Raw genomic sequence first — 72,089 nt, 5'->3', positions numbered from 1 at the left:
GGCAGGCCCAAGAAAGTGAAGTTTCGTAAAAAGGGGGTTAATCTTTGAAAACCGTTGGACTAATAAATGAAAATTATTATTAAAATATGTTTCATTAACCTCTCTTGGATGTGAGTTACAGTTATGCCCTCTTTTAAGGGGTTTTGGAGGCATTTTGGGCTCATTCCAGAACTTGATTTTTGGCTCATTCTTTGTTATTCTTCAGAGGCTGCCAAACTTGTGGAGAAGGAGACCCAAGAACGGGAGTTTGCAGGTTTCCAGGGAGACCCAAGAACAGGAGTTTGCAGGTTTCTAGGAAGGCTAAGGACGGGAGTTTGAAGCCATTCCATGTGCATGCTCATACAGAGTTTGCCTTTGTGCTGAACAGTGCAGATTTGTGAGTTTCCGGGTGTATTTTTGTAAGAGTTTGGTGTTTCCGGTTGAGTATTTCATATCAGTTTTGGTTGCTGCTGTATTTTATACTTTAAGCTATTAAAATAGATCTGAATATATATATTGGGATGTGATTAAACTTCTGAGATAGATTATTAGTGTTCTTGTGGTGTTTTCGGGCATATTTTGTGCTATTTCGGGAGCCCGATGAGCATAGTTTTGGTCCTACATTTTCGAGCTGTTGTGTAAAGGCTATACGGATCTGGAAATGTCAATTTGTAGGCTGTTATGCTGCTGAAATTTCTGTAAAAATTTCCATTTTCAGATTCATTAATAATTTGTGAAGTTGTGAAGCTTTTAGCACTATTTTCAGCATACCTGATTTGGGGTTTCTTGAGGAATTTGGGGGATCTTTGGGATATTAGCTGTTTGATTTTAAAGATCTGATTAGAGGTTGGAAATATCACAAAAAATCAGAAAAGGGACATTTCAGTGGTATCAGAGCCATGATCTTGCCAGCCTGAGGGTTTGTAGAAGTTGCAGGTCAGTTTTGACAACTACCCAGATCTTGCATGTCAGTTTTGACAACTACCCAGATTTTGCATGTCATAATTTATGGTTGCATGTTTCTTCTAATCAGATGCATGTTAAAATTTATGGTTACATTCTACTTCTAATCATTTTCATGTTAGTTCTTGGTGAATTTGGTGGTTGCATGTTGCTTCTAATCAGCTGCATGTCAAAATTTATGGTTGCATGCAACTAAGTGAAAGAGAAAAAAAGATATTTGCAGTGAGAAAAGAATAAAGAAATTTTGATCAAACCTCCAGTTGAAAGTAAAAGTACAAAATCCAAAGAAGGGAAAAGTATGGCTGATCCAGATGAGATGGCAAAGAAATTCTTCCAAGACATCCAAAACACTTAGAAGCAAACAGTGGATAGTTTGGCAGAAACTAGAGAGGCTTTGTGAATATTGACAGAAAAACTACAAGGAGTTGCATCTATTAATGAGAAAGGGAGCACTTTGGAGGAGCCAAGAAATCTGAAATCCACACCATCTAAATCAACCAAAACTATTTTCTTGCCTGCAGATGAGCCACCAGTACCAAATCCAGCCATTAATCCTATGGAAGAGGTTACAGGTAACTTGATTACATTAAGAGCTACTTATAATGGCTTAGATGATGACTTTCATAGTTCAGTTCCTTTTAGAGAATATGTGGATATGATGAACACTTTGATGCCCAAGAAAGAATACAGAAGGGAGCATGACATAAGTGGAAGAGAGCTCAAAAATAAAAATAAGCAAGTTTATAGCACCTACTTTTGATGGAACAAATAAAATTTCAGCTAGAGCATGGCTACAAAAATTACAGACCTTCTTCACACTTAACCCCATGAAGGAGAGTGATTTTGTTCAAATTGCAAGTCTACACTTGGAAGATGCAGCCTATGATTGGTGGTATCATGGAATGACTACTCAAGGTCATGATCAGGTAACTACATTTGATGATTTTAGTCAAAGAGTGATAGATAGATTTGACCTCAAGGATTATGATTATGAGGGTGTTGTTGTGCATGATGGTGAGATACCTGGTGTAGATGAGCAGACATTGAGCATTCATGACTTTTCTGAGAGAGAGTACTAGGCACAGTTAGATGCTTCGTCACATGAGGTTGAGGCTAGTAGTACTTCACATGATTTATCCCGCCAGCTAAAGGTGTGTGAAGACAGTATTGTCACTACATTATCTCATCATGACAGGTATGTGGAGTTAGTTGGTATTGGTCATATTACTCAAGTCAGGATTTTGCTTGAGTTACCAGCTAATTCTAGTTTACAGATATGGACTCGAGATTCTTATATTGGCATTTGGGGTTCAGTTGACTATAAATCATTAACACTTTTTGGTAGCAGTGATTGTTTGGGTGCTACCATGGATTTGATTAGCAGATTGCACGGTGTTGTCTTTTCTTGTGCCAGGAGCTTATCCGATGTTTGTAGTAGTTTTTATACACCGGTGTTGGGCTTTGTTCATATATCTAGTCGGCCATACTTGCTGGAATGTGTTGATGATATTTCATATTTGGCAGTGTGTACAGATGAGTCCCAGGATCATATTGGCATTGATGACATCCAGGAGGATGTAGTGGGCAGTTTTGAAGACTTAGTTTCCTTGGGTACAGAGGAGTTGGACAGCAGTGCTAATGTTTTTGATACTTCGTATGTTGATATGAGCTTTAGATTTAATTCACAGGGTATGGATTGTAATACTCTAGAGACTAGTGACTTTGAGGATACTCCTTTAGAGAGTGCATCGGAGGAGGATTGTAGGAGACAGTCAAGCCAGTGCCATCATGTGCCTAATCAGTTAAGAGTTAGTGACCGAGACATTGTTATCGCTTGCCAACATTTTGATGCTGCTCATCAGTTGTTAGCAGTTTATGGATGGGGTTCTCCTACTAGTGATGAGCAGGAAGGTAGTTATCTTTCCTTGATAGAGATCCACTCTTTATGGGAGGCTATCCAGATTCTGAGACAGGATTATATGCAGTTGGTAGCTGACAGAGATTATCTTATGAAGTGGGGCAGTACAACATATGATGCATTGTTGGCCAAGGAAGATGAGGTGAGTGAGCTTACTGAGCAGCTTGTGGTGACTTCTGAGATTCTTGAGAGTACTCAGTTGGCTTTCAAGGAGTCACAATTTCATTTGGCTAAGGTGACCATGGAGTTAGAGTGACTACAGTCTTCACCTGATTCTATACAGTCACAAGCAGTGGTGTTTGGTGATCCGAGGATGTCCATGGCCGAGATTGTCAAAGATAGTGGAGATGGGGATGCATCCATTCTTGATACTAACATTGGAATATCAGGTTCATTCCCACTAGAGTTAGGTTTAGTTGAGTTGGGTATTGTAGCAGATTGTTGTATGCCTGACATAGTGGTGGCATCTAGTACTGAAGGCACAGAGACTAGAGATGTATCAAAGATCATGTGTGATGTTGGTGAGTCGGCAGTTGGCATGGTTCCTGCTAGTAATACTACTCCCTTGGTGATATCTTTGGAGGTAGTAGTTAGTTCCAACATGGTTAATGATCAATTGCAGTTAGTTTCATCTGGATTACAGTCTAAGCCACTGACTGAGATTGGCACATTCTATCGGCATTACACTATGAGGTATGCTCATCAATTTACCTTTGATGACCATGTTGATGAGATAATGATACAGAGATGTACTTTGGTTCCTAGTACTTCTCATCAGTTATGGGACAATTTGATGCCTCAAGATGAGAGTTGTGATGGGCATGACATGGCAATAGGTTCTACAGTTGAAAGCTTGATAATACATGACTTAGAGCAAGAGTTTCAAAGTGATGCTTCAGCGGGTGTTGTTATTGATTCTACTCCTTTGGCTATGACATCTCCTGACTTAGCCGGTGATCAGTCACAGTGGGTTGTATCACTTGTTTATGGTGAGTTGTTGACTAAGGTTGGTTTTTTTTATCAACATTATATTGCAAGGTATGTACATCAGTTAGCATTTGATCCTTGTGTTGAGGAGTTGATGGCAGGAAGATTTGGTTTGGGTTCCAATTCTTGCTATTTATCTTGTGATGGCTTTTCACCATCAGGGGTGCATGGTAGTTATGGTTATGAGATAGTGGCCAGTGATTTGCAAAGTTGTGTTGACTACAGGAGTTGTACAGTGTGTGGATTCTCCATACTTGGTACAGTTTCATTCGAGAGCATTCACCATTGTTGCAGAGTTGGATTGTGCATTCCGTATAGGCCAGTGGGATGCGTTGATGGTATTTACTGTGTTGGTAGTTTGATTTGTCCACTTTGCTTGGGTTCTGATGTTCTAAGAGTTTGTGCCTCATGGGTTTTTGACTGTGGTAGTGGTGATTTTGGATTTTGGTTGAGCTATAATTGTTAGTTTGATTATGGATTCATCTTGCTCATATTGCAGAGGATATTGCAGGAGCCTATGTTAATTGGTAGTAGTATAGTTCATGACTACATTTGGGATCCAGGTGGATTGATTGGTTTATTGTTTATCCATTGCTTGAGGACAAGCAATGTCTGGGAGGGGAGGACTTGTCATGTCCCCTTTTCAAATAATAAAAAAATAATAATCTTTGCTAAGGCAGGCAGGCCCAAGAAAGTGAAGTTTCGGAAAAAGGGGGGTTAATCTTTGGAAACCGTTGGACTAATAAATGAAAATTATTATTAAAATATGTTTCATTAACCTCTCTTGGATGTGAGTTACAGTTATGCCCTCTTTTAAGGGGTTTTGGATTCATTTTGGGCTCATTCCAGAACTTGATTTTTGGCTCATTCTTTGTTATTCTTCAGAGGCTGCCAAACCTGTGGAGAAGGAGACCCAAGAACAGGAGTTTGCAGGTTTCCAGGGAGACCCAAGAATGGGAGTTTGCAGGTTTTTAGGAAGGCTAAGGATGGGAGTTTGAAGCCATTCCATGTGCATGCTCATACAGAGTTCGCCTTTGTGCTGAACAGTGCAGATTTGTGAGTTTCCGGGTGTATTTTTGTAAGAGTTTGGTGTTTCCGGTTGAGTATTTCATATCAGTTTTGGTTGCTGCTGTATTTTATACTTTAAGCTATTAAAATAGATCTGAATATATATATTGGGATGTGATTAAACTTCTGAGATAGATTAATAGTGTTCTTGTGGTGTTTCCGGGCATATTTTGTGCTATTTCGGGAGCTCGATGAGCATAGTTTTGGTCCTACATTTTTGAGCTGTTGTGTAAAGGCTATACGGATCTGGAAATGTCAATTTGTAGGCTGTTATTCTGCTGAAAGTTCTGTAAAAATTTCCATTTTCAGATTCATTAATAATTTGTGAAGTTGTGAAGCTTTTAGCACTATTTTCAGCATACCCGATTTGGGGTTTCTTGAGGAATTTGGTGGATCTTTGGGATATTAGCTGTTTGATTTTAAAGATCTGATTAGAGGTTGGAAATATCACAAAAAATCAGAAAAGGGACATTTCACTGCATTAGTTGTAGCTTTACTAAGAGGATTGTAATCCTTGTCAAAACAAGTAATAAACTCCAAAACTTTTGAATAGACTCTCCACTTTTTTTTCTTTGTTTCTTGCTCCTACAGAGAGTACTCATTCCTTATTACATCTTCAAGGAAATAAAATTCATGCTGAATTGGACGAAGCTTGATCCTATGCCTAAGAGTAGAATTAAAGAAATCTTCTGCATCACAAAAATGAGAGTGAGATACTACCATCTTATACTGGTCCAAAACTTTGTAGAGGAAGATCCACCCCTCCTTAGTTATTACAAACTGGTGAGCTATAGTGCAAGTAGGAAAAATTGATCTTGTTACCCTTTTGTGCAAAAAGGTCTCCTCCACTCCTCCCAACTGCCATAAAAATTTAGCTACTCCTACCTTTAAAGGCACCTGATAAGGTAGTACATGGGGTGTCCCTTTGAATCTATAAACTCTAGTGACAGTTGAGACCGGATATGGGATGATATCTCCCCAATTATGTGAAACTTTTAGACTATGGGGTCTATCCATAGGCCTAAGAAGGTGCATTAGTGCCTTAGAAATTCTGGGATTTTCACTCAATATGAGGCACCTTAGTTTGGAAGCAAAGTGTCTATAAAATCTAACAATACTAGCATTTTTTGCTTCCCCAGTCATGTCTGCACTCCATAATTGAACTGGTAGTGCTTTCCCCTCTTGTTCCCTATTTAATACCATTTCTTTACCAAAATATATAACCCATTTAAATAGAAACATATGCATTAATAGGGAGTACTGACCCCAAACCTTCTCAACTTTGTCCTTTGCAATCCCCACCAATCCACTGTGAATCTCATTAGCTAGGTAAGATGCAAAATCAAAAATTATTTCTACACCGAAAGAGGAGATTTGAATGATCATATACATGAAGCTCACAGGAATAAAATCTTCTTCACCCTCTCCAAAGACTCTGCACAGGGTCTTGTATATCTCTATTGCCCTGGCATTGAAGCATGATTTCTTGAAAGGTTCTTTAGAAGATGATGTTATTGCTAGTAGGTTTCCAATTTTTCCTATGTGGGCCTTCAGTGCACCTTGTCTAACTACATCCCTTTTTGACATATATTCTTTTTCTAATTCTATCAAATCAATGGGCACATGATACCTAGTGAGAGGTCCCAAATTGAAAACTTCCCTAATCTCTTCTAGGCTGATGGTGATTAAAACTTCATCATCTACTCTTCTCACTACCCTAGTGGCCTGATCATAACTCTTCACCATGGCCTCAAGAAGGTCATAATCTATAAACACGCTGGGAACAACTATCTTTCCCAGATCAAAATTCCATATATTGGCATGTGGGGTATACAATTTCCTTTCTGCAAACCATTTTTTGAACAAACTCAAACCAGTTTATGAAGTTTGAGCATCCTGGACCCAATTACTCTTATCATACAATCCATCAGCTATCCTCAGCCTAGGGTTTAATGAGGTTAACCTTTTAACTTGCATTGTCTCTATAGTAGACTCTGGGAGCAACTCAAGCAAGTCATCATGCACATAGTTTATATGACCTGAAAATCCCTTCTTTGGAGGCATCTTGGATTATTTTTTACAGAACTAAAAATCCTACAGAGATTATGGTAGTAATACTTACTTGAATTCTGTCTTTGTTTTCCTCTGTATTTCTACAAACTTTTTGTGAACAGACAATTTCACAAATTCTACCAAACTTTAGCACGCTTTCCTTCAGTAATTACTTCTGCTCAGGAATGGCTCAGAATCTTTGCTCACATAAGATGAAACTGATGAAATCTTCTATGTTGTACTCTATTTTTCTCATGCATGATGTTTTCATGTCTAATTAATACAGAGAGTGGCACCACATCCTGCATTTAAAGATGCACCATCAATCTTCAAAAATCCTACGATCATGTGATACGAAGAAAACAACTAGGCATCACACTTGACATGTTGTTCAATTGATCCAATGAAAATTTACCATGTACATAACTCTTTCCTTGATGGTGCTTATGTTTGGACCCACCGGCAACTGAGGACGTGTGTCAGTAGGTCGCTACTTCATTATGCATAAAGAACAAGCACCTTGCCATAGCGAAGTAGTGACAACCATCGATCTGATCTTAATTCAGTAGATGATATTTTATTGTACTTGCTCAGAAAGATGGCGGTGGGCCCTTATTCGCTATGTCGCTATACATATCCCCCTAGCAACTCTTCATAGCAAGAAGGTGATGGTCGTTGATCAGAGACCGAATCAAAGGTGGGGAAACTACATGAAGTTTCTTGATAAATGGTGGGCTTTATACTCGCTACATTGCACAGCTTAAATGAAACACAACTTTCCAACGTGAGATAGCAAGGACTGTTGATTCTATTCTAATCTGATGATCAGGATCTCTTGCACATTTGATCAATGGGGCATGGGTCAAGACCATTGATGAAGTATGAAATTCTGCATAGCTGGCACCCTGTAAGACTTTATTTTAGTCCTAGTCATCATTCCACATTACTAAAGGTCCCACCAACTATTTTTTTTATAGTGTCTTGCTACTTTGTTAATGGCAAGATGCTAGAATTTACTGATAGCGAAGTAGCAAGCTCTGGCAACTTTAATAAATCTTGGTGCCGTAAAATGCAAGGATCCATCCGATCACTATTGCTGCTATCAACTACTTCTGACAACGGCAGTTACTACTGATCATACCACCTGGACTAATCATGGTACTGATAAATTTCAAGGTCACCGAGTCTTCAATTTTACGGCGCTTCGCTACTTTAGCTAACAGCGAGATGCTCAAGATTTTTGATAGCGAGGTAGCAAAGGGACAAAAAGATACTCATTCTAGTGCCGACCTCTGACCCTTTTTTATTTAAGTCCTTCTTCCGGTTCTGATAGAAATGGCCAGGTGTCCATGACTGAATGATCAGTTTAAAAAAATTTGATTGTCGTATCTTCATTTTGTAGTCCCGTCTCAACATTTTTTGACACTCGCTACCTCGCTATACATAAAGAGTGACCATGTTTTCATAGCCAGGAAATGACAATGATGGATTTACTTAGATCAGACGGTTGGGAAACTAAGAGGGAAAGAATCTCGGGGCATAGAAGACATAAAAGGAAAAGAATATTTGCCCGATTTAAAATTTAAACACTTTGTGCCTAACAGTTTACAAATGGAGAGAAACATAGGGTTTTCATAAAATTTTCAAAAAGGGAGAAAACAGATGACTTACCTAAACCCTATTCACCACTAAAAATGAAAAATCTAACTTTTCTACAACTGGACAAAGGATTTCTATCAAACAAAAAGTGTTACCAATAGTTCGGTTACTTCACAAAGCATTATGGCTTGTGATTCTTGCTCAATCTTGAGAGTTTTTATTTCTTCTGCTTGAGCTCTAGTTTTCTCCATTAGGTTTACAATTGCTACATAAAACTCCTTAGAATCTCCATTTTCAAATACTTTTGAGGTGTCAATCTCCTTGTACTTTGTATCATTTTCAGCAATGGTTATTTATTTTCTTCTCTTTAGGGATTTCCTCAATTCTTCCATAGCTTCTTCCAAAGAATGTAGAATGAGATGTATTTCAATTTCCTAATTCTCTATAATCTTCCCAAGCTTGTAGACCTCCATTTGTAGATCTTTTCTTCAAGTTGTAAGGCTTCTCTTTATAAGAAATTGGCTCTAATACTAATTGTTGGAATTTACAAGTGTGATACTTCTGAGAGGAGGGACCGGAGGGGGGAAGGGGGGGGGTGGGGGGGGGTGTAGGTTAATATATGCATGTAACATATCTAATTAACATGAAAGTAAATAAATGCATGAAAATAGATAGCACAATATTTGATCACCCAGAAACCCTCCAAAATGAGAAGGTAAAACTGGGCTAAGGATGACACCCACAACTTATCACTGCAGCAATATGTAACTTCTCAAGGTTACAAAGTTTGAACATCATCAATGGTCTTCCCTATGAGAGGCTTGCCCTGTTAAAGGCTTCAATAGCTTGTGAAAAGTGACCTATCTAAAGGATTTACAAACATTCACTTGGAATGTCACCCTATTAAAGGATTTACAAAATGGTTATTAAACCAACCTATCTTCATAGGATTTTCATTCTCCTAATACAATGGCTAGAAAGTAAAGTAGAATGTGTTGAGGTGATGACTTACAATCCTCAATTTCTGATTTTATATCCTTGTTCTATCCATTCTGATTTGATCCTCTTTGATCTAATATGATTCTGCTTGAAGTCATGATACTCTATTCTTGTTAACTGTTGTTTCAATGTTGTCCTTCCTCTAAGCATTTTCACCCCTTTCACTTCCTTCAAAATTCACTAGTATTTTCTCATACACACTAAATTATGGGGTTTTGACCTCCTTAAAAAGTTTTCAAAACTTAGGGTTAGGTATGAATCTATGATTGAGATTCATCCATCTTTCTTGCTCAAATATTTCCATTTTTCTGATTGGTTGCATGTTGATTTCATAGGGAATTAAAAAGATTCAATATTATCTTTCGATCCTTCAAGATTCCTCTTGAGTCAACTTAAAAATGGTTTACATCTAAGTTTGTGAGGAAACAAACTCTTATGTTGGTTATGTGTTACTCAACACTTACTAATTACTGATGCTTGGCACACATAGGAATTTTGTCTTGCTCAGCACCTATAGAAATTATATCTTTCTCAGCACCCATAGTTCACTCAACACATATATTGGCTTAGCATTCATTAGTCACTTGGCATCTGAAACTTTTCCAGCACTGTCTATCTACTCGGCATCTGAATGACTCAGCACTTGTTGAATTTTTGGTTCAACACATACTATAACTCGAGATCTATATTATACTAGACATCAACTAAGAAAATTTCTTAACTGTGTTAACACTCAATGGTCAAAACCAATCTAAGACCAACAACCAAATGCATCAAGAATTTTTTTTTTGATGTCATGTAGAACTTGTCTTTGCTTATGCTCCCTTCTAAGTAACTCTTAGTGCTTCTTTCTTGCTAGAGCTTCCTATAATATGTTCATTTCTTCTATGGTGATTAATGAAAGATAAAACTTTGGGAGTTCAATCACCTCATCTAAGTTGAGATCTCCATAAGATGTGCCTTCTCCAATCTTAGATGTATCAGGACTAGTCCTTGATGATTTTAATGGTGTATCATCTATACATGGCCTATGAAGAGTTTGACTAGGAATAGGGGATGCAATGATTGGTAGGGTAACCAATGTCATAATTTCTATTTGTTTCTTTAGTTTCATAGTCAAAACTAACTCTTCATTCCTATTATCTTCCTTCTATGTGCTCTCTTCTTTACCTCATATCTTTGAGATAGGTGCAAGACTGACTTCATGGCCTATATGGACTTTTGTCCCATCACACTTAGCTATCAAAACTACTTGTATTGAAGCACTCAGAATAATGTGCTAACATCTAATGTCACTGTGTCCTTCACTTGATATACTACAATGGGCATTAAAAAATGTGTGTCAATGGTGAGACCCTATAGTCCTTTTATACCTTTTCATCTCTATAGATGTAGGGGCACACTAGACATACTAGTTTTCTTTTCTCCTATTGATGCTTTGTCAATCTCAGATGTGCATACTAAAATAGGATTAGTGCATAATTTTTCAATTAAAGTAGAGTCCTATAATATCCTTTTCAAATCATCCTTTTTCAAATGATTAATGTTCTACATTGTGTTATCTAAAATATCCTTTATCTTTGTTTTATCCCATTGACTTGCTTGGTCCACATGAGGGGTACTAGCACTTAGCATATATACATTAGGTACATCAAGTTCATCCTATTGCTCAAATTCAATTGTAGCCTATTCATCTTCTTCCTTTTCCATTCCTCCCTCATGTCCATCCTTGATAGATGCATCCTTAGCAATATCTACTACCTCTTGATCATCTTTTTCTTCACCAACCTCCTCAATTGCTTGTTCAATTTTTTTTTTTTGTTGTAAACCCATAGATGACTTTCCATATCTAGGTGCTCTATTTGACAACCTCCTCAATATTATTCTATAAAATATTGAGATCTCTATATTTTGGAGAAAATTTCCCCTTATATTTGTTTATGGCCTTTTTCAATTTTGATTTATCAAAATCTTGTATTACTCTTAATAGATTAGTCTCCCTTATATGTCTTTCAGTTGTTAAATTGTATTGCCACTTCTACTTAACTCTATCATATAGACTTTTGGGTAATGAGTTGGAAATCTCAATAGGATTGGTCTTAAATGTGGCCATCATATCATATATATACTTTCCCACCTTATCCATGTCTAACTTTCCAAGTTTATCAAACTCAACATGTGTAAACCCTAATAAATCTACATTATTCTTCTTGTTGTCACACAAGTTGTCTAAATTAGAAGAGGGACTGTGGCTTACCACTTAGAATTGACTATTGTCATCTAATTTTTTTCTTACCTCATCTGACTTGGCTAGAGATGCATACTTTCTCCTCTATTCTCCTTATTCTCTTCATGCTCTCTTTGATCACAAATGAATGCAAATGAATCAAAAGTAAACTATATAACCCTTAAAAATCAGCAATAAATGCTTAGTTCTTACACAATTGTAAGCTTAGCTATCACAATAATTTTAACTCACTTGGATTACAAATAACTTCTACTACACTTGAAAACCATAGTGATCTCATCCAATACTATCACCCTTAATAGCTTGGATCAACTAAACTTTCTTTTTCACTTGGCAATAACTAGGAAACTTTTCATGCTTGACAGCAACATGAAAATTAGCAAAGCTTATAGATTTCTTCAAGGTTATAGCCAATACATTGCATCTTAATTCATCCATATATAATCTTTTTAGAACTTAGGTTCTTGGAACTGATGTAAAATATCTCTATGAGATATTAGTCCCATATACCTTTTAATTTACTAGTTGGGGGTGATGTGATCACTTGATCCATTGGATAAAGTGACCTCATCTGAACTTGATGTATTGAAATCTTCCTTTTTCTTCCATGTTTTATTCATTTTTACCTTGAATTTCTCAATATCAACCTTCTCTTTTCCTTTTTTTAATTCACTGCTAAGGTGCCTTTAATGTAGTTGGACAATTTGTGTTGATGTGACCAGTCTTCAAACAACTAAAGCATATATTTTGAGTCAACCATCTATTTTAATCACTTATGAAATGTGTTATAATTTAATTATCAGCAACATGTCCATACTCTTGACAATAGTGACAACTATGCCTTGTATTGTACTCCAAATTGTAGGATTTTTTATTTTGTTGTCCCTTTGCCTTCTTTTTTTATGTCTACTTGGCATTAGATTCCCATTCATATGTTTTATGTCCATACTTCTTAAAATTGTGGTAATATCCTTTGAATATTTGTGTGCTTGAGATCTTGGTCTTACATTCATGTGCCTGATGTCCTTGTTTATTGCACTTATGATGATAACCCATGAATTTCTTCTTAGGGTTCTAATTTACATTGTTGCTCTTTCCACAATTGTGACAAGTGGGTTTGTAGTTCTTACCTTTGTTGTTTATTTATTCACCACTTTTAGATGATTCTCCTTCCTTAGTACTAGTGTATCCTAATCTAGTAGCATTGTTACTAGATCTAGGAGATCTCGTCAATTTCTCAAAGTATTTGATGGTTTCTTTGGGTTTTTTGAAACTTTCAATAAAAAAAATTTCTCTTCTTAGATCATTCCTTAGTTGTTTATTTTGTAACTTTAGAGTTGTGATCTGAATGTCCTTTCCATTCAATTTATAATTGGAAATCATCGCTTGATTCATAGTTTCCAATTGCATGATAGAAATCCTTTGTACCTCTAATGTCTTATCTTCTACTCTTTTGGTCAATGTCCTTTTTTCATCTTCAATTATGAATTTTTCTTCCTCGGCATTCTTTTTTTGTTTAGTCACCTCACATAGCAATACTGATTGGACTTCTTGTTCTATCTTAAGATTTTTGACCTCTTAAGTTAGGGCACCATTCTTTTCCATCAAATCTACAACTACTACATCAAACTCACTTGAGCTTCCACCTGCAAATAATCTAGTAGTGTCTTCCTCTTGGTAATTTGTGTCATTTTCCTCAATAGCTATATCTTTCATTCTCTTTAATGAGCAATTCAACTCATCTCTTTCTTCATTGAATTGGTGTAGGGTAAGTTTGATTTCAATCTTTTGGTTCTCAATAACTTTTCATGACTTGTAGACTTCCATCTTCAAGATCTTTCATCAAAGAACAAAGCTTTCCTTTTCAAAGAACTAGGCTCTAATACCAATTGTTGAAAATAACAATAGGGAAAGTAAACTTTAAGAGGGTGAGGGGTGAATCAACACTTCAAAACTTTAACTGTAAAAACATTCACCACACATCCATCTCATAATTTGCATGTAAATTGAAATAGCTAGCTACACATGTTCATCCATAGCATTAAAACAATAAACACATATGAAACAAGATATTTGGTTACCCAAAAACCCTCCAATGAGAAAGTAAAACTGGGATAGAAATGACACCCACAAATCTTCACTTCTGTAGTTATAAAGTGTAGCCAATTAAGGTTACAATACGTTTGATCATAAACTATGATCTACCATATGAATGGTCTTCCCTTATAAAGGCTTACAAATATTGTTAGGTCTCACCCTGATAAAGGATTTCAACACCCTACTAAAAGCATGTCTGGTTAAAGGACTTCAACTTACAATAAAGTAAGCACCCTATTAAAGGATTTACAAAAGGCTGCTATGACTCCTCAATTAAGAGATTTTTACTAATTCACATGTTAGAATGTTTTTGCCTTGATCCTTTAGTTAGTATCTCTCTATAGATATCAGATCTCTTCTTCCTTGATGTGTACTTGATTGTAATGTCCCCTTTCAGGACATTTGATAATATCCTCTTGAATTGTGTAAATTTGATAATATTTCGTATGATATATTCCTTAATGTTTCAAATTCTATATATGTTTATATGTAGTATTTCAAAGGGTCATGTCTTTTTATTAATATTAATTATATATTATTATTATAATAATATATGATTATATATTATATATTATATTAATTATATATGATTGTATATTATATATGAATCATTTTAATTATTTATATTTATTTAATATAGATATAATTTTCATATACTATAGTACATAAAATAGTCAATATATATATATATATAGCATGACAATTAAATATCTAATTATATATATAGATAATAATATTCATATATTCATAAATATATAATTAATATTTATAATCATATAATATATAACGATTTATATTTGTAACTTGGTATAATTATGATTTATTTTATATAAATTATCAATTGTTATTATTATACTCTTAATGTATAATACTTATTATTAGTTAATTTATATATTGAAATGGGGATATCATAGTCCTCCCCTCTCAAATTTGCTTGTCCTCAAGGAAAATCATTCATACATAAGCTCCTTCATAGATACAAACATATTTGTATACAAAATTCTTAAAAGATTTATAAAATATACATCTTAATGAATGAAAACACGAAGCAAACATGGTGGAGACAGATGAAGGTACGAACCAAACACGATGCAAACAAATGAAAACATGAAGCAAACATGATGCAGATAGATGAAAACATACGTCATACAATTCCTTGATTGTGAATCTATAACCACAAAATCATTAGTATACATTATATATAAATCAATCTCTTGACAAGGTTTTTATAGTCTTAATTTATTGAAGAAGTATCTATTCATTATAATATTAACACATCAATTCCTATGTACAGGAGGAAAAACTATAATAAGATGCCCTATTACCCAATCGTTGGCCTCACCATTCTCCCTCATTATTATTATCTCTCTCTGGTCATCATTCCCAAGATGGTACCCTTGTATGATGTACCCTAGGATATTCGCTCCACCTCAGGCCTTATCTAGTACCTGTAGGCTTTACCTAGTACCTCTAAGTGCTATCACCCAGCCCATTCCACCATAGATCTTATCTCATCTTTCTCTTTCTGATCATCATTCCCAAGATGGTGCCCTTGTATGATGTACCCTGGGATATTCACTCCATTGTAGGCCTTACCTAGTACCCATGGGCTTTACCTAGTACCTCCAAGTGGTGTCACCCAACCCATTCCACCGTAGGCCTTATCTCATCTTGAAGAATTATGATCTTATTAAATTTAAGTTTTATTAATTACTTATTCTAATACATTCCTCTAGTAGAGAGATTAATATCAATTATTGTCTTAATATATTCTTTTAGCTGAGAAATTGATATTATTTCCTTTTATTCAATCATCATCGTATTATATTCCTTTAGTTTAGAAATTAACATTAATTCCCTTTTTTTTCAATTGTCATCTTAATATATTCCTTTAGTAAGAAACTAATATTAATTTCATTTATCCCTTAAATATTAAATTCAATAAATGTACACTTTAATGAAAATGGATTATGTACTATTCATACCTTAAAATGTATAGCGGCTTCCACCTAATGTACTATGGTCTGTACATTAACATGAAACCCAATGGAGATTTTGGTGTTGATCCTACTTTCCATGCCTTAATTTCAAAAACTATGACGATGTTTGGTGCGGATCTTCATGCAAAACCTAATGGAGAATAGTGCACATGTCTGATACTTCATCCAATGATTTTTAATGCCAAAACTTATGAACAGTAGAAATCCAAATTATTAAACTTTCATTGCCTTCATATCTTCCCACACAACATCAATGACATAGTCATTGAGAATTGGATTTGTGGAAAATTCCCTCAATATTTGCAACAGCCTCCCTATTTGGACTTCAAACACATCATTGCTAATCCATTTAGGCATAGAATGGGAGGTGCTATATATTTTCCTATTTACCTTTAATTTGTATAAGTTTTTAATATTTTCTTCTAATGATTCACCTCTTCCATTATTATCACGCCAAGGACCATTTAAAAATTAGTATTGAATCTGAATCAATGTTGTTACATGAAGTTGATCCTATTCTACAATTGGTCTCATTTTGTGGATGCTAGTACCACATGAACATAATATTCTATGCTAGTACTGTAAACTATTTTCTAATTCTTCTTTAGATATTTTAAACTGGTTCTTCTCTTTCTTCCTTCAACATATGTAGGTGGTAGTTCCACCTCAACAATGTGGCATAGGAACTCATTTCTTAAAATGGAAACCTTCTATGGTTACTATTTGTTTTCTTTACTATCCTTTGCTTGTGCAGCTGACTGTATTTTGTTTAGTATTCTTTTATTCAATTCATTGAAGTGATTGTCTCTTGTAGGAAAGGTTATGATTTGGAAAGAGGAAGATGTATTCTTCTACATTTGATTGTTTCAAATATAACATAATTCTACATTGAATTGACTTGTTCTTTTAAAAATTCAAAAGGACTTTTTCTATTGATTAGCCGAATGTTGTATTATTTCCAAGCAAACAGTGAGCATCCTTTGGCCAAAGCTATTGTTGAGTATGCAAAAAAATTTAGGCTAACAAGTTTAGATCTAAGCTAGTTGCCCAAAGTACAAGGTTTTGTTTCCATAAGTGGCTACGGTGTCAAAACTATAGTAGAGAACAAGACCATAGTTGTGGGAAACACAAAGTTAATGCTAGATTCTAAAATCACTATTTCAAAATATGCTTATGAAAAATTGAGGGTTGCTGAAGAGATGGCTTGAACAGGAATTTTGATTCCTTTTGATGGAAGGTTGGTTGGAATAATTGAGACAATTAAGAATGTAGTGAAAATTAAGAGTGTAGTGGTCATGAGAGACAACTAGATTACAACAAAGGAAATTGCTAAAGAGGTTGGAATTGAGATCGTATATAGTGTTAGTAAGTAGGAGATATTAAAACTTCTACCTTGCAATATTATATTCTTCTTTAATCCTAAATAAAGGTTTCTAGAATGATGCAAAATGTTTATATCTATATCGATATATACAAAATGTGTATACTTCTCATTTCATGCTTTGGTAAAGTGAATGACTAGTTTCAGGTGTATTCTTTCATGTGGTTAAGAATTTCTTATCTCTTTCTCTAAACACTATGCAAAATCTCATTTCAGAACCTAGCCATGGAAGATAAGGTGTGATTTATAATGATATCTTGCCAAATGTGAATGCCTCTACTAAAAACTGTTTATAAATTTTTGAGGCATGATTTTTGTTTGCTAGTGTCCACATTCAGAGTAAACATTAAAGAGTTCCTTAAACCCCTTCCATTGTATCTTTTTGTGAGAATCACAATACAAAACATTCATCGGTCTCTATTTAAAACAACTTTAGTGGGGTTCCTCCATGCTTCTTCTACTCACGTTTAGAGAATGTGGTGAAACTCTCCTTGCTAGGTTGTGAATTGAGATTGTTGTGGCAGAAATTTTTTCCTGAGGATAAAGTAGACAAAGTGAAAGAGTTGCAAGTACTTCTTTCTGATGCAACCTCTTTAAGTGTTGAAAGCTTTTACCCACCTTGGAGTGTTTTGGTTAAACTACCCAAATGAAAAAACTTATTTCTAGGTCATTAATATTTTGCAATAAGATTATAGTTTTTTCTATAAATTATCTATCTTTGAAATTGTTGATCAATTGATCTACAAAATTTTAGTCCAAAAATTCATGATGATGTCTTGAATGTGTCAATTTGGAAACTAATTTTTATTTTCTTGATGAATCCTTAACTATCAAATCATTGTGGAAAATCATGAGTGTGGTTGAAACATATTTCCATCATATATACCAAATCTCTTCCATTCAGGTTTTTAAATATTCTAACACATTCCACAGCACATGGATTATCCCACATTGGATGTTCATATTCTAATAGTCACCTAGCAAGAAATTTTTAGTGCCTTCGAATCATGCAGGAGTTGTCTAAACTGATGGCTTAAAAACTCATATCAATGAATAGAACCATGTACTAATATGAAATGTATCATCTATAAATCTCCAAACTTTCCCAAAAGAACACAGTGTGAATCCCTAAAGCACATCATTCCATGTGCTCACCCAAATGGACCAACTTTTTTGGTAAGATCGGGTGTAGGACATATTGAAAAAATTAATATCATAGTAGCTTCAATCATTGCTTATTCTTCAGACCCTCTTATTCCCTTAGGCTGGCAAGATTAGGGCTTTGATACCACTTGTAATGTCCCCTTTCAAGACATTCAATAATTTCCTCTTGAATTGTGTAAATTTGATAATATTTTGTATGATATATTCCTCAATGTTTGAAATTCTATATATGTTTATATCCAATATTTCAAAGGGTCATGTATTTTTATTAATATTAATTATATATGATTATTATAATAATAAATGATTATATATTATACATTATATTAATAATATATCATTGTATATATATATATATATATGAATCATTTTAATTATTTATAATTATTTAATATAGATATAATTGTCATATACTATAGTACATAATATAATATCTATATATATATAAGAATTTATATTTGTAACTTGGTATAATTCTAATTTATTTTATATAAATTATTGATTATTATTATTATACTATTTATGTATAATACTTATTATTAGTTAATTTATATATTGAAATGGGGATATCACATTGATCCTCTTCATTAGATAAATCACTTCTTTTCTCTCTCTTCTTTATTGTGTTCTCTCTAATTGATTATGCAATTCAATCCTTTCACATTTTCTTAGTCACCATGAATGCTTTGTCTGCACATGCATACATCTCTCTTTGCATAATAACTCTTTTAGAGTTTTCCCTCCTTAGGAAGACTTAGGTGACCTAAGGTTAGGTAGGAATCAATGACTATGACTCACCTATTTTACTACTTGATTCATCCCTTTATATGATTGGTTTCATGTATAGTATAGGGACTCTCAATGTAAATTCATTCTTATCTTCTAGAATCATAAAAAAATCCTTAAGTTGGTTCACAAATGGTTTACAAGGGAGTTTGTGTCATTACAAACAACTATGTCCAAAAGTTTTTACTCAATACTTTAAACCTTGGATACTCAACATCCATTATATCTTCAATGTTGTAACATAGCCTTTGAATGACTCGGCATCCACTATTCACTCGGCATCTGAATCAATCGACATGTATTAGCTTGCTCATCATTGGTGTGACTCGGCACTAATTTCCTACTTGACACGTACTATATATTTTGCTCAGCATACACTACTTTCTCGGAATGCACTAAGTAATATTAAGTAATGACTTAAGTGTGTTGTCACTCATATATTAAAACTAAAATGAGATCAACATAGTCTAAGTTAGTATTATTGTTAATTTCTTTTTTTTAAATTAGATATTAATGTGTAGTGTGAGTAGTATCAATGGTTTATGCATTTACTTTTATTTAGAGCTTTAAAATGGTAAGTTTTTAATGGGTAATTTAATACTAGGCTATAGTTATTGGTGTCAAGATACGAGTATGATGGCGTTAGAAAATATTGTCAATTGGTGTTCTTATTTTATTGTTAACAGTATTAGGACTTTTCAAATTTTATATCATTTTATTAAGGACTTATTTTTGTCAATTTCTATAATATTTTAACATTATTTTAAGATGTTTTGAATTAGTCATAATGTTAATTTTTAAGGCCCTATTTGGTTGAAAGAATTAGGTAGGAATGGCAAAATATAAATACTCACATTGGAAAATTTGATATTTTTTGGCAAAATATAAAAATGGACTTAGAATTCACGTATCCTAATTTGACCTCAAAATAGGTAAAGAAAAATTCCTCAAAAAAGACAGAATAAGAATAACTTCTTCTTATTCCATTTTTTATTAAACCCAAATTGATGGGTTGTCGAGTTCGGCCACTCAATTGTTTTGCCACTTGGATGATTTTTAGTATTTCCTCCATTGGTAAGTGATTTTTCCATAATTCATAGAGTTTCGAGTAGAATCTTCATCTTGGATGACTGCATTTTGTCAAGCTTGTCTATAGACCAGCTATTTCTATCCTAGTCTTTTAACAAGCCATGGATGTTGAAATTTGTTGGATTTTTTCTTTTCAAAACTGATGGATCTAGGGTTTTTTTATTTGAGGAGGATTTCCTTTATGCTCTCAAGATTTATTTTTGATTAACCAAGTATTTCTTGATGTGTGGTGCACCTATTTGGGTATTTTTGTTCCATCATGCAAAGAATGTGCGAGTTCATAGGGGAATGGCTTACACATCACACACTAAGCTTAATTCCTAGACCAAAAGTGCTAAATAGTCAATGTTGACTTTTTTTTCCCAAGCTTAATTCTTCCCTTAGTGTGTGATGTTTAAGGGTGGCTGTTTATAGGTGTTGGTGTTTCATTGTGCATTTTATTTGTTCACTGTGTATTTGGGCATTTGGGTTTTTGGGTTTTTGTTAGCTGGTGTTTCATTCCCCGCTAAATTCTCTACTTCCCTGGCTTTGAAATACTAGATTTTAGTCTGTGAACGTACAATCTGTAGTTATAAGAAATAAAGTTGATAATGTTTATTTTGATGGTTATGATGTAGATAATCAAAATAACTACTTATTCTTTCTGATATTTACCATGATTACATTAAGGTCTGGGTAGCACGTATTAAACGTCTGGTTGTTAATGGTCTCCTAATAAACTAGAATATCTTCAATTTTTCCTTGACCCTTGATATGCATGTTGGATGTCTATAGACAATCCCTATTGGCTAGCATGAAAATTCATCCAAAACTGCCAATTTAGAAATTTCATACCAACCCCGTTGTGCATGTCTTATTTGTTCAGAGCGACATATTCACCTTTTGTAATACATTGTCATTGGAGTTCCTCAACCTGTCACATGAAAAAGTAGTGCCAAATAGCCCATTCTCTCACTCAATCACATCACAAAAAATATTTCATCTTCCTTCGGCGACATTGGGAGCTTGGAGCTCCTCGATCTCTCTTTCAACTATTTCAGTGGCCGCATTCCCCAATCATTGGCCAAGTTTCCCAATTCTCCTTTCGTGGGTAACAGTGGGCTATGTGGGAGTCCTCTCCCTCATTTCCCAGCTTCCCAATGTTCCAATCACTACTCCTATAAGGACTACCCCTACAAAACAAATATCACATCAACAATTTCTGTAATATGCAAAAAAAAAAAAAAAATTAACCAGAGTCAAAGTCTTTTGAATATTGACCAATCAACATTAGTCGATTAACTATCATTAACTTTAATTAAATTGATACATATACATATATTCTCAAATTTAAAAGAAACTGTAAGTTCATTACTAGATTACTTATACCAGATACTAGATGCCAGATACCAGGTGATGACTAAGTTGAAAAGAGCTCCAGAACCTGTCTAAGAACACAAGGGAGAGAATATTGTAGGAGTGCTTTTCCACCCTACCACAAAGTTGTTAAACTTCCCTAAAATATTTCTTGACATGAAAGATACCTAGCCCGACAACGAGGTAGTCTAAACAAGTAAAACTAAGAGGAGATAATGGAATTGTGCAACACAATTTCTACAATTCAATTAGACAAGTACAACACTTTTACAAACACAAGTAACACACACTCTTATAGCCAAATGAAAGATAATATGTTTCAATAAATTACATAGGAATTTAATTTGGCTCAATAGTATTCTTCTCACATGTCCATTAGGAAGTCATATCACACATTAAGGAAAACTCTTTCCAAAAGTACAAACTTCATCTCATAATAGTAAGGTAATACAATCATTCTTAGTGACTCATATTCAAATCAATGAAATCATGTCATAATAGACCTAAATGATGATCATACTATCAATAAGCTTTAGAAGGTTAAGCTTTGTATGCATATTTCTAGTTATCTTATCCAAAGAAGAAAAAAACCACTATGGGTGCAACAATAGCATCTCTTAATTTATAACTTACAAGAGCACAAGTTAAACAAAATTATACTTCACTTTAATTTCCATGTTCTACACATAATTCCTCAAACAAGTAATCTTAATGAGAAATGAGGACACATCTCATAATCATCAATTTGTAGAAGCTCAAACTTCTTCATCACTAAAATTTCAAGATGACACTTCTAAAATACAACATTCATCACCCATAGAATGTCACTATTTTACCTAAGATCTCAAAAGGTTACATCAGGATGTCTCTTGATTTCATATAAAAGATACTTTATGAATAATTCAACTCATCAAACACCACTCTTTAAGATAGCAAGAAGGTTGTCAATTTCTCCATTCCAAATGAACTAAGTTAAAGTAAATCTCCTGCATGCATAGTCTCATAGATCATAATCCAACCATTCATTTTTAGGCTAAGTGGAAATAATAACACCAAATGATGAGATTTCAAAATAATTCCATTAGTCCTAGTGTATTCATCCAAGGAATATCACAATACTATTTTAAAAGAAAAATAAAATTCAATGGCCTTTACAGTTTGTAGTGCCTGCCCTCGTTCACATCCTTCTGGTCACATTGTTGCTACTATTATCAGACTATGTTAGACTAGTTTTATGTTGATGGATTAATGGTAGTGTTTTGAGACTATTAGACATTATGTTATGGATTCAATTGATATATGATGAGATTATTGAGACTTTACATTTCATGTATGCATGATGATCATTACATTTCTTTTGGTTATTAATGATGATTAGTTAGATGGTTTATTATCTCATGTGTTTTATTATGGATACTTACCCCATACTTGCATGTGTATGGTTTGTGTGTTTGTTCTTATTGTATGGCATTTCTAATGTGGTTAAGGAAGGGAGTCGTAGTCACCTACTAGTCGGGATCTACACGATGCACCGCTTCCTACCATTGCCTATTTAGCTTAGCATTTTTTATATATATTGTATGTACATGCATGGTTTTTATGTAAGTTGCAGGTACTAAGTATCGACTTCCCTGAATTACTAGGATGAGCGTACCCTATTACACTATCTCAATGATAAGAGAAGGAAGATAAATTCTCAAGTTCAAATTCCAGACCCTTAAACCATTGTCTTAGAAAGATAGGACAAGTATCTGGATATTTCACCCACTGAATGTGTCGGATGACATAATTCATGATTTTTAACCCTTTAGACTAATTTTGTATGGATTGTTCTATGATGGGTTTTCATATTTTATCTTGGAGGTCTATGATGAATTTTCTATTAATTAAGTCTTAAATAAATAGATTTAATTAATAAATTAATTATTTGGAGAAAATTAATATAATATCATGATCTTTGATATTTTGGATTAAAAATGATTAAATAAGAATTAATTGAGAAAAGAATTAAATAAAAGTAATTAATTAAAAATTAATAATAATAATAAATAATAATAGAGTAATAAATAAATAATAATAATAAAATTTATAATAAAATTAAATAAAAGTTATAAGCTTGCCTAGGAGTTAACGCACCTTTTTATTTCTCTTATGTCAACAACATGGGGGTTAGCGCACAAATTAAGCACATGGTGTCTACAACCTTATGACTCATCTAGAAGGTTGGAAAAAGCTCGTGCTTAGTTGTCTACACCTTCTAGTTGTCTCTAGAGACATTCTAGGTGCTTCCTAAGAATCCTTTATATTCAAGCACTCCTAGAGGCTTAGGGAGAGTGTTTTTTGGAGCATTGGAGGACTCGGGAACGTGGGAGGAGGAAGGAGCTTGCTCTGCGATCTTTGAGGAGAAGTGAATTAGCATCAGAATCCGGGTAGACTCTTGTGATTTTGCTTATGTTATTTCCGCATCTTGCACTTCCTGTCTTCTTTGTGTCTTCCATATGTTTTCTAAGGGTTTTTCCTATTTTGGTTGTATGCATTCTCAATATGGATAGTTAATATTTATTTGAGAAAATCTTATATGAGTAGATCTGAAGAGATTACGAGGCTAGGGTTTAAATTATAGCCAAATCCATTAGAAAATTTATTGAGTAAATTTGGAGGACAAATATTTTATGGATTTCTTAAAATTGAAAGCCTTTAAAATTGTGTTGATATGGACATGTTAATTGAGATCTATATATATATATATATATATATATATGTATGTATGTATGTATGTATGTATGTATGTATGTATGTATGTATGTACATACATATGTATATATATATACATACATATGTATATATATATATATATACATACATATGTATATATATATATATATATATATATATACATACATATGTATATATATATATATATATATATATATATATATATATATATATATATATACATTTTATTGAAAGATCAAATGAAATATCGCATCGCGATTTACGTTTTTTTGTAAAATGTTATGAAAAATTTATAATATGAAATATGTTTTGGGGTGGATATTCTAATCCTTACCCTCGTGCATGCCTTTTATATGGTGGCACCCTGGCTGCGGTTGTAGTACTGCGACTGCCATCACAGGCTTGCGATGGCAAACAGGAGAGGGACACATGGCCATATTGGCTGTCACGGCACTGTCGTGTATACTTAAAGCAGTGTCCATTATGGTACGCGTGGGTACAAAATTAAAAGCACAATACTGTATGTAATTAAGTTAAAACATTTTTATAAAAAAATTATGTTGTATGAAATCAATTTTGGTAATTCGATTTTTATATTTCATTTTTTATAAAATGTTATTGTTGTTAATATATATATATACACACACATACATACATACATACATATATATATACATACATACATACATATATATGTATATATATATATATATATATGTATGTATGTATGTATGTATATGTGTATATATATATATATGTATATGTGTATATATATATATATATATATATATATATATATATGTATGTATGTATGTATGTATGTATGTATGTATGTATGTATGTATTATTAAAAGTGGAAAGATATTAATAATTAACTTAATTAAACTTAGTTTAATTAAGGTTAATCATTAGAATGTGTTATAAATTGAAGTTTTGAATTATGCAATTATTGTTTCGATAATATTGGGTTCATTAGAATTACTAATTGATTATTGGAACTTGATAGGGGTCATTTTTAAACAAAGTTTATATAAACAATGTAATGTTAAAACAAGTAGAAAATTGAGTCCAATAGTTTTGGGAGAGAAACTTTTATCTATCAAACAAATACATGGGTTAGGAGAAACGTAAAAAAGTTCCTCCATTCATTATCTAAAATTGGAAATGGAAACTGAAAACCTCCACTTTTAATTTAATTATGTAATTTTAGCAAAACCAAAACATGTACTTGCATTGTGTATTTCTTTATGCTTCTTTTTTGGGTTTTCGGTCAACTAGTGTTGACCAGTTATAAGACATCTACTAGAGGTTTGGGGGTTATGATTGTGATGTCGTGATGATGTCTTATTTTTTATCTTTATTAACCCAACCATGGTTATGTGATGGAATGCTCTATATAATGTTTGTGATTATTGATTGTTATAGTTGAGATTCTTATATATGAGACATTTGACTTAACCATTTTTGAGTCATTGATCAGTTATCCTTGGGTTATTTTCCAGTCACCATGATGAGACTGAAATGTTGATGTCATGTTGTGACATGTTTTGACTCAACCATTTTGGAGTCTTCGATCAGTATGATTTGAGATATATTCTGGTTAATGAGAACCAATGGATACTTTGATTATCAGTGATACTTCAATTGCCAATAGAGAACTGTTGTAGTCATGATTTTCTATGGATGCTTTTCAGTTGCTCATGGAGATTTGATGCTTTTATTGTGGATATTTGATGTTCTTATTATGGATTATCTTTTGATATTTCTTTCCAGTTGCTTGTATAGGACTGGGGTGATTTATGATTCCATGAGCTTAGGGTAAGTTATATGCTTGTATTGTCAGGAAGTGGCTTCCAATGGGGGTCGGGGCCCTAAGAGGCTGCCAGGGTAACTTATTATAAGTTGTTTTAATAAGTGAAAACATTCTCACCTAGTACTGACTTAATGAACCTAAAAAGATAATTGTTTTGTTCTCGCCCATGCATCGAGTGCTTGTACAGACTAGGATGGGAGTAGAGAGAACACTTGGTTGCAACCTTGCATTCCATAGTATGCCTTGTTAGTATGAGAGGATACTAGTGGCCGCATGAGGATCAGTAGGGACCCGTGGAGTCTAGCTAACTGCTAGGGTAACTTCTTCATGATATATGCAATGACACTTTCCTACTTGCATAGTAGGTTTCCTACATGTCTTTATGTGCCTCTGGGATTAGATGTCAATTTTGTGATTGGAACCTTTGAGTTAGTATACTTCTAGGATTCTGAGGCTTAGAGAGTATTATGCTATGTGATTTCAATAGCCTATTTGGGACTTGAGATTATCTCCTCAGCACGGTGGGAGTGGACCACTTAGGTTCCACATGATTGAGTGGTAGTGTTTTTCCACTCTTATCATCTGAGATCCGATTGAGACATCGTGGTTGATGCATCCTTCATGATGGTGGATATGTATCCTTTCATTGGTGTTTAGCATATGTTAGATGATGTTACCTTATGCTCATATTTTCATGTTAGATTTTTTTCTGCATATGATGTAGTATGTATAGGTGTCACATTCCCACTATGCTAATACCAATGATCTCTTTGGTGATTTGGAATGTTACGCACAGAGGGATGGCTAGGATCCACAATGGTCTAATGATGTTATTTATGGTTGGGAGGAACCGTGCACTTAGTTTATTATGTTTGATCTTTTATGATGGATGTATATATCTTCTATGATGATGTATCATGTGTATGATATGGTTATCTTTACTTTGATGTATCATGGATTAGATTAGGATGATGTACCTTATTCCACATGTGTATATTCTTTTAAGCCTTTCATACCCTGTGACATGTGTAGTGGATGATTGAGCATTTGGAAATGTAATGTGTAAACATTGGACTTATCATTATTATTTCATGTGGATGTTGTATTAGATGGATTCATTAAAGTTAGTTGATTTAGATGTGATTCAACATTAAGGGATCTTTAAAGAATGTAACCTGATATGTTTACTCTTAGATGGTTATTCCTATTACTTCCATTGCTATGTATAAGTTGTAAATTATATTACTATCATGTTTTTAAAAAAAAAATGCTACCAAACTTAGCAAAATTTTAGGTTAATTCTTTGGATCCCTTGGCGAGGCGTTACACAGTTTCAACATTAATGTTACTCTATCAAGCCGACTAAACCATCCAAACTCATAATTAGGTTTTAAGGAAAGAATTATGGTTTGAATTAGCATTATGCTATTCAATTTAATTGAACCCTCCCTAGGAAAAAGAAAATTCCTTTGGTTGTGTCTCCAACCACATTCTATACAAAATGTGCTAACTGTAATAACACAATAAGTAAATGTAATTCTCAAGGTGCATGATAAGGCTCTGCCCCTATAAAATTTAACAATAGTTTATACACACAAGAAAAACTAAATGGTTGCCCCCCCCCCCCAGTATGTTGTATATAGCAAGATGCAATACTTGCATGAGCATTTGATTACCACTATCACTTGGTGCCAGCCTAGGATGAGTCTCTTAGCATGTATTCTTGCTAGTCTTTCATGAAGTAAAAGAGCTTTCAAGGGAAGAAGAATGGGTTTCCCAACTATGAAAGGAAAACACAACACTAGTTCAACCTAAATCAAATTTATTTCATTCATTATGGCTTACTGATGCAGGAGCATCCAGAGGTATAAGGACAATTCTGTGTCACCCAAAAAAAAATGTACTTAGACTTAGTTTCTGTTTCATGTGTTTTCATTTTTGGATACCCATTTGGGTCAAATAAAGGTTCCAACTCTCACAGTTCCACTATTAGTGTTCTAGGATAGAGTATTTGAACACCTTGAGATACGTGTAAATGCAAAAAAATAGGAGTATGTAATTGAGCCATCATTTTGGTGAACTAGGAGGTGCAAATTGGCCAAATGAATGTAATTGCAATTCAGAGCATTCCAGATAAAGAATCAGGTCAAAAGGCCCACGGTTTGAAAGTTATCGCAGTTTTTCAATTTTTGGAGACCTAAGAATGCTTTAAAGTCAGGTTAGGGGCATTAAATGACCTCAAAAAGGGCTGAAAAATGGGGATGACCGAAGCTGGTCCATAGCGCTATAGAGCGCTTTGAGAGCTTTCTAGAAATGTAAACAGTTTGTCAATCGGAGCTACGGTTCAAAAGTTATGCCTCCTAAAAGTTTGGTTACCATTTTTGGATTCTTCTAAATTTGCACCAACTTCTAACGCGGCTTCTAGAGCCTTCTACTTTGTCGGTGGATGCCTACTAGCACTTTCTAGAATGTACTCCTAGTCCTTAATCCTCCAGGGTCTATTTAAGGACATTTTTGGCATTGTAAAAGGCAGTTCGGAGTGGAAATTGAGAGGAGGTACCAAAGGGAGAAATTATCTCCAGTTTTGTGCTATTGTAAGCCCTTAGGGCATGTTTTGAAGTCTATTTTCTCTGTACTGAATGTACTAGCTTATTTTCATAGTTAATACAATTTCCCTTTTCCTATTGTGTCCATTTTGTGCTTGGGTGGTGTCCCCATCACTTACAATTTCATACTACATTTATGCTTATTCATAAGTGGATTGGAATAAAGAAGAAAAACCTGGTTCCCAATGCTTATTCAATTTTTGGATGAGCTCGCTTCCCAAACTTTTACAGTCAGCCATTCTGAAGACAACTTGTCCCCTTTGAGCTCAAGCACAAACAAACAATCTAAGAATGGCAAGGAGATTCAAGATCATCAAATGAAAAATATGAATGCCTCTAGGGCTCAGAGGGTATCCTATCAAGTCATTCCCATGAGCCTAGAAGGCTTAGGAATCGCATCTTCTATAGCCATAAAATTTAACTCTTCTTCACTAAATCTACAATCTTTTGTCTGTGAAGGGAAGGAGATATGGAGATATGGGGAAATGGGTGCCCATTTTGTTTTCTCCTAAAGTAAGTGCACCATCTCTCTTAGAAAGGTAGTTGTAGAAGTACTAAATGACAAAATCATGAAAATGCAGACGTAGTATGGAGGCAGCCATGCGAGCTTCTTTAGCAATTGCTATATCCATTTGGGTTCTTATTGTTTTAATTTTCCTTCTGTTGAGGTATGAAATTTTTGCAGCAACATGTAGCACACTGTATATAAGCTTATCTCACGAGTCTGAAGGTGGCATGAGAAAAATGACCGAATGGAAGGATGCTTGTTATAACTAAAATGTTTGCATACCTAACCAATCTATTAACTGATTCTAGAAAATTCTCGAGAGGAGGATTGGTTGTGTGTATTAGTAGGCTTCTAATAAACTACCTTTTCTTTTAATAATTGGACCCTTCAAACACTAAAGACAATTTAATTTATTAACAATAAGAATCTTCTTAAGAATAAAATCCATGTGGCAATAAGTTCACCAATTTATTCAGTTTGAGGGAAGACAGGTTGTGATAACTCCCTGCTTTGAATGACTTTTATCTTTCTCTTGACTATTTTACTAGGTTCATGGAGATCAAGATTTCATAATTTTTTTGATTTGATTCTACACTATTGTATTCTCTATTGTGCTTAATATGCAATGCATCATGAAGCTCTCTTTCATAAAGTTCTATATAAATGTTGTCTAGCTAGGATGTGTGCCATTCTACACCATTGTATGAAATGTTTTTGACCTCTTCAATTCAATCTCAATTTCCTTATGCTTCAACTACAAGGCCATTCTCTCATTCTAAAGTTTCATCCTTTCATTCTCTAGCTTCATTCTCTCAAATTCGTTGAGTTTTTTTTCCACTAACTCTTTGCCACTTGAAACGTTGTTGTTCCAGTTCAAATGCTTGTGCTTGATAGCTAACTTTCTTCTCCTCCAGTTGCATAGAGTGGGCCCTCATCCAAAGATTTTGCTTCATTAACCATTTTAGTATTATCCTGCAAACATTTCCCATCTCTACATGAAGAGCGCATGATCCACTATGTTTTCCATAGGGAGAGGTAGGAGCTGAAATAAAATTCATCTCTTCAAGATTTTTGGACATCTTCCTTCTTTTTAATAATTCCCCATCCCTTTAACTGCTACATCATCCCCAATTTGATCATCATTGTCTTCATCATCTTCATCTTCATCTCCATCATTTTCCTCAGCTTCTTCATCATCTCCATTCTCCTCATATTTCATTCTGCATGCCTCATGCCCATCTCTATTTTTGCTAGATAATTAAGACTGCAAACATTGTTGAGAACTAAGATTAGGTGGAAAATACATTGTATGACCATTGTGATAAGCATACACATAGATTTGGAAGTCAAAAGTTTCCTCACATCATCCTTTCACTTGGTAGAAAGATGGTCCATGCTATTTAGAAGGGTAGAGTTTTCAACTACTCTGCATGCTATGCCCCTTCCAAGGATATCATTAAGCCACTTGTATATCTTATTTTAAAATAGAGATAAAAGTGAGTAATCTAATGAATTTTAATTTTAGCTCTTTAAGGAAGCTAGTGGGTTAATTAGAATATTTTCCTTCATAATAGTTAGAACTTCATAATAGGAGCCTAACCATTTGTCCAAAACTTGTATAGTGCAACAAATTCTAAAATTCATAGGACTGCTCAACTTACCATTTTTCTAAAAAATCTCAGTGGGTAGAGTTCTATTTTGAAGGAAGTTAACTCAAATTGAGAGGGCTAAAACTTAGGGTCCTATTTTGTTGACCCTTGCCTAAGTTAGTTTTGTTAGTATTTTATTTTGTGTTATGGGTCTTGTGGAAAGGGGTTTCTTAGAAAAATTTATGTGGTGTTTAGAGATTTTTGAGAAATATTTTAAACCTGGTGGTACAACTTAGCTCAAAAATGTAAGCTTAGAAATTTCAAAAAGTTGAGATCTCATGATTTTTTCTTTTTATACATTTAAATAAATAAAAATGTATTTGTAATAGATTTTTACATGGACAAGAAATAAATAAATTTGATTTTCACTTTAAAATGATATTTAGGTAAGAATCTACTTTTTGGAAATAACTTTCTTAAGCTGGTGAGCAAATTCTAGTCCACTTTTCTACTGAAGTTTACAATCCTAAACTCTAGAGACTTCTATTTTCATTAAAAATAAAATATTAAATGATTATATAACAAACATTTTTTCTTCATAAAATATGTTCAGATGAAATAACAAGTTTATGAGAAAAAATATAGTGATTAAATTGTTCTTGTGCGAGTAAAATGACTTTTTTATTGAGTTTGTTGTTTTATTTTAATTATTTTCCATCATTCTCTTTCTACTTCATAGCATCTTTATCGCATACATGATTATTTTTTCTTCAAAGATATATTCTAAAAATAAATGTCAGAGATGATTTGACAATCTGATTGCCTTTGAGATCATCTTGCCTTCTTTATCATTTAACTTGTCTTCACATTATTGAGGAGAAACAAAACATCCCTTGTCCATCATTGCTCTAGACACCAATTTTCACTTGCCTTTCTTCTACAAAAAACCAGACTTTTTTTTGTTCACATCATTGCATTCTAATCCACCATCATCACCCACTTATGAAACCATTGTGATTAAAAGCCTTACCATTGAATCTGTCCATTTCATATGCTACTAGAGAGAAATCTTCTCCCTCTTTCCCCCACTAAGGTGGCTATAATTTCCATTCTTAGTAAAGTTGGGTCCATCCTCATCACACAAATGTTTTTTTTCCCTTTTCTACACACCATGAAATTATTTGGCAGTATTTTGGAGTCCATTCAATGCAAGAGATTGCTCAACATCATGCCCTGTACTAACATGATTAGCAGTAGAGTGCTGAAGCATTTCCTTGATATGGTGATTGGCAAGAAGATGGTGTGACTATGGATGTTGATGTTGATGACATTGATGTTGGTGATGCTAAAGAGACATTTCCATATCCAACATCCTAAACAATATGCCTAACAACATAGTCACTATTAACATATTGCCTTCCATTCTCCCTAACACTTGTCAACTCAAATCCTATTCTTCTTGGTAGAAGCACAATAGAACTTGTGTCAATCAATTCTTTTCTCGATCAACTAAAATCATATCATTATTTATTATAAAATCATATTTCTGAAAGGTGGCATTACATATGGTTAAATCCATGTTGGAGAACCTTGTAATCATCTAATCTCATCTAAAGCCTATAGTAAAGACTTTGCAGGCCTGCCATGACATCATGGATTCACATAATTTGGTCATCTATGTTTGAAAAACTTATCACATGCTCTCCCTCCACTAACCCCAAAAATTAATGTTATTCCTTTAAAATATGTATGGTTGTACATTGTACTTTACAATATGTTTGTTTTAAATGCATAAGTAATCAACATTGGAAGACTTACATTTTGTGTGTTTGTTATATCAATATGATTTAACATGTATATATTAATAGAGCTGCAAATAGTTATGAATCAACCTTAAATAAGTTTGAAATATTCTTGTTTTTCCTTTTAAATATATCTCTAGCTATAGATTGTACTTTAGAATATGTTTTTTTTAAATGCATACATAATCAACAGTGGAAGACTTGCATTTTATGTGTGTTGTTTATACCAATATGCTTTAGCCTGTATATATTAATAGAGCTGAAAAAAATCATGAATCAACCTTAAATAAGTTTGAAACATCATCAGATTAATCCTAAGGTCATGATTTGTGGAGCCTTTCAATTTCTCATTTTGCTAGTTTGGGAAGCCCTTCACTTTCTCATTTTTTTTGATGTTGTGATGATCAAACCCTTGGGCCTTCTCCAAGTATTTAGTTTGCATGATATAAAGATAATCCTTATTGAGGTTCTTCTAATGCAACACATTGTTGGATTGATATTTGTTTCAAATTCTTCTAGCCTCATCTTTGGTTCTAATTTGTATCTGGTTCATTGATGGATCTTGCTAATGATCCAAGGGTTCAAGGCCTCATTTCTAGGAGGAGTAGAATCATGCTTGCTCTTGTAGTCACTATTGTCACTATTGTTACCCGTGCAATATCCATTGCAGCCTTTGCACAAGGAGCTAGAAGAGAGAGGCATAAACCTAGAAGAGATGAAATCTCATTTTATAAGCACATTATTCATTCAAATGAGACTGATTACCATGACCAACTGCACATGACTAGAAAATATTTCTTTCGTCTATCCACTATTCTTAGGAATAAAGGAAGCAATGGAGATTCTTGCAACATCATGTTAGAAGAAAAACTAGTGGCATTCCTCCATACACTTGGGCACAATTTGAGGAATCATCAGATTGCCCATAATTTTGGTCACTCGGGAGAGACAATTAGTAGATGCTTCTATAAGGTCTTGAGGGTTGTCTTAGCACTCCACTCTAGCTATATATTATTTTTTACCCTAAACACTCCTCTTGAAATTGTTGGGAAGGATCATTTTGATCCCTAATTCAAGGTACCTCTCCTATTGGCACAATTTTTTTTTATGTTGATTACAAATCATAATTATGCAAATTTGACTATGATTTTATGACCTATATGAATTTCTTGTATCAATAGATGGGACCCATATGCCAGTTATTGTTGATGTGGACAACCAAGCTAAATATCACAATAGAAAAGGAAACTTGTCTCAAAATGTTATGGGCATGTATTCCTTTGATTATAAGTTCCACTAAATTCTTGTTGGTTGGGAAGGGTCTGTAGTAGATAGTCTAGTTCTTGCTTTTACTCTATTGAGATCACATCCACTAGTAGTTCCCCTCGATATGTGGAATCAACTTGTAAATGTTTAGTTCATTTGATTTTACGAGAAACGTGTTGATGTTATATCAATATAGTTTTTGTCTGTTTGTATAGGTAATTTTTTTTGGTTGATGCAGGATATCCAAATGTACCCAAATTTCTTACACCTTATCAATGTACATAGTACCATCTAACTGAGTTTTTTAATCAATGACACTCCTCAATTTGAAATACAATAGAGCATACATTTGGCATTCTAAAGAAATGTTAATCTATCTTGAGGCATGCAACATTCTATCAAATCATGACACAAACTAAGATTGTCTTACCACGTTGCATCTTGCACAACTTCATTAAGACAGAGGATGGCATTCCTTCTAAAGTTGAAATTGAAGAGGAAGAGTGTGACGGGATAAATGTACCAATACTTGAGACATATGGGATGAATCAACAAGATAAAGATGAATGGGGAAACTTTCAAGATGAAATAGCTCAGCGGATGTGGGAAGACTATAGAGCTCAAGCTTAGTTGTAGTTAGAATATTACCTTTTCTATATTTTTCAAAGTGAGAAATATTATATATATATATATATATATATATATATATATAGAGAGAGAGAGAGAGAGAGAGAGAGAGAGAGAGAGTTGTATGGTAATGAATAAATGAATGATATATATATATATATATATATATATATATATATATATATATATATATATATATATATATATATATATAGAGAGAGAGAGAGAGAGAGAGAGAGAGAGAGAGAGAGAGAGAGAGAGAGAGAGAGACTTGTATGGTAGTGAATAAATGAATGATGTGTGATATTTTAAACATGTTAATCTTTGCAAATATCAATTGTTGATTTTTAGCTTATTGCAATTTAGTTGTAGCCTCACCCTTTTGTTAAGATCTTTCACTTTGATGTTTAGTTGCAATTTAATTGCAACCTTACCTATTCATTCCATAGCTACTATATACACTATGACTTTATCCTTGATTTATGCATATTGAAATCTCTCTTCCAACCTTCATCATATAGCACTACACTCATATTATTTTGAAGTTTGGGATTTATTACATATTTGGTCATATTGGAGATTTAACAATACATTTAAGATAGGTCATTTTCTTTCTTACATCACAAGATAATATTTTCCATAAAGTAACTCTTTTTTTGTTTATAGTGTGGTCTTTAATCCATGGAATCTTTAATCCATGATAGAATTATTTGGCTTTGAGTTAACATGTAATAAGTTTTTCTCTTCCTTTTTAAAGAAATTGGAATGTGAATCAAATTTGATTAACTGAATAAAATAGTGTTGTAATATTTTAGTAGAATAGAACTACAAATAATGCTCATTAAAGAATCTTCCATGCAAGCCCTTGCAATTAAATTAGTAGTCAGGTTGATTGGATATGGAATGTTAGTGTTGTGGAGTTAATGTTGCTATTTGTAGTTTACTTTATTTTGGATATGGCTTAAAAGTCTGTTGTTTGTTTTGTTATGGAGTTCAATTTGTTGTTTGTCATTTGTTGTTGTTGTGGAGTTCAATGTTTGTAGTTTAGTTTATTTTGAATGCTCACTGATGTTTTTGTATTTTACCTACCTTTTGGTGATTGCATGTTATTGATGGCTTATATTCAATATTTTTCATCCTTATGGATATGGTTATTTGATATGTTTCTTTATTTTGGATGACTTATATTCAAAATGAGTTTTTTTTTTTTTTTTTTTTTTTTTTTATAGCATAACTGACATTACACTAACCAACAATGTACCTTCATCTTTGAATAGGGTATTGTGGTCAAGAGAGATGAAATGCAAGTTCCTTGTCTTGTTCCATTAGCAAGTCCAACTTGGTTGAAAAGATTAAGGAAAATTCAAGAAAAAAGCTTGGACTACTATTTAGTGGCGTTTTAATGAAGATTTGAAGAAAAAATTGAGCAAAAATAATTTGAAAAATAAACTAAAAAGTTTGAAGATGGGATTTAAAATTGTGAAGGATTTTAGGAACATAAGCGGTTTTGCTTCAAATGAAGCTAGAAAATCTATGGATGTTGAAGACAGTGTTTGGAATGACCTTTTGAAGGTAAAATGCTACATGGAGTTCATTTGAGTTAAGTAAAATTCTATCTTGTAAAGTTAGTATTGAAAGAAAAATAACGATTTCATTCATTTTTCCAACATGCAAAGGAAAGAATTTAAAAATGCAAGAGTCTATAAAAGGTAGTCATTCCAATACTACAATGAGCTAGTCTCTATTGTGGGAAATGACATGGTAGAAGGTACTGCAACTACCATTGCTCAAGAAACAAAAGAAGGGCGCATGATGGATGAGGCCCTTGATTTAGATGATGATGATGGGGATTTTTGTACATACTAGTTGATGATAATTTGGATAATGACTTTTCTCAATCCAACCAATCAACTACAACTACCAAACAAAGAATATCACCATCCTCCTCATAGAAGGGAAAGAGGAAGAAGGTAATCATGGTTGGTTCCATGGATACTATTTCTAAAGCCTTGAATAAGATCCATGAAAGCATGTCAAAGCCTTATGTTATCAAAGTGGATCAAGAGGATTCTGATTTAGTTGTAGAGAAAATGCATGATGCCCTCAAAGTCATTCCTAGGATTATTGAAGATACCACGATAAGGGCATATGATGAATTCTTGGTTGAAACACCAAGAGTAAAAGGCTTTTTGATAATGACCATCTTGGAGAGAATAAAATGCATATTACTTAAATATGGAAGTCTCTAGAAGCAAGACAATATATTTATAGTTTTTGTTAAAACTATTTGAATTACATACCATAACAACCAATTTTTAATAGTTGATTATATACATTTTAAGTCATCTTTTAATACAGCTTCTTGATAGCATGCCTTATGACATTTTTATACAATTTTAATCAGCTTTAAATATATCTTTCTTTCTTATTGTATGATTATATGTTGTATGACTTAAATTCTTTGTGCCATGTGGGGTTTTAAAAGTGCAACATGTTGCATCATTGTAATCCCCTATCAATTTGGGACCATCTAGTTCATTGAACACTACATCATATAGCCACACTTCATCATCAGTTACATATCTAGGCTTCAACATTTACATTAGAAATCCCTTCAACCACATAGCCCTGTAATGGTTTTAGGAAACTATCAAAGTAACTAAAAAATCTGTTGCTATAGTTTGAGATGATCATAATGCACCATGAAGGACAATCTGGTAGTATTTTGTAGGTGAGATTTCATGTATGTGTTTTGGTCATTGTTCTTACTATATCTTTGCAAAATGAAAAATAGATACATACCAGCCTGCTAATTTTTCATCTAAAAGCTTTTCCAACCCTTTTCCCCCAAATGGACATCCACTAAATACAAAAACATCACTTTATAGCTCCTCGAGAAGTGATAAAAATGCAATTAAACATGTACTTATTTTACACACACACACACACACACACACACACACACATCTAAAATAAATATGGGCCTAGTGTAATGGGCTCACTGTATTTTGTGAAAAAGAAATTGGGTTGTAGATTTTTCTCCAAGTTCAAAGCAATGCCTAAATCAATTCCTAGGACTCCCAATAATATAAACAATGAAATGGTCATTTCATTTTGATTAGACTAAATAATTTAAAAGTGGGAGAATTTCAATAGCTATGATTATTTTGTAATAAATTGACAGATCTTAAGTTAGGTAGAATCAATCACAGAATAAAATAAGCTACCTTCAATGTATATTGCTCTAGAAACTCCACTAATGGGTTTTGATAATGTGAAAAGGGGGAAAATTATTTTTAACTGTCTATCCTCACTATTGGAAAAATAGTTGTTTCATTTATGCGGTACATGCATGTAGCCCTATCTGAGATTTTGTGGCTTCATGGGACTAGTTAGTCAATAGGATCCAATGTTTCTAGCTATGCCATTTTTTGTTCTTGATCATTGATCTTCTATCACATGATTTTATTTCAATAATATGTTATCTACTTTTGATGCTAGGAATTTGACAAAACTTGTATAGTATTATGTGCATCTTTAGGTATTACATAATTTATCGGCAAGTAACATGTGTGCAACTTTAACTTTTTAGAGAAGTATTTATAGCTGATGGCTATCACTATAATATCTCTTGTAGCAAATGCAATGTATGTTGAAGATTAATGGTAATATCTTATCTATTTTTTCTTCTAGTATTATGTGCATCTTTAGGTATCACATAATTTATTGGCAAGTAATAGGTCAAGCAATGTTATTCCTTGGGGGTGATGCAACATTGTCATTTTAAAGCTTTTTTCATGTTTATGAAGACCTTTTCACATAGAAATTCAAACTTATGACTGCCACTATAATAATTCTTGTAACAACTGCAGTGTATTTTGAAGATTAATGGTTTTTCTTTGTAAGATTTAATACAACAAGTTCCCCAGTCTGAAGAGTTTCATTAACTTGTGATTTAATGTTGTCAATGTGCAACTTCAATGCATGTAAGCATTTTGTACAGTTGAAAAAAGACTAAAAACTCACAAACCAATGGAAATTATCTCATATTGCCATGTTTTTATCACAATTCTATATGTGAGAACCTAGTTCATGTTGATTCACAACATATTTTTTCACAAATTGTAGAGAGAAATGCTTGAATAGTGTGCCCCATCACTCCCATATCCAATATTATTTCTCTCATCCTCCTAGTGGGCACATGGTTGGTTCCTTGATTCGACAGTCCAATTTATCCTCTCTGTTCTGAGGACTCTTTAGCTAGGCTACCTGATTCAATATAAATTAGGAACATGCAACAAGTGGTAGAAATGGTGGGCCTTAAACCCCAACCACTAAGACTTCTTAGACATGTCATTCTTGAAGGTATCTTCTTTTGCCTACCTATATTGTTGTCCAAGGTATATGTGTTTTTTTTATTCCTTCTACTCTTGATTTTGGTGTCAATTTTCTTTGTGAATAATCAAAATAATTACAACATTTCCATCGATGAGTTGTGCCTTATGAAAGAATACTATGGTGGAAATTAATTATATGAGATAGAGATATGAATTCAATCTTGGATAATCCAAAGTTTGACTACTGTCCACTTAAAATGTGACTGATCACTACCTTCTCAAGATGTTGTCACTTACTTGACCCATTTGATTTAAGCATGGTTAGTAGCAAGATGAAAAAAACTAGTTTACTTTTTAGTTAATAAAGTTGTGTTGAAACTTCTAATATCAAAATTGAATAGATGATGTGTACATACAAATGTACTTTTGATGTTGTAGGGTTGATGGCTCTAATGAATGTTCTAACATGTCGATGTGATGTTGGCCTATGTTTGTTAAAGACATCGAACACACAAACAAATCCTAGGCATAAATTTTGGTGTTGCCCAAATTTGAAAAAGGTTGTTAATACAATTAAATTTGTTATAAATTAGTGTAATAAATAAATAATTATTATAGTAAGAACTAATGAAAATTTTATTTTGTAGGGACATGATTGGTGTGGATTCTTTAATTGGGCTACTAATGCAAAAAGAACAAGCATAGTGTGTGATGAAGGAACATAGTGTAAGTGTTGCAAGGCTCTGAACGCTGAAATTTTATTTTTTTGATGTCTTCTTTGCCTTATAATTGCACTTATCTATTGGAAACATATGCAAAAAAGTGCATTGCTAAAATTTGCATAAGAATTTTTTATAAAATGAAAAAAAAAAAGACAATTTTTATATGATGAAAAAAACACTAAGATCAAATTTGATAACTTTTATGAATTTTGATAAAATTATCTTTACAAAAAATATCTTGTCTTTAGTATTTAGTCTTGTCATTAATTGTATTTTTTATTTTATTTCATATATTTAAACATGAAATGACTTTAGTTAAATTGATCTTTTATTCAAATTTATAATTATATTTAATGTTTAATTACAATATTATTGTTAATCAAATTATTGAAATGTATTTTTTTTAGAAAATGCTATCAAAATATTTACTTTTAAAGTCTTAAACAATGAGTGAATATATATATATATATATATATATATATATATATATATATATATATATATATATATATATATATATATATATATATATATATATATATATATATATATATATATATAGAAAGGTTGTGATAAAGTCAAATAAACAAAGAAAGAAGAAACTCAAAATAAATTTTCTATCTTAAAAACCATTAAAATATAATCAAATTAAGTTTAAATTATTAAGATTAAAATAAACTTATTCCAATTCCTATTTCAATTGTTGCAACCAAACACAAAATATGCATCTGCTAACTCCTCTTCTAGGACAACCAAACATGTCAAAATAATATTCTAGAACTAGTTTTGAGAGTGCACAAATTCCAAAAGAGAGCTTATTCTAGCATATATGAATTCCATGCTAAGCAATTCTTGCAACCAAACCAAACAACACTAAATGTATGTGATATAAGAAGGGTTGTCTAGATAACTTGATAGGATGATTTGGGTTATGTTCTAGAAAATGATTAGATGTCATAATTGGTTTATTGATAAGAAATTAATGGTTTTATTTAGTTCTAACAAGTTATGTTAATAATTGGAGCCAATTATTATTAAATTAATAAATTAAGTGTAGATTTAGTTTCACTAGGGGATTGAGCTAGTATAATGTAATAAGTGCTTGGTATCAAATCAAACCTAATGTAATTCATGTTATTGATCAAATAAAATGATGTGTAATGAAATATAGTTAAAGAAGGTTGATGAATCCATTAATTATGGTTAAAGCCCAAATGTGTCATTATTGTAGTGTGTTTCCATCCTTATGTCAAAGGGTGAAACTTGCAAACCTAACTTCACTAAATTATACCTAACTAACTTGAATTCAATTTATGGACTTGGAACCCCTAAATACCTCTTTGAATTGATGCCATGCCTTTATATTCTTGAACCTATGGCAAGTAATCAATTGAACTTAATCAACTTGTGCTAAGTATTCCTATAGCATGGTAACTTGTGGTGTTGAACTAGTGTAGTATGTTCCAATACCAACTCTACATCTTTATGAAATGTAATTAGAATTCAATTGTGTCCCTAAACCTAGAAAAAATAATTAACTCTTTTATGTTTGCCTTACATGCACATATTCAAACTTTACTCGATTCAATGTTTTGATCAAAAATAAAAAACCCTAGAACTCTATTTAACTAATTGTGTAATCTTGGGACTAGAACTCAACTTTACAATATTGTCATCTTTCTGCAAGGTATTCAATTTTAGTATTTATTAAACTTATTTGTAATAAAGTTTTGAAAAAAAAATTGTTGATATATTTTTACCCTGACATTTTGGCATGACAAACTAGTTAGTGAGATTGTTGGGGCAATGTTGATCATTATAAATCATTCGTGTAGTAAGGAATTTTTACTACAAATATTTTCTTGTGGAAATTTTGATTAAGTCCATAATATATTTTATTCTATATTTATACATATTTACCATATCTAATTTTCACATGATTTATTGATAATTTATCTTTATATAGGTGAATTAAATACATTACAGTACTTAGTTATATATATTTTTATTTGATTAAGGTTTTTTCTTTTTTTTAAATTGATATATTGATACAAAGGGAATCTATAATTCAATGAAAAATTTCATTTGATTGATGTTATTTGTAAGTTATGTAGTAATGGAAAATTTTTGTATAAATTATTATTCATGAACCTATTTATAAAATATATATAGCTAGTCATTTAAGGTTTCATTTTTTAGATTTTTATCTCTTTCAAAAACAATATGTATATAGTATTTTTATAGGTTTCATATAATTATCATGCCAAACAAGAAAAATAGATAGTGATAATTTTTTAAATATTTTAGTTATTCTTGAAACAAGAGTTTAGAAATGTAAGATTCTAAGGGACATTATGAAATGATATTTTTTATAACATATACATAATCATTATGGTTTCCAATTTTACTAATACTTACTTAGATTCTTCAATCCTAAGCATGAAAAATTATTTCTATTGATTAAAGTGAAACATGAGTTTCTTATCCATATTTAGTAGTATTCTTGAGTAGACAATTCTTTAATTATTTTTACAAGTAATATTTATTTGACTAAATGGATTGTAGTTATAAGATGTGGTTAAAATTTATATATTTCTCTTTTACTTTAACTATATTATAAATGACAATTATCTTCTATATTTTTCATTATAATGATAATAATAGAGGAAATATATAATCATAAGTTCACTAATATACGAGAAACATGTATATTAAAGTGGTAATCTACAAACAATAATTTTAGGATTCGTATATGTTGAATGGGAGGGTATTATGAGGCCAAGAATGAAAAATGTTCAATGAGTATGAGAAGGAAAGATGGAGCCCCAAACTCTAGAAATGGAAAGCTCGACACTTAAGGATAGGAAAGTAAATTGAAGAAACATGATAATCGACACTTAAGGATAGGAAAGTAAATTGAAGAAACATGATAATGATATCAATGTTAAAAAAAAATTATTAGATAGCATATGGTAATTGATGAATGTATCCTAAAATTAGCAATAATCCTTGCATACAAGCTATAATCAAGTATTACACACACGTGCACGCCTGTGTGTAGATATACACACAGATATATATGTTATATGTATGTGTGTATATATACATATACAAAAGCACACACGCACGCACACACACGCACACACACATATATATACATATATATGTATATATACACATATGTGTATATATGTGTGTGTAATGTTCCTCCATTGTGTAACATGTGCTTCATTTTTTAATAACTCTATTGAATGCATAGGTGCATTAATTTGGCTCTCTTATTGTTATGGTTGTGGTTCACATTAGGGTTTAATCAAGTGTATGTTTGAGCCTCTTTTCCATCATGAAGATATTTGTTTATGCATGTTTTGATATCCTTACTATGACATAATATTATGTTACCCTTCAAGTAGATCCTGACTTTGGATTATATTTGGATTATTTACAATGCTTTTGAATTTCTTGCATAATGATGTTTGATATATATATATATATATATATATATATATACTAATTTATTTGATCAGTATGCCATGATAAAATCCTGATACAATCCTATGGCAATATTGTATATTTGCTAACTCATAAGTCTTCTAGTCTCATCTATAATTGATATCATAATTAATGAGTTACTTTTGGTAGAAAAGTATGAACTTTTAGAGACAATAATGAAGATTTTGTGGACTAAATTCTTTATTATCTTTTAGATATCAATGAAGTTGTGTGATTGATATTTTTCCAAGATATTAATTTCTAGTCAATCATGTGTAAAATAACTTAATATATTATTCATGAATGAAAAATCCAAATGATGGCCATACTTATAAACATGAGATATTTTCCATCTTAGTTATAAGTTGACTAGTGTGTATTTTCATAGTAAGGCTTTTCCTTTATTTTTAAAGAGTTCTTAGAATGATAATCATCACAACTCAAAGTTACATAGTACTGAAAGGTGCAAAAGTCAAAGTATCTTTGCATCTCAATCATACATTTAATACTATAAATCTTTCACATAGCCATATGCCTTGATATTGTCTCATTAGATCACTAACCATTCATTGTGTCTTTTAATCCTTGTCATCCATCTAATCACTAAAAAATATAGAAATATCTAAACTAGTGTCTAGTTGTTAAGAAGAAATATGAAGTCATCATCATGCCAAAAACCGTTAGAAGAAAGGTTTATAAAGTATCATGAATTTTGTTGTTTATGACAGTCATTATAGAAGTTACACTAACAGACCTATATAAGGCTTAACATTTTCATTACTAGAAAAATGAATACGAACAATACTAAATTGATTTACATGCTAACATTTGAATGACAAAAAATCTTAAAATTGTACATAAATCAAACATTAACTTATTGAAAAAAAATTGAAAACTTGTAACTAAAATATAACTCTTTAGAAATTTGTAAGTGCAAATATAGGCACTCAAAGAGATATGCAAATAGCCACACATACAAGAAAATACTCAAACACACATAACTAGCTTGTATGCAAGTCCTCTCTTCTTTCTAAATTGTACTCTCTATTGACCATATGCTAATAATAATAATAAGTCTGTGGCTTGTGTCAGCTTCCTGTCTGTCTATGAGTAGACAACTTAGCAACCATTCTTAAACATCACACACTGATGAAAACTATTATTTAAAAAAAAAGTCAGCTTTGACTACTTAATACTTAACACATTTGTGTTAACTAAAAATCAAACCTGAAATTTAAACCATTTGAAGTTTATAAAGACTTAGCTTGTGGAGCTTCCATTCGATTCTTGTCTGTCCCCTAATTCTGATGTCGGCATGTTAAGAGTTGGAGGCTCCATCTTCCCCTCCAGCATACGTACCACTTGTTCCATACTCGGCCTCTTCTCTTCTTCCCTTTCTATGCATAACAACCCTACGATGCCCATTTTTCTCACTTCTTCAAAATCCGCCTCAGCTGCAATAGCTTCATCTACGATATTAATAATCTTCCCCTGGCAAATTTGAGTTGCAGCCCACGCAGGAAAGTAATACTGACTCGAATCTTGCACATTGAAATCCAGACTCCTTCGGCCAGACATGATTTCCAAGAGCGTTATACCAAAACTGTACACATCAACTTTGGGTGTGATGGGAAGACCGGAGATCCACTCTGGAGCCAAATACCCTCTCGTTCCTCTGGTTGTGGTTAGTACTTTGCTGAAATCTCTACCCACAAGCTTTGCCAACCCAAAATCTGCTAACTTGGGTGAAAAATCACTGTCCAAAAGAATGTTTTCGGGCTTTACATCGCCATGAATGATGCGATCTCTGCACTCTTCGTGTAGATAAACTAAACCTCGTGCAGTGCCTAAAGCGATCTGGAACCGGGTCCTCCAATCGAGTGCCTTCTGTTTACTTTTGGAGTTATTAGTGAACAAAAAGGAATTCAAAGAGCCATTGGGCATGTACTCATAAACCAGTAAGCGTCTGGACCCTTGTGCACAAAACCCTCTCAGTATTATCAAATTCACATGTTGTATGTTGCCCAGACAACTGATTTCGGCACGAAACTGCTTCTCGTGTTGTCTTGAACCTTCCAGTTTCTTTACGGCCACGAGCGTACCGTCTATTAGAGATCCTTTGAATACTGTCCCGAATCCTCCACTCCCCAACTTAGACCTGAAATTCCTTGTGGCAATCTTCAACTCCATGTAACTAAACATTCTAAGAAAAGACTCCGAGGAATCTTGAAAAGCCTCCTTCTCTGGTCGCAGCCGATACCTTTGCCAAAATAAAAATGAAAACAAACCTAAAGCAAGGGTGAGAACACTCACAATAATAATGGTTCTCAGTATGGAGGAAGACCGTTTATGATAATTAGGAAATGAAGGGGCAGCTACTCGAATGGAGATTGTCGATTTATTGTTTGATGAAGAACTCTTCAAGTTTAGCAAATCTCCGGACCAGATTTTGCAGTGCCCAGAAGGAGAATCGAAAGCAAAAGCAGTGCAGGAGCAGTTGCGTAGGCAGGCTTTCTGGCAATCTTCCTCTGTGAGTGCAGGGTATGAAGAAGCTGAATCATCAGGCAACGACACACCAGTCTCGATAAATACGTCAGTGCTGCCATTTCTGGTATCGCAGTTTAATGGCCTTTCCCGAACACAGCCACTAGCCCACCAGTTACTTGAATTCCAGGCTTGCTCATCTGCGGGGTGGAAGCCCTCCACGCAGGTGCAGAACTGAATGTTGTTGGAGTTGCAGCTTCCATACGCGCCACAGAAACCATATACGGCACATTGATCTCTGGGACGAGCGGCCACATTGCTCCATTTATTGTCGTCGAACAGAGCGTAGACTTGTATTTCTCCATTCTTGACTTGGAAAAAACGAAGCATCCCATTCGGCAAACTATAACTCACATAAATACCAGAACTATCAATCTTAATGGTGATTGTGTAGCGCACCCCTTCTAACATTTCGGGAATTCCAGTGAACATTTTGCCATCCCATGGACCACTCTCCCAATACTGAACAGAATTATTCCATATTAGAATCGCTTGTTTGTTGGGTCCAGATAGATCGGGCCAAAGGGAGAAAAGCCCAGGAGCTGGATCCATTGAGTTCTTCCAACCGATTAGCTTTTGCTCCCCACCGAACCACATGCCGGGCAACCACGAATCTACAGGATAGTCGAAACTCTGCCAGAGAGGCTCAGATTGATTGTCATTCCTTAGCAGTACAAAATTGCCAGAATCTAAAAGCACAGCCCGCGAACGTTTGGAAGAAATATTAACAGACCAAAGAGATGTGCCCTCTGCGTCGAACAGTCCCAGATTACCTCCTTGAGAGAGCTTCAGAACGCCAGGATTGTTCTTCGCAGGGCTCTCCCTGTTGGCCACCCAAACGATGAATTGCTCTGGTATGTTTTTGGTATACCAGATGCCAACATACCAGTTCTTGCTTCCATTGGGGCTGAAAAACCCCAATTCAAACGTTCCATTCTTTGAAATTATTGTCTGATTTGCAAAAAGAGAGGCGCCCAACGAAAGAGAATCTCCCACTTCGGTAGATAAGCCGCCAGAGTTGAAAATTATTATTAATGTAACAGTTAACATCATAAATGCTCCAGGAAAGCTACTCTCTCCGGCCATTGCCGTATTGTTGGTCTCATATTTACTGAGTTGATGGGTATATATAGTAGAATAAGCTCTACAAACTCCGGAAGGTTAGGCATCGCTTTTCTGAAATTATTATGTTTCAGAACGCACCGTGTTTGGGACGAATGCGATCATCTGATATTTCTCGGAATGACGTACGTAGGTGCTGTTCACAACTTGGAATTGCATAAAGTAATGATGAAGCGAACTTTTGGGGAAGTGGGACTGAGCAAGTGGGAATGAGCGAAGTTATTAGCAGGCAGCGTAGAGAGTGCTGTCACCATCACAACTGTCGAGCTACATTTTTTCCAAGTGGCCGCATTGAATAGAAGAACAGTCAAGTGGCTCATCTAGTCATTTCATAATCATTTTTTAATAATAATAAATATACTCCCCAACATCTTACAAATTATAAAACTTGTAATGAGTGTTGGTGTTATTTCCTTTAGTTCCATGGCAGGAATGCACAAGGAATACTAGTGCATTCATGCAGTTTTATTATTCTATTAGTTTAACCAATCATATCAAAGTATTAAACTTCTATATTAAAAAACTATAGTCTATAATTTTCAAACATTTTTAAAAATACTATTTATCTCAGTTCCTATTAGTTATGATAGCAAAAAGTAAGGAGGAAAATCAATTTTCCCACCAGAAAATTAAAGAAAATTCTATTGCATTAAATGCCTACCCTTTTATCTAATTTTGTTCTTCCATATGAAAGACATTGTAGATGTCTGCATGTCAGAGATTTTTTTACTGTATTAAGAATGAAAACCTTAATTGTATAGGGGGCAAGCAAGCTTCTTAAAGGTTAGTATTTGAAAGTGGTGGCATGACATTTTTTATGTTTCCAACTTTCACCCTACCTTTTTCGGTAGAAGGCATAGGCGCCCATCAGTTCTTTTTAAAATAGGAATCAACCCCCCCTACTTATTTCTCTCAATGCTATAATGAGTTGTTCAACTTCCTTTTTAAATTCTTAATTCTTAATTATTATTTTTAAAACATGTAATGTATGAATATAAGAGCGACATTTCATAAGTAATCTTGATTTGGGGAGACATGAATAATATTAATATTAATATGTTAAAAATAATTTGCATTTTTTTAAATTTTTGTTTTTGAAAATTAATTTCTTTCTAATTATTTTAATTTTATCTAGTAAAGTAATTACATTTTGAATTTTCATTTAGTTTTATTTTTTAATAAACTTATCTTTTATTATTTCACTGAGTTAAGAATATACTTTTACATTTTATTTTATTTTTAGAGTTTGATTTATTTGTAACTTCAATTAACGATTTAAATTTTATCGTTAACATTTTAAATTAATATAATAAAATATCTATTATTTTAATTTCTTACACATTTAATTTAATTTATGTCTCAATTATTCAATGCTAGTTGTTCAAAGCTCTCTCCTACTCCCTCACATATCTCTCTCTTTCTATCACTCTAACCTATACTTGTACTCTCCCCCTCTCTCACACAAAAGAATAATTTATTTCGTGTTTAGTGTGGAAATCTTTATTTTGTAATGCTCATTACATTTTTAAAATACATTAAAACTTATATATTAAAAAATGAGAACGTACTCATAGAAATAATTTATTATTTAAATTACTAATATTAATCTTAATTAGTAGTTTTTCTTAAATAACTAATAAATAGATTAAACTTTCATTATAGATATATGAGGCTTCCTTTATATATAGACTTAACTCAAACAAATTGTTCAACATCACATAGCTATCTCACTAGTACAATTTTGTTGTTTAGGATAAAAATATCCATTAAGGTTTTTACATTTATTATTTAAAATCAACTACCTCTCTATATCTATCTCTCTATCTCTCTATTTTTATATTAGCAACTCTTCCTCTTCCCACTCTTTCTATCTCTATTTTCTTAACTTTTACTATGTTTGTCTCTTTTCCACCCCTACCTTTCTCACTACATCTCTCTCCATCTCTTTCTCCTTCTATCACCAACTATCCATATGTGTCTATCTATTTCTATCACTTTAACCTATATCTCTACTCCCCCTGCTTCACTAACCCATTAATAATTTAATAGTTCTTAATTGTAAATAAAATAATTATATTAATTTAAATATAATTTTACAATGGTATAGATAATTTATCATAGATAGTCAAATACAAATATGTCTTTGCAAATTTGTTGATAAATAACTATATTGTATTATTTTTTAGCATCCTTTTAAAAAATTAATTTGAAAAAATACATATAATGTTGGGAATTGCAAAGCTTATCAATTATTCTTTAATCTCTTCCTTATCTCTATCTCATCATCTATGAATATCTTTCTACTTAAATTGGTGCATCAATTCTCAACCTTACATTTATATTTTTGTCTAGTTTAAACTAAGTACATTATTGGCAGGAACTTTGATGCATAGTGTCTCCTTTTTACTCATATTTTTATTATTACTACTCTTATTTGTGAGATGTGTTTACTTTTTAAAGTTAAAACCCTTTTTATTTTTATCAAGTCTTTTGTTGGCCAAGTAAGCCTACTTTATTCAAATTTAAAAATAGTTTTTTACTTAATATTCAAATAAATTTTAATTAAAAATTAAAACAAATAAAAGAAAATGTTCTAATAATTTAATAGGTATTGCAATAAATGTATTAGGAATTAAATTTTGTTTGGTAAACTTAATTTCTAGAAATCAAACAATTTTTTTTTAAGAATATAAAATGGCATTATTAGTTTTTTTCATTTCATTGTATTGTATTTTCTTTAGACTTTATTGCATTTAGAAAATTGTAGAATTTTTCCTTACAAATCTAGTGTCTCTTTAAATATTTATTTGGTTGTTTTATTTTTAATTTCTCAAATTTATGATAATATCTACCTTCAAATAATTACTATTACTTATTTTTCTAGACTTTAACCAATATATAATAAATATTTACCATTATACCCCACTAGTATTAAAAAAATTAATCAATAGTTAAATTACCTATTAAGATAGATCAATGATTGACTACAATACTAAATTTCACATAAATTGCCCCGGTCAACTCAAACATGGTCCACATGTGCCTTAGTCTCCCAAACAAACATTTACAAAAATGTGCTCGACCAGAGCTCTTATTTATTTGACATTTGATTGGTTATTTTTGCTACAACAATAATTTCTTTTCCAAAATTTAGCTTTTTTTTGTGCATAAAACAAAATAAATGTTTATACAAACTTTATACATTTCACTCTTGGAAAATAAAAGAATATGTAAGCCAGTCTAATAATAATTGTACATGTTATTTAATAAAAAAATGATTGACAAAATAAAAAAGATTGATTTACATGAATTTGGGTGACACTTCACCTATAACCTTTCAATTTTATTTATTATGACAACCTTGGAATTCAGGTGACACTTCACCTATAATCTTTCAATTTCATTTATTATGACAACCTTGCTAATAGTAATTGTTAATATTAATATATTTTTTGCACAAAACTACAAATATATAAATATTTTCAATAAAATTATATAATGATAAAATAAATATTACAATTCTTATAATATCACCACAAATTTTACTATTTGTATAATATAGATTTTTATTAAATATTATTTAATATTTTGAACAATATTATAATACATCAATTTTAGTCAAAATACAACAATGTTAAAGAAAATAGATTATTCCAAACAAAATATAATAGGATCTAGCCACTTCATTGTACAAAGACAAGTTAATTCAATCATATTTTAGTTAATTGACCACATAATGATAGAAGAAAAGAAAAAATAGTTAAACAAAACAAATCTTAACAATCTATAAAAAAAAAATTTAAAAGCTATGTTCATAAAAAATATATTTATTCCTTAATGGTAAGATATTGTAATTGTTTGAAAACGATTTTGCAGTTAAAATATTGTGTTTATATAATAATCATATGATATTTTACCATTTTTTAATGATGTACTCTTATAGAATCTTTAAATTTAAAATAATATTATGCAATTATAAAAAGTCCTCAAACCTTTCAATTCATGTCAAGTTAGTTCCTGCCATAAGAGGATACTATAGCATTCGTTGGAATGTAACTTTTTAATTTTTAGTTTTTAGTTGTCCAATCATATTGTTTTATTTTTCAACGACATTTTCCATCTATAAAGTTCTAATATATGGTTGCATTTTTAGTGATTGAAAGGAAATTATTTATTTGAGATTTGATTGGTTATTTTTGCTACAATACTAGTTTTAGACTTTTAGCTTTTTGAGCACAAAACTCAATAAATGATTTTATAAACTTTATACATTTCACTCTTGGAGAATAATAAATAATGTCAACTAGTATAATAATAATTGTACATGTTAAATCAAATCAACATCACATACCAAAGTCAACATCCTAATACCAAGCACAAATCAAGTATCATCATAAAGAGATACAATATTAAAAGAATGTTCACTTCCAAATTAGATTCAAAAATTCAAAAACATAATAAAAAATAGATAATTAATTCTTATAAATAAGAATAGATAACTAAGAATTAAAAACACCACGACAGAAAAATAAAAAAATCTATGTAGGAGACTCAGGCTGCATACTACAAAGTGTCATCACATGATCAAACTACTTGATTTACCATGGAATGGACTCTTACTAAACCCCAAACCTTCAAGCATTCAGTTACCCTAGACTAATCACTCTACACTCTAGAGCTTCAACATGATACATATGCAACTAGAAATACTATCTCATAAAGATGAAGAATACTAGTCATACCTCTCACTAGTGTTAGATTGTGGTGACTAATCAGGAAAGTACTGTACATACTTCATAAATTCTTTGGGGCTTAGGGCATCGCCTTAAAAAAAAAATTGTGCCCTATTTTATTGGAATTTTGGGCTGACATGTAATTATTAATTATGACCCTAAAGTGATAAAAGTACTTGTATAAAAGAGGTTAGGGTTAGAGATTGTTATATAGTTGTGATGTGAAATTGGTTCTTGCGGCGATATTGAGCTATAAGGGATTACAGATTGTAATCAGGTTATAATCACTGGATTGTACTAATATCAAACTTACCGTTTGGTGGACGTGGCCCAAGGATTGGGTGAACCATGTTAAATCTTGGTGTCTTGTGTTCTTTTCTGTGTGATTTATTATTTTATGATATTGTTTATATTTTCATGTAATTGTTATTTGTGTCCATGGTTTAATCCTAACAACTAGCTATCATCACATTCCCTTCCTTAGACTATATAAGAACTTAAGGCATGAGCAAGGAAACATCTATTTTTATCTTTTTAAAGTGTTTACCACATATTAATTACTAGATTATCACTTATTACACTACTTATAATTAATTATGTTAGCATCCACTTTGGGCCCTAACTATGAAAATTAACACTATTGTAGTCACTGATTATTAATCTCCTATCATAAACAATTATTAAACTACTAGAAATAAATTCTCAACTAATACCAAAAAATAACACAACTACAACTTCACAAATATAGAAACAAATTTACAACACAATGAACACAATATTTTTGGACAAATTATCCCTCGAAAAATCCCTAAGGGAAAACTAGTTCTATAGATGAGGAATTATATTAAACTTTAGCAAATCAAGAGATACAAAATTCCTTGCCTCTCATTAGCAAAACTCCAATAACCTCCTAATTTACCCCACTGATATTCCCCATTGCTATCCCCATGCTAACATTGTGCCCTTGTTAACACTACAAGACAATTTTCTATCACTGTAAAATGCTTCTCCAAAACTTGTCTTTCCAAATGATCCAATGAACCCATTTTATACTACTTTGTTGGAAAACCAATGGCCAAGATTAAATCAAACCAAAGGTTGAGATTAAGACAACTCAATAGCCAATAATAGAATTGGTTGCAAGTTGTCTAAAAGGGAATCACTAAAATTAGTAAATAATTATCCTTGCAACAACCATTTACTAATTCTCGACAAGTGGACAAATAGCTATCCAAACTAACCATAACTAATGTTACTATACATAGATAAGGATGAATAGCTAGCCAAGCTACCCATAAATACTACTACTATTTTTGGGTTAGAAATAACAATTGTCCAACTAACTATAATTAACACTCCCTCTTAGCGAGGAAGTTGTTCTGCATGACACCCATCTTATCTCTGAAGAAGATAAATTTGGCCTTTCCCAAAGCCTTCATTAGAATGTCTACTACCTGCTCATCTGTAGGTATGAATTGTAGGTGAACAATACCTCGTTGTACACAATCCTTGATGAAGTGATACCTAATATCTATATGTTTAGACCTATCATGAAACACTAGATTCTCAGACAACTTGATGCAACTCTAATTGTCACAATGCATCATAGTAGTCTCAACCTTCTGACCAAACAAGGCTACTAACAACTTTTGAGGCCATATAGCTTCACATTTTACCATGCTAGCTTCTATGTATTATGCTTCTGCACAACTTAGAGCCATAGACTTCTACTTCCTGCTGAACCAAGATACAATTCCTAATCCCAAACTGAAACAACACCCTAAAGTGCTCCTTTTGTCTATTGTACTTCTTTCCTAATCTACATCAGTATAGCCTATCAACTTGATACCTTCATCTCTAACATATCTGTTGGAATAATCAAATGGGAAGAATACTTCTGGGGGGGGGTGGGGTGAATTAGAAGTATCACACTTTAACCTTAAAAATTTTTAACTAAAAAAAAATTGCATGCATGTAAACATATCAATTAAGCATAAAGTAAACACGTGCATCATAACATATAACACCAAATTTGGTAACCCAGAAACCCTCCAAAATGAGAAGATAAAATTGGGGTGGGGGTGATACCCACAAAATCATTGCAGTAATAATGTTTGACCACTTCTGATGGTCTGCCCTATTAAAGGCTTTACACTATATCAATAGTGACCTTTTTAAAGGATTTATGAACACTTTACATGAAGTGTCACCCTGTTAAAGGATTTTATCACCTTTTCAAAGGATCTACAATTTAGCTGTTAAGCTAACCTATCAACATAGGATTCTCTTTCTAATACAATTGCTAGATAATATTAGATAAATAAACTTGATAGCTTACAATCTATAATTACTGAATTCAGGCACTTGATCTCCTCATTCTGATCTAATCCTTGCTTGATCTGATATCTATTTGCAACCCTTGCTTTGTTCTAACCAACTGAATATGCAATGCTAATTTGTTCCTTTAAGTCTTTTCACATTTCCCTCTGAATTTTTCTATAGTTTACCCATTCTCTACTCTCATCCACACATACAATGGGGTTTTTGTCCTCCTTTTAAGGATTTCAAAGACTTAGGGTTAGGTATGAATCTATGATCCATATTAAATCCTTATTTCCTGCTCATTCCTTGCACTTTTCTTTTTGATTGCATGCCTTCTCCTTTTTTTTTCTTATTGGTTGCATGCTAATTGCATAAGTAAATGAAAAGATCTGATCATATATTTTAATCCCTTTTTGATTCATCCAAAAATGGTTTACATCTGAGTTTGTGAAGGCAAAAACTCATATGTTGATTTTGTGTTACTCAACACATACTAGATTGCTGGTGCTTGATACATATATGATTCTAGTTTGCTCGGCACCTATTGCATTTTGGCTTGCTCGACATCAACTTTGACTCGTCACCTACATATCACTCGGCTCATATGGTTCACTTAGCACCTGTATCATGCTCGGCACCTGAAGTCACTTGACATCTATTGGAATTTCAGCTTGGCACATACTAGAGCTTGACATATATAGTGTACTCAGCTTCTATGTGAAAATTGGTTAAGTGTGTTGACACTCAATTATCAAAACCAATTTGAGACCAACAATCTCCCCCTTTGACATGAGTGTCAAAAACACTTAAATAAGCATTATACTTGGTCTGATGAGTACATTATCCAATCTATTTAGCATATGTACAAAATTTCAAAAACTTGTTCAAAATTTTGTAAAGAACAATATAGCTCAAAATTCTTATAACTCCCCTTGAGCTAATTGTGCCATTTCCATTTGTGTAACAAAAATTCTTGTGTTGAATTTGTCTGATACTCTTTTCCTTTACCCTATTCTTTTTGTTTCCTATGCCTGCTTGCTAACCTATTCTATATGTTCTATTTTCACTTGTTCTACACTTGCAAATTTTTATTCATATCTCCCCCATTTATATGTGTCCCCCTTTTTGGCTATCATATAATATGTACAATCATTCCCCCTTTATTCTCCAAAAGAATGAAAGAATGTAATTACTTAGTATTCTCCCCCTTAGTTATTAATTTCCCCTTTATTTCATATCCCCCCCTTTTTGACACTTATGTCAAAGGGTGCTAAGGGTTAAGACCATATTTTTCCAAAAGTGTACTATTTATCTCCATAATCATCTTGAGAGTTGCATCCCACTTGTCCAAAACTATCTCCAATGACTTGTGCTAGATGGCAGTCTCTGCAGCAAGATGTACAAGTCCCTCTGAAGTAGAAAGATTAGGATCTTTCTTTAAAATAATCTCTGCATAGACTTGTTCTTTATGGAGTACTTCCAAATGTGGGGTAATGGAAGATTGTAATTGCATCAATTTGGACTTGATGTTGGCCTCTTTAGCCATCAACACAACTAATTTTGTCTATGCACGTTTGAGAAAAATGTTTCTCACTCAGAGATAGATCTTTTGACAACTGAGTGCTAGAAATCTTTAAATTTCTCTCCAAGCTCAGGGGTTTTTGGCTTGTCTCTTGTGTGAAGTATGAAAAGTCACACAACTTTTTGTACAATGAGAATACATTCTCAAGTACCTTTTTTCACTTTGTCAACCTTATTTTCTAATTAAACCTATGAAATTTATATTTCATTTGATATTTTCTCATTTACTTTCCCTTGGAATTTCTTCTTAGACAATTCCATATGTTTTGCATTAGTTTCCTAATCTTCATTTGTTACCTGTTCTACAATTTCTAACAATTGTTCCATTATTGGCTTGGTCTCATCAGGTGACTGCAAGTTGAAGGCATCCAAAAAGATTTCCTTGATCTCATGTAATGCTTTCTTTTGTTTATACTCTTTCTTGAGTATCTCTTGCCTTTTTCTCCTATTCAAGGCTTCCTGCATCTTAATAAATTTCTCAATGCTTATTGTTTTTGAGTCATAACTAGGTATGACTATCTCTTCATCTAACTTAGGGTCTCCATAGTGAAGTACCCTTGTCACTTTTGTTGAGCTCGAGCTTGGTGTAGAAATTTGCAATGGCATTACATCAGTGCTTGGCTTTGAAGAACTTGTGTAGGAGTGCTAGTAGTTGGTAGTTCTACCAATGTCTGCATGGTGGCCTGCTCCTCTTCCTTTGATGTTTCCTTATCTACATCTGATCTCCCCTGATCAATTACAATTAGTTGGGGTGTACCTTGTGTTTGTACTATAGGATTAGATGTAGCAATCTATCCTGTTTTCCCTATTGTTATTTCTTTATCTACTTTTGCACTTGGCTTTTTCTGCATGCTATCACCTATCCCAGATGTGTCAACTGTTGGAAATGGTGGTGGAAGCATTAGGAGTTGACCACTAGTAGCTATAGAGATGGTAGAGGGTGGTTCTTGTGGATTCACCTTGTCTCTAATTGGATCTACTACCACCTTTTGTAACTCATCCACACTCACCAATACTAGATTTGTGCATAATTGTGCTTGTAGTGTTGATTGGTGAAGGATCTTCTTGAGATCATCTACAATTAAAGGATTGATGTTTTGACAAGATTTGTTAGTAACATCCTTCACAGTTATAGTATCTATAGATGTGGTGATGATATAAGGAGGGCTAGGAGGTGGCAATTATGAGTCTTGCACACTCTGATCTATTTGCTACTCATTAGCTATTGCTATTTCATCTTGTTTCTTTGTCTCCTCCTCTTCACCTTTTTCTTTCTCCTCTTCCTCTTTCTTCTCTTCTTCTCCTTTCTTTTCTTCTTTCTTCTCTTCTTCTCCTTTTTTCTATTTCCTTTTCCTCCTCTTGTTTCTATTCCTTATCCTTCTCACTGGCCTCAACCTTATTTACATCTGCATCCTCCTCTTCTTCTCCATCCTTATGGGTATGTGCAGGATCATGGTGTACCAAACTATGGCCTTAAGTGGCAGTGAAAAGCTAGCAAATCAGGGTTATGTCAAATTGACACATAATTTTAAAGTGGTTCTAGACTTTATATCAAAAATTTGTAATAAAATAATCTGTAGGAAATTGAATCTAGTTTTTAAACTACAAGGCCTTATCTAGAGAAAAAATTATTTGATTGGTCAAAAGTTTGGATTTTAATGTAGTACTACAAACATTTCAGGAAAAAAATAAAAAGTAGGTGTATGTCTGACCACATTAATCATAATCAAATGATAATATTTTTAAATTTAATTTTAGATATAAAAAGTAGAATCATGCCTGGATGTGATGCATATTTTTGGAAATTTTTATTCCAAATAAATAATTAATTATGAATTTTCTACTATACTGTTTTCAAAATTAACAAACTCCCGTGTCTGACCACCTTAACTAGTTCAAAAAAAATTAAAATTAACTTCTTCTTTTTTTCTTATACTAGTCAAACCATAGAATGTGACACATCTTTTGGATTTCACAAATCTTATACAGTTTGAAAGTTATAGCTATTTTTCAACCAGTATGTCAATCAACACTTTATAGCTAACTCCATTAGAAAATAAGTAATAATTACTTACTGAACTCGTAATTTGATAAACCTTACATTTATGAAAAGCTAAGAACATTCTTAAGAAACCCTTTTCATTACATCAAATTTTGGTTTAAAAAAAGTCGTCAACTACATGCTTGAAGTAAAAAACACATAAGAACATGCCAAAAATACATTTTCAGGATGTTTTAAAGATGACCATTTAAGGTTGGTATCAAAAGATATAGTAGAAATTATAAAGGTATTAATTGTTTTCATTTAGTATTAGGATGGGTGGGGAAAAAATTGGAATAGATTTTGAAATTCTTTGAGGCATTTCAGAACTACATATTTTTCAGATTGCCACTTTTTGGCACACCATGATCCTACACATACCCTTATCATTTATCAAGTTATATATTGACTTCCACAATCTTGTGGAATTATTGACAACTTCTTCAATTTTATTTTGTAAAATGTTAAAGGCTCTATACTTTGGTGCAAACTTTCTTCCATGTTTCTTGTTAGCCTTAGTAATTTGACCTCTAGTCAATTCTGGCATCACTTGTGCCAACAAGGATTCTCTTATTTCTTTTTCCATCTTCAACCAATAATGCCACTTATTTTCAATAATTTCATATAAATTATTGGGCATAGTTTTATCTAATTAAAGAAGTTTGTTCTTGAATTATGCCATCATGGCATATACTAATTCTTCTACCTTATTATGATCTTCTCTACTTAATTTATTGCAATCAATACTTTTCAAATCAAAGAAGTCTGCATTCTTAAAATTTTCACAAATTTCATCAATAACTGACTTGGGAGGATGGCTTACCACTCTAAACTGGCTGATGTCCTCAGTTTATATCTTCTCCTCATCATCAAACTCTAGTTGTGCAATGTATTTTCTTCTTGGTTTCTTTTGCACTTGACTAGTCTGATCAATAGCCTTCTTCTTCTCTTTCATTTACTCTTTCGCCTTTTGAGTTGAGGCTCTTGTAGTGGCTCTTGTCACTGGTGTTGGCTTGGCTTGGATTTGTTTTGACAACCTTCTTCGCTTTGGCTTGAGCTATAGGCTGAGTTTTAGCTTTTCTTTTCATAGGTTCTTGAGTTAGTGCTTCCCTGGCTTCTTCTTTCTTGACACCTTCTTCCTCTTATTTATCCTCACCTAAGCCTTCTGTCAATTCCAGTGGGCCTTGCCCCTATTCATCTTCTTCACTCTCATCTTCTTCTTCTTCTTCCTCATCTGCTCGCTCAATTCCTTCACTAAATTTCTTCTTTATCTTCTTCACTAACTTATCCTTCCTCTTTATTACAAAGGTTGTCTTGAGCTCCATTTCCACCTTGGTTTTTACAATATCATATGTACCAAAGGGTTTGACATTCTTATCAACTTCTCCTACAAGAAATGTTGTGATTGTTGATGAAGCTTCATCAACATCTAGCTCATAACCTAATGGTCTTAGCCATCTAAGCCTTGGAACTGCTGCTTGGATATAGGTGTGATCAATATCAACTAAGAAGCAATATCATTGATGTGTTGTTCCACTAGGGAAACTAGTATCCTTAGTCTTTGCTTCATGGATTTCTTAAAATCCTCAAAATAACTTTTCATTTGGGCTTCAAAGTTATCACCCATTTACTCAATGTACTCATTGATTTGAGTAATGGCTGACTTGTTTGATTTCTAATTAACTTTCCCAATTGAGGGAAATTCTTCTGAAACATAGAAGAATATGAAAACAATAATTGATCCAAACTTACATTGAGCACCTTTGGATCTTCTGATTGCTCCTGGATTCTCCATGATTTTCTATAACAACAACTCTCCTAGATCATATGTATGATCTTTCTTGACAAGTTTATATGCCACATACATAACAATACATGGTCCACTATTCAATCTGCTAGATTGATAGGACTTATGAGAAATCACTCTCACTGAAAAATTCAAAAGGGGATCTATGATTGTGTTAATGGTCATCCTCATCTTGTTCCATTTAGCCCTGGTGTTCTTTTCAATAGCTTCCTTTGAATCACTACGTAGGGTCTTGTGTCAATCTAGGGTTGGAAAACCTATAACCCTATGCACAATTCTTTTCATTATTTTTATAGGTCCTCCTTATAACCATAAGCAACCATTATGTATCCTACTTAAAATAATTCTTATTCATTCAATTTTAAAAACTATGGGGGAAACTAGGGCATGGATTAAACTGTTCTTCTCAACTATTTGAAATTCTTCCTTAAGCACTCAATTTTTACATAGTTTATCATATGCTTGAAAAATCTCAAGGTCTCCTATTGTTCCTACTTTGCAATTTTAACATTTCCTAACATCTTGCACCATTATGACTTTGGGTGGAATCATGGATAATGTGCCGACAGGGTCAGTTTTTATAAGAAACTTCTAGAATCAATCTAAAATTTGGTTGTTTGACCTCATTAATAACCAACTGAACCTCAAAACCTTCCTTTTCCTTAAATTTTTTAGAACTAGAAGCCATTTTTCAAATCTAGGGTTTCAAAAGATATTAAACTTTGTGACTATGCAACTTGGCACTTGTAGAATACCTTAGATCAATGAAAATGATGTTGAATCTTGTCAAAATCCGTTCAAAAGGCTTCAATACTGCTCTTCAGTCACTTTTGCACTCTTTTCATTCTTTTTCTACATTCAAATGATGAGAAATGATCGAAAATAAAACCTTATACTCTTTCTAAACCTAACATTAAATGCATAGTACATATAGCTGTACACTCAGCTCTTCAAGATTTTAACATAACTTGGCTTCCATTGGTTTTCCATCACTCAGCTTCAACTAGATTTACTCTTCACTCAGCTTCCATTGAAATTTCCCAACTTGGCATCAACTATCAACTTAGTCGCAACTAACTACTCAGCATGCAATGGAACTTTACTCGACATCTAAGGGAAACTAGGCATTATTTGCAAAAACTTCAAGTTTGACTTTGCATCTCAACTCATGTTGTTTTCTTCTTTGCAGTGCTTGTTTGTCTTGGGACTGATGTTTGGTATAACTATGTATATCAGTCTCTTACACCTATTCATGCTTAGTTAGTTGAGGTGTGACTATTTGACCTTTTGGGTGAAGTCATCCCTCCATTTGATGAGGTATATTCATCTTTCTTCTTCCAAGTCTTGTTCATTTGTCCTCTAATGTACTCAACATCAACCTTTGCTTTCCCCTTGTTGAACTTAGAACTTGGTGCCTTTGAATTTTTTTGTAAATTCTTGCTAATATGACTAGTCTTCAAGCAATTGAAACATGTGGTTTGACTTAACCATTTGTTGTAGTTCCCTCTGAAATGTGTCCTAATGTAGTTTTCAAGAATGTGTCCATATTCCTAACAATAATGACAGCTATACCTAGTGTTATAAAACCAATTGTAGTGATGACAATGTTTACCTTCTCTTGTTGCCTGATTTGATGTCCACGTAGGCTTTGTTCTACACTCAAAAGCTCTATGTCCATACTTCTTGCAATTGTAGTAGTTTCCTTCAAATTTTGGTCTACTGATAGTCCTAGTCCTGCATTCATGTGCTTGATGTCCTTTCTTTTTTCACTTGTGACAATAGCTTGAATTCTTAGGCTTATCATGCTAATGGGAATTATTACTCCTACATACATTGGAAGTATGTCCCTTTTACCTTAGAAATTACAAGAAGGTTTAGTGTTCTTACCTTTGTTACTTCTTTCTTTCGTAGTCTTGGATGATTCTCCTTGTTCAGTGCTAGTGTAACCAAGTCCTGAAGTATCATTACTAGCCTTTGGTGATTTTAGTAGCTTCTCAAAGTACTTAATAGCCTCATTGGGTTTGTTGAAACTTTTTTCAACTTCCTTCTCTCTTTTCAAGTCATTTTGCAATTGTTCATTCTACATCTTCAGTGTAGAGATCTCAATGTATTTAACATTAAGTTCATGATGAGCATTCATCATTTGGCTAAAGGTATCTAACTACATGTTGGAGATCCTTGTAAGCTCTATTGACTTCTCCACTAGTCTATTTGCAAGGTTTCTTTTATCATCCTCAATCAGAGCCCTATCCTCAATGGCTCTTTTCTTCTATTCAGTTATCTCACACAGCATCATGGCTTGTGACTCTTGCTCAATTTTGAGAGATCTTATCTCTTCTTCTTGAGCTTTGTTCTTTTCCATCATTTCTGCTATTGTTGCATCAATTTCCTTGGAATCATCTTGTAATGTGTGTCATTTTTAGCTATGGCTATATCCTTCCTTCTTTTCAAGGATTTTCTCAATTCTTCTCTGGCTTCCTCCAAGTTGTGTAGGGTGAGATGCACATCAATCACCTGATTCTCTATTATCTTCCCAAGTTTGAAGACTTCCATCTTTGGATCTTTTTTCTAAGCTATTAGGCTTCTCCTTGTGAGAACCTTGGCTTTGATACCAATTGTTGGAATAATCAAATGGGAAGAATACTTTTGAGATAGGGGTTGAATCAAAAGTATCACACTTTAACCTTAAAAAATTTTAACTAAAAATAAAATTGCATGTATGTAAACATATCAATTAAGCGTAAAGTAAACACATGCATCATAACACATAACACCAAATTTGGTAACCTAGAAAACCCTCAAAATGAGAAGGTAAAACTAGGGTGGGGATGATACCCACAAAATCACTACAGCAATAATGTCTGACCACTTCTAATGGTCTGCCCTATTAAAGGCCTACCCTATTAAAGGCTTTACACTATATCAATAGTGACCTATTTAAAGGATTTACATGAAGTGTCAACCTGTTAAAGGATTTTATCACTTTTTCAAAGGATCTACAATTTAGCTATTAAGCTAACCTATCAACATAGGATTTTCTTTCTAATACAATTGCTAGAAAGTATTAGATAAATAAGCCTAATAGCTCACAATCTATAATTGTTGAATTCAGGCAATTGACCTACTCATTCTGATCTAATCCTTGCTTGATCTGATATCTGTTTGTAACCCTTGCTTTGTTCTGACCAACTAAATATGCAATGCTAATATGTTCCTCTATGTCTTTTCACATTTCCCTCTAAATTTCACTCTAGTTTACCCATACTCTGCTCTTATCCATGCATACAATGGGTTTTTTTTTCTCTTTTTAAGGATTTTGAAGACTTAGGGTTAGATATGAATCTATGATCCATATTAGATCTTTATTTCCTGCTCATTCCTTGCATTTTTCTTATTGATTGCATATGTTCTCCTTTTTTTTCTTATTAGCTACATGCTGATTGCATAGGTAAATGAAAAGATTTGATCTTATATTTTAATCCCTTTGTGATTCATCAAAAAATGGGTTAGATCTAAGTTAATGAAGGCACAAAATCATATGTTGATTTTGTGTTACTCAACAAATACTAGATTACTGGTGCTTGACACATATATGATTATGGTTTTCTTGACACCTATTGCATTCTGGCTTGCTCGACATCAACTGTGACTCGACATCTACATATCACTTGGTTCATATGCTTCACTCAGTACCTATATCATGCTCAACACCTATTGGAATTTTGGCTTGGCACATACTAGAGCTCAACATATATAGTGTACTCAGCTTCTATGTGAAAATTAGTTAAGTGTTTTGACATTCAATTGTCAAAACCAATATGAGACTAACAATATCTGATCCCATACTCAACTGTACCACACAAGTAATGCAATACATGCTTCTTCATTGTCCAATGCATTCTATTTGGTTCAACCATGAACTGAGTAAGAGAGTTTACTACAAATGCTATATCTAGCCTAGTGTTGACCAAATACATAAGTGAACCAATCAACTATCTATATAAGGTGAGATCTACATCCTTCTCCTTAGTTGTATCTACCTTGCTTCAATTCCTAATCATGGGTGCAGACATGGCTTTGCAATCCTCCATCCTAAATCTCTTCAAGATTTAAATGCAATATTTCCCTTGACCAAGAAAAATATCTCCATTAGTTTGCCACACCTCCATGCCTAGAAAATAGTGCATGAGTCCCAAATCCTTCATCTCAAACTCTTCAACAAGGTCACTCTTACAATCCTCTATGATCCCTAGTAACCTATAAGAAACAAGTCATCAACATAAAGAAAAAGAATGAGAATCTCACCCCCAGCAACCAAGTAGTAGAGGTTAGCATCTACTTCACTCTTCACAAAGCCCATTCCTTGCAAGTATGTATCAATGGGCTCATACCATGCTCCAAGAGCATGCTTGAGTCTGTAAAAGGCTTTCTTTAATCTGCACACGTGGGTCTCTTTTTTGTGTGCTACAAAGCCTTCTGATTTCTCTATGTATACCTCCTACTTTAACTCACCATTAAGGAATGTTGTCTTGACATCCATTTGATGGATCTACCATCCCATCTGTGCTACAAACAATATCATGACTCTTATAGAAGTATACCTAGCCACCGAAGCAAATGTCTCCTCATAGTCTATTCCCTCTTTTTGAGAGAACCCCTTGGCCATGAACCTCACCTTGTATTTCTCGATGCTACCATCTACACCGTGCTTTATCTTATAGATCCAGCATGATCCAATTGCTGCTCTATCTATTGGTCTAGGAGCTACCTCCCACACATCATTCTATGTTACTGAGGAATACTCCTCAAACATAGAATCTCACCATACCTGATGATTTGTAGCCTCCTAATAGCTTACTATCTACCAATTGACTATGTAATGGAACATAGTCATTGAACTTGGCTAGTTGTCTCCACTGTCTAGTACTCTTCCTAGAAGCTCCCACAAACTCCTGAATATCCCTTTGTGTATTTACAACCTCATGGTTCTTGTTGCCAACTATAGACGATGAAATTTCAACCTTTAAATCATCTAGATGAATTTCCCATTGCACCTATTGCTCCATACTCTATGAATCTTCACTACTTGAGCCTACACTTGTACTAGTAATTGTACTTAAGCTTTGCTTCCCTTGGCTTGGCTTCGGAGCTTTTTCTAGCTGCTCACTCTTATCATCTACAGACAAATCTCTAGATATCTCGAATGCCTCATCCTCCATGAACTTAACATCACATCTAAAAATAAGCCCTTTAGTCCCTAGAATGAAAATCCTATATGCCTTTTGAGGTCTCACTGTACCCAAAAAAGTACCCCCTCTTTGCAGTCTGATCTAACTTCGTACATGTATCTTTAGGAATATGAAAATATGCCAAACTCCCAAATGTCCTAAAGTGACCAACATCTGGCTTCTTTCCTATGAAAGCCTCCTCTAATGTCATCTTCCCTAGCACCTTGTGTGGAACTCTATTTTGAATGTAGGCTACTATACTACACACCTTTTTCCATAAGTAATAGGGCATGTCCTAGTCATGTAGCATAACCCTTGCTACCTCCAATATAAATAGTTCTTCCTCTTAACAACTCCATTCTATTGTGGATTGTAAGGAATAGTCCACTCTCTCTTGATTCCTTCTCTAGTACATAACTCCTGGAAGACATTCCCTTTGTACTTGCCTCCATTGTCCGACTGAAGAACCTTTATCTTCCTTCCTATCAAATTCTCCACAAGAGCCTTCAACTCTTGGAATCGACTGAAGACCTCATCCTTGGTCTTCAAGAAGTATATTCAGGTCTTCCTAGAGAAATCATCATTAAAAGTAACATAGTACTCATATCCTCTAAGATATTTCATTGACATCAATCCACAAACATCTAAATATACTAGATCAAGAACACCCTTAGATCTGGTGTCGCTTCTTGGAAAAGATTCTTTTGCAAACTTCCCCAACACACATCCATTACATACATCATCATGCTCTGTGCTCACTTTTGGCACACCTGTCACCATCTCACGAAGCAATTTAAGTGCTCCATGATGAATATGGCCCATCCTGCTATGCTATAGCTCTCCAAGATCTCTAGGATTACTGTTGCTCATGAGTACCTTAGGAGTACCAAACTGCAACCTATAAAGATGACCACTCCTAACTCCAATAGCTATGGGTTATTTCCAATCCTTGTGCTTAATCAACACATTTGTCCCTCTAAAGAGTATGTTATACCCCCTATCCTGAAGAACAGATATAGAAATCAAATTCATACCTAACCCTGGCACATGCAATATATCATGAAGTGGAATTATCTTTCCATGCTCCCTCTAAAATTGAACAATCCCTTTCCCAACTAGGTTGAGTTTGGACAAGTTTCCCATACAAATTTGGATGTTGGTGTCCTCCTCCTTGTAATTGGAAAAGTACTCTCTAACTCCTATCATATAAAATGATGCCCCACTATCTATATGCCAAACACATTGTGAGGTTGAGATAACCATGCAAGTTATGAGTGCAAACTCATGACATCCAAAGCATTTGACCTTAGAAAGGTCCTTCTTCTTCTTCTCACTTTGTGAATTCAATCCTTTGGTAGATCCCTTCTTTGCTTTCCCTTTACCTACTAGAGCAATGTTTTCCTATTCCACCTCACTTTTCTAACTCTTGTTGCCTCCATTGAGAAGACTTAGTCTAAACTCCTCCTGAGTGAAATTAGTCCATAGTCGATCCCAAATCAGTAAAGTATCTTGTCCACTAATAACTTGAACAAAGACACTCCATTATTTAGTAAACCTATTTAGAGCTATTCTCACTAGCTTGTCATCACTAGGACTATCTCCAATAGCCGCTAACTCATCCTTGACAAGTATAAGCCTAGTGAGCTAACTTGTAACATTTTCTCCCTAGCTCATTCGGGTATTCTTTAGCTTGTCTCTAAGAATCATCTTCCTATTGGTGGTAGCATTTTGTTATAGATTTAGAATGGTTTCCCACATCTTATTCACCATATCTAGCTCTATGATATTTGGAACAATATGATCCTTGATACCATCAAGGATAATCCTCCTTGCCTTGGCATCATCCTTCTTATGTGCTACAACCTATGTTGCATTCATTTGTATAGGTACAACAATGGTAGCATAATCCTTGATGCCATTCTCTTCCAACAATAAAGAAATTATGGCCTTCCAAACACCAAAATTTGAGGCACCATCCAATCTAGCCTAATCTCTCAAACTAGCTAAAGCCATCTCAAGGGATTAAAGCAATAATTAATCTAAAGAGATCAATATTTCTTTCCTAGGAGAAAACTCTTCTACCCTCAACAATGCTCTAATACCATGTGAAAATTAACACTAGTATAGTCACTAATTATTAATCTCCTATCATAAACAATTATTAAACTACTAGAAATAAATTCCCAACTAATACCAAAAAAAAACACAACTAAAATTTCACAAATACAGAAAGAAATTCACGACATAATGAACACAATATTTTAGGACAAATTGTTCGTGGAAAACCCGCCTAAAGGAAAACTAGTTCTATACATGAGGAATTATATTAAACTTTAGCAAATCAAGAGATACAAAATTCCTTGCCTCTCACTAGCAGAACTCGGATAACCTCCTAATTTCTCCCACGAATATTCCCCACTGCTATCTCTATTCTAACACTATGCCCTTGCTAACACTGCAAGACAATTTGCTATCACTGGAAAAATGCTTCTCCAAAACTTGTCTTTCCAATGACCCAATGACCCCTTTTTATACTACTCTGTTAGAAAACCAATAGCCAAGATTAAATCAAACCAACGGTTGAGATTAAGACATCTCAACAGTCAATAATAGAATTGGTTGCAAGGTGTCAAAAAGGAAATAACTAAAATTAGTAAATAATTATCCTTGCAACAACCATTTACTAATTCTTAGCAAGTGTACAAACAACTATCTAAACTACCCATAACTAATGCTGCTATACATAGATAAGGATGAACAACTATTCAAGCTACCCATAAATACTACTACTATTTATGGGTCAAAAATAATAGCTTTCCAACTAACAGTAATTAACACTAACCCCCATTGCAAGCCACTACCATAGAACATACCAAAAAGGAAACAATAATCGAGTTCATTTCCTTAACAAATAACCTAAAAATGCATTGGTTCTCAAAGCTCAAGTCTTCATAAATACTCATCAAAATAAATCTCATAAACATAAATTTAAATAAAAATCATAAAATATATTATGACATCTAATCAAATAATCCTCATAATTTTTTTATCTAAATACACCTCTAATGAACATGCTAGTTTGGTCAACTACACAAGTCACTTAAAATCATCATGAAATAAATATCAGGAGACTTTAAGTAAAACATAAAGAAGCATAAAGATTTCAGTCATATGGTTTAATTCCATTATTTCCTATGTTTATATTAGGCTATAAGGATATGTTGAGGAATAAATTAAGAATATGCATATTTACATGAATAGTTAGGCTAATATACTTATTTATGTGAATAAGTATTTAAATTGTGATATTGCTATAAGAATTTAACTTTGTAATTTTTGAGTCAAACTCATTGGCTTATATTTCATGAGTAGTGATTCAATAGGAATCCATATCTCATAAGAATAAATGGAATACTTCACACTCATTGAATCTAGGTGATGCTCACAAAGGTAAAACACAAGGACTTTTTGAGAGGCCACCCATCCTAGTACTACTCTGTTGGATACAATTGATTAATTGTGTGTTGTCTTTTATGTTACACAAATGTCATATCAATTACCAGACAGTGGTTATCGAGCTCACTTGGTCAGTGAAGATAGTTTTCCTTGTCTATCAAGCGTCACTGATTTACTCTAAACAGATGACAGTGTCTACCGAGCTCACTTAGGCATCAAATGAATTTAGGCAAAAAAGTGTGTTAACCAAGCTCACTTGGTTAACAAAGGGAAATTTGGATAGAGTTAGTACTCACCAAATTCACTTAGTTGCCAAAGGATTTCTACAAGTTCATAGTGTTAACCGAGCTTCTGTTGGTTAACATAGGAAATCATTCCAAAGTTAGTTTCTATCAAGCAGGGTTGTCTTATGAAAGATTTCTCTTATTTTGTCATATGAAGCTTAATTACTTTATGTATTGATTCTAGCCAACCATGATGATGAATATTTGTTATTGTAATTTGAATTTGGGCTGACCTTAAAATCTTGTAGGTATAAATAAAAGGTCAAGTTGAGATTTCTAATGTGTGTGCAACTATGTTGATTGAATTGAAAAAAAAAGAGAGGGAGAAAACTTGAAGGATAAGCAAGTATCCTTGTGGAGTAGAAAAGTAATATTTGATCAGAAAGGATCAAGTTTAAGCAGAAAAGAGATCTAGATTCAGCAATTCAGTTGCATCACAATTAGGTCATTTCATTGTTACTCTCTAACCATTGTAGTAGTGATCTAAAATCTCTTAATAGAATTGGTTTAATAGCCAATTGTGAATCCTCTAACAAGGTGGCAACTCCATTGAATTGTTTTAAGACCTCTTGCAAGGCCACTCCTAGTAGGGTGATCAAATCCTCTAATAGGGTCACACCTAATAGTGTATTTTGTAACCTTTAACAGGGTTGGCTCCCAACAAGGCTTACTTCAGAAGAGTGAAAAATAGTAACTAGTTACATTGGTGGTTTTTTCCAAATTAGGTTTCCATGTTAAATCCTGGTGTCTAATGTGTTCATGCTATTTCTTTCATTCTTGCAAGTAATTAATGATAGCATCTTAAGATTCACAAAAGTAATTCACACTCTATATTTATCGAGTTACAGTAATTTCTATTTGTTTACCGAGCTTTAGCAACAATAAGTTTTCTCAGTCTAAATTTTATTGTTAACATCTAAGGGATCTAGAATTTATTTTAGTGGTAACTGTTACCATTTTTTGCTCCCCTGCCAATATTCAAATTTCAAATTTCTACCCGCCAATGGCTAGTTCCTAGAGTATATTATTTTAATGCCTATGGAATATCAAAAAATAAATGATAAAAAACCTTATGGTATTTCTTGCTTTTGTTTTCCACCGGCCTACAAGTTCCTCACCATTGGATTAGTCTGGATCAACGACCCTCGCTACGTCGCCAAGAGAAGCTGCCCGATAGATATGTATCACGAGATAGCGAATGTTTGCCACGTGGATCAGCAAGTCTAGTCTAGTAGAGGTAGTTTTTTATTTCTCTAGTGCATAGTTTAGACATCGTCATCAAAGCTCGCTACCTCACTATCAGAAAACTCAAGCATCTCACCATTAGCGACATAGCGAGGAAGCATAAAATCAACTACCAGTGGGACCGCATGTGACGTGGAAAGGTAACAGTGCACAGGAGAGATCATGAGCATCAGATCAATGCAAATCAATTGTCCTCATTGACTCGCTATGGAGAGTTGTAGGTTGTTTACTCATAGCGACTTAGCGAGAATGGGGCCCACCACTTTTCATAAGGCTTTGTGCAGCTTCCCCACCTTTGATCCGATCTCAGATCAATGGTCATTGTCTACTCGCTATGGAGAGTTGCAAGTTTCTTACGTATGGTGACTTAGCGAGTATGGGCCCACCAACCATCAGGATGTCGGATGCAGTTTCTCCACCCTTGGATCGACCTCAGATCAATGGCTCTCATTAGTTCACCATGGAAAAATGCTCAGGGTTTATGTATAGCAAGTTGGCGATTCAGCGACACATGTCCTCATGGGCCCAGGAAGGTAATGCTAAGGGTTGACAATTAGCGGCTGGCGGTTATGTTGTGACTGTCACAGTTAAGTTTTAACAAGTTGGCATGGTTAGTAAAGGAAGGATTGGTCAAATGCGTGAAGACTCTGCTAAGTGGCGAAACAAAATAGATTGGTTGGTCCACATGGTTCATCCTAGTGCTAGGGTTATGTTGACCTACTGATCATGTTGATTCATGAAACCAAAGCAGGGGAGATCAGGGTTTTTCTGTGCGATTTGATCTCTGTGATCAATCTCAACCACTAGGAAATGAATGCAAATGTAGGAGAACACTCCACCGCCTCCCAGTTGATCCATCTACTTGGTCAAAGTAGTAATGGTACCATTTCTGTCTTCTTGAGGCATTATTTGACACAAAAGATCAGATTTCATGGTACCTAGAGCTATACTAAGATTAGATTTTCTTCGGATCCCATAATTGTTCCCTGCAGGACTTAATGGCAGTGGTTGTAGGACAGTTTTGGAGGGAAAATCTTAGTTATGCTTGCATTATAAAGGAAAATTTTGTAAATTTTATTAAGGTCAGAACATTCTTTGTTATTCTTTGTTGTTGCTCTGCAACTCTAGTGTAAAATTTCCCTGCCTCTGAACTGTATGATATTCTATTGTATCTCCTTCAGCTATTGGTGTGAAAGTGCAAGAATCCTTGCCTCTCATTGATATTTTGTGGAAATCTGTAATCTGCATGACTGTATCTCTTTCAGCTTGTGAATCATATATAAGTGAATCTTCTTCTTCCTTGTGTCATTCATTTAGCTTTTTTGGTCTGCATGTGGTTATTTGATTGAAATAAGTCTAAATGTGTAATATCCTTAGTTTCATTCTGGTTTAGTAGTGCATATATGGGCAGAGTTTGGTCTGAACACTCTATTTTGGTGCATCACTTCTTTAGATTAGATTAGGTAGATTTTCTTTTGTGCTCTCTTTCTCCCTTTTCCTCCCCAAGAGTAGTTAGGTGCATCCTGATAGTAAGAGGAAGCTAGCCTTCTCCGGAGACTCAACCTCATAGTTCAAGTCCCACAGCTTGGAGGTTGTTTCCATGTTTCACTAGGTTGTCCTCATCCATAGGCTTTGGACAAGGGTGCAAACCTAAGTGACAACAGTAACTAATTCACCCCCCCCGCTCAGTTAATCCTTATGTATTACCAACATACTCTAGCTTGAGCATGCTTAACTATTAAGTTTCCTCCATGGTAAAGTATTTAAATATAAAATCTCTTTGTACATATAAAATTAATATTATCATTTTATTAATTTAAATAATCCTAAATCATAGATGGCTTAATTAATAACATAAATATATATATTGTTAAATTAAATATTAATATCAATTTCATTTATAGATTTTTTATTTAACTTCTATTTAAGTTCAATATTAATATTTACTTTTCATTTAACTCATAATGCAACTAAAGATAACTCAATCTTTAAATATAATATAGTTAAATAATTTATAATTGCACCCATAATATCAAATAATTATAACTAGATGATTATACAGTTGACTCCACTCTAATTCTTCTTAAAATATAACTAAGTCATATCTAGCAATTAGTTTCACTAGACTTGTTCAAATAAAAATATTGATTATAAAATTATGTTATAAAAAATAAATAATATTTATTTAAATTACAAAATAAATAAATAAAATTATTTTTTAAAATTTTTAATAATTTTTTAATAAAATATTAAATTTTAATTATGTTTAAATAAAAATAAAATAAAATTATTATTTTCAAATGTCTAAGATTTTCTATCTTAGATGAATTTGTTTTCTGAAAAGATTTTCAACCAATAATTATGTTTACATCTGTGGAATATATATATTTTATTTGATGAATCTTTATGAAAGTTTCTATTGAAGTGTTTCAGATAATTCTATTTAAAATTTTAATTAAATCTAAAAGCAATTTCTCCAAATTTCAATATTAATTTTCATCATTTGTTTGGATTTGGATTTTGTAAATCAATTTTCAACAAC

At 33.1% G+C, this 72,089-nt stretch overlaps 1 pseudogene across 1 annotated transcript; it reads right to left on the bottom strand.

Annotated features, from left to right (window-relative positions):
• Positions 1-44,208: 44,208 nt before the first annotated feature.
• On the bottom strand, positions 44,209-46,814 carry LOC149558146 (G-type lectin S-receptor-like serine/threonine-protein kinase At2g19130 pseudogene; annotated as a pseudogene). Its single transcript, XR_016364690.1, has one exon. The product of XR_016364690.1 is annotated as a G-type lectin S-receptor-like serine/threonine-protein kinase At2g19130 pseudogene (transcript).
• Positions 46,815-72,089: the final 25,275 nt, after the last annotated feature.

This window comes from Cupressus sempervirens, chromosome 5 (genome assembly GCF_028749045.1).
Source record: "Cupressus sempervirens isolate cs-2001-9-10 chromosome 5, ASM2874904v1, whole genome shotgun sequence".
NCBI classification, from domain to species: domain Eukaryota; kingdom Viridiplantae; phylum Streptophyta; class Pinopsida; order Cupressales; family Cupressaceae; genus Cupressus; species Cupressus sempervirens.
Note: the sequence above shows the minus strand (reverse complement) of the source record. Positions and strands in the feature narration are given on the sequence as shown.